At 36.7% G+C, this 72089-nt stretch overlaps 1 protein-coding gene across 2 annotated transcripts; it reads left to right on the top strand.

Annotated features, from left to right (window-relative positions):
• The first annotated feature begins 27416 nt into the window (after positions 1-27416).
• Positions 27417-63970, top strand: LOC121373476 (E3 ubiquitin-protein ligase RNF13-like). Of its 2 annotated transcripts, none has more exons than XM_041500145.1 (11): positions 27417-27541; positions 36573-36692; positions 39241-39327; positions 44243-44368; positions 49317-49407; positions 51780-51864; positions 54729-54840; positions 56502-56595; positions 58752-58832; positions 59902-60132; positions 61589-63970. In XM_041500145.1, the coding sequence occupies exons 2-11, from the start codon at positions 36576-36578 to the stop codon at positions 61831-61833; spliced, it is 1269 nt and encodes a 422-aa protein (XP_041356079.1). In that variant the 5' UTR covers positions 27417-27541; positions 36573-36575; the 3' UTR covers positions 61834-63970. The 2 variants fall into 2 exon arrangements, with proteins under 2 accessions (XP_041356079.1, XP_041356086.1); XM_041500152.1 differs by lacking the exon at positions 49317-49407 and adding an exon at positions 47766-47853.
• The last annotated feature ends 8119 nt before the right edge of the window (positions 63971-72089 follow it).

Genomic DNA, 72089 nt, shown 5'->3' with positions numbered 1-72089 from the left:
AACGCACTCTTCAACCCTGGGTGGTATACAATTTACTAAGAAGTCAGGAGCCATGCCATTGAGTATTTTATACATAGTACATAATACGTTTGCCTTTCGGCGTTCTAAAAGTGGCTAGTCCTGTTTCTGAGTATAGCGTGTATCTTGATGCGAACAGTGGTAGGTAGACCCGTTATTATTCTTGCTGCTTCAAGTTGGACTTTTTCTAACTTTTCCTCATCCAGTGCAGAACATCCATCCCAAACTTCAGACGCATATTCTAGTACGGGACGTATACACGTTACATATATTTGCATTAGTATTTGTCGATTTAGAGTATACTTTTGATATATAAACGGAACTAGAAAATATTCTGAACTGAACATTAAAGTGGTTAGCTGACGTCATTATGTAATATTAGATCCATGCATGTAAAATAAATATGATTACACATGTCAAAGAACGATTCTCTTTGCACATTTATGAAGTTAAACCAGGGCCCGTGCTTATTTTAGAGTCCAGACTCAATCTTTAATGACGTCACACGCATACAGTTTATATGGCGTTGCTATGACATTACTGTCTCAGACTATTAGAGTCTCGGGTCCAGACTCTAAACATTTTATAAGCGCCAGGCCATATTCAGAAGAATGTACATAGTATCGCTTTGACACCAATAAGGTATTAAAACGTCAAAGCATTGTTGACGTCACGATTTTATAGCAACGTTTCCGGCAATTTTCGTAACTTATGGTCTCACTACACAGATGTCATCTGCCATTGAAACCCATGTTAAACTGCCCAACTTCAAGCGAAGATTGCCAATAGAACGGGTTCTCGTTGGCACTAACAACATACACCATTGCAAACATACATTATATAAGCATTTATTTTCACTCCAAAATTGGGAACATTTCCGTCTCAGTTTTTTGCTATATGACCGCATCTGGCTGTAGTACCGGTCCGAATTGGTGGTTCATTAACCGATTCACTCCGGCTGTCACTTGCGCTATATACCCATGTCCCAAAAGGTCGATGCACAATATTACAAAATAACATGGGCAAAATACAGCCAGAAGGCTTACCATTAAACATACATATTGTTTTAATTCTTCACCATTTGCTAGAAGTGAATATGTGACCCATAACATGTGTCCCAATTAGGAACTATAGTGAAGTGATGAATGAACTGTCACCCGGAAGTGATATGTGTAGTGAGACCTTAACAGAAAATGCAGAAATAAATTGAAATACGCACCCCCACCACCCATCCACTAGATCCGCATCCGGCAAAAATTAACTTCCTAAAAACAATATACATGCATTGAAATAACAGCCAGTTATTTGTCAACTTAAAAAGGCACGGCATATACTAAGCCGTGAGTAATCCTTGTTGGATATTTTAATAATATAAAAGTAGTAGTAAACACATTTATTTGGATTTTTGTTGTTGTTTTTGTTTTATTGGGTTTCTTTGTTGTTTTTATGCTGTTGTTTTCTTTTTTCTGGTGGCGTGTGTGTGTATGTGTGTGTGCGTGTGTGTGTGCGCGCGCGTGTATGTGTGCGCGCGCATGCGTGTGTGTACGCGTGTGTGCGTGCGTGTTCGGGAGAAGGGTGATGTAATTCAAAATGAAAACTTTACAATTCACACAAAAACAAAAAAAAACCACACAAATATTTTGAAACTGTCGCTTTAAGTAACTGTCTGAAAGCTACAACCTCGGTGTTTTCGTGTAGTATCTAATTATTCTGTTATGGCGAATAACAGTTAAACTTTGGTCTGTTGAGTTAAGCTTATTTTATTGCTTTTGACATAAAACCCCCACCTCAAATGGACTAGACACAAGTTACACAACTTGCTAGGCCTCCTCCCTAATACAGTTCAAGTTAAAGTTAATTTGGTTTAACAACATCATTAAAGCACATTGAGTTGTTAACCATCTGCTATTGGATGTTAAACATTTGGTAATTTTGACATAGTCTTACAGAGGGAACCCGTTATGTGTTCCATTAGTAGCAAGGAATATTTTATATGCACAACCTCACAGACACGATAACACATACCACGGCCTTTGATATACCAGTCGTTTCGCACTGGCTGGAACGAGAAATAGCCCAATGAGCCCACCGACGAAGATTGATCCTAGACTGACCGCGCATCAGGCGAACGCTTTAACACTGGGCTACGTCACGTCCCCATTTTATGTAATACCAACACGTCACGACGTTAATATTTTTATGCAATTTAAACATGAAGGAAAATGAATATTATCGAAATAGATAAATAAAAGCCTGCCCTCCCCCCCCCCCCCCCCCCCCCCAAACTAAAAATGGGGGCCCGAACACCTATGAAGATCAGGCTTTTTTTCCCTGTGATTGTGATTTTGTTTTACCGAACACTGGGCACTCTGTTGATAACACTGTAATGAATGTGCAATTCGATATTTGTTTTTGTGTTGCGAATAACGATAAAGTACAATAATATATAATTTAAATAATAATAATAATAAAATTCAATATTATAAAATAATATCGGAACAACGAAATACAGACGTATACAGAAAAGACCCCAACGGTTTGTTACATTCTCAAAACACCCATAATCAGAATACACAAAAAAGAAAACCAATCTGATTAAAATTAGCTCTACTGGTCTACCAGTAGATCTAACAGCACTGCCTGGACTGCCATGTCCAGGTGACATTTCATCTATAAATTACAATTTAAATATCGACCAATTACACTTCGCCTTTTATAGCGTTATTCGGGAGAATACAAATTCTAAAAATATCGGGCGAGACTATTTATGCAATAGGCGAACTTGTTGGTCTATTTCAACATTGAAAATACAGGGGATAAGTGCAGTAATAAACTCTGAATTGTATACTAGTATAAACAGATTTTATGGCTATGCCATCACGGTTTTGGTTGTTTTTTTCATCTTGATGATGATGATAACTTGTTTAACGTGCCCATATACCACTAGGGTTTCGAACACGCCCATCCCGAGTCCGACCTCCGATAAGATCGATGACCTGACTCGGGATGGAGGAGGGGGGGGGGGGGGGGGGGGGAGTTGAAAATGGGCAATATTGTGAAAATAGCAATTAGTAAAAAAGTTAATAGAATAAATTTTAAAAAAAAGAAAAAAAAAGTTACAAGCCAAAAATAAAAAGAATTGACTGGTCGGCCGAATATTTATATAATGTGGAGCATTTTAGAAGGACAGTCCAAAATTAAATAAGAGAAAGAAGAGAGGATCGGACTATTTAATAATTTAAAAAAAGAGAGTAATTTTGACATAAACTTTTGAACGCAGATCTAAAAGTTTAAAGTCCGATCGATATGTCCACGTGAGTGGCCTCGTTAAGGCCGTTTGGGTGCACAGCTTATAGGGACGAGATGGGTTGCATCCCGTCAAAAAAAAACCTAGATTGACAGTCGATAGACGTTGAAGGTGTAGTGCTGTGCTGAAATACAGATCTTGAGAAGCCGGATCAGTCTGAACGAGAGAGAGTATCAGACTAGGGTATAGTCCAGACGTCATGGGTTGGTATAGTGGTGCGGACGGGCCCGACTCCGGAGGATACGAGATGGTATCACTATAAAGCAAAGTAAAGTCTAGAAAAGAGTAGTAGGGGCCGACCCAGCTTCCTATTTCTTCTTAGAGTGGGGCGGTCAATCTTCCAGTGCTGCTAGGACAGGCTCGGACATGTAGAGACTAAACGCGAACAACCGTGGCGTTCTGCAGAATGGCCGTCATACGAGTCACGAAAAAACAAGTCAACATAGTCAGACGGAGAAATGACGTGGAGGTGAGGAATCTTGCTAAAAAAGAATCCAACCTGGTGGTGCAGACTGTCGAAACGAGAAGCGTTCCAGCGTTCAATCAGTTCCAATGGCCGCATACATCCCAATATAAAACTTCATTTCGCTGACAAAAACAACGAATGAAGGATTCCCAAGTCGAGCACATGAAAGCACGTGCAGTGTGCACCAGCGAAACAAACACGTCTTACCTCGTGGAGCTCCAGACTGGGAATCTTTCATCTTGAAACGAATTTTATATAAAATTTTATATTGCAATTAGTTTCCGGCATACTTCGTAATTTACCCGAATCATTTCGTATACTCTCGGTATAATCCCGAATGTTTTCAAATTCTTTTCAAATCACAGGCATGATTTTGCAAGTAAGGTTTTGATTGGTCGAATAAAAGGTCAACTGGACATGAGCTCCAACGGGCTGCTGTTAGATCCACATGTAATAGTGGAGCTAATTTTAATTAGATTGAGAATTTGTATGCTCCCAAATAACGTTATAAAAGGCGAAGTGTGATTGGTCAATACTTAAATTATTATTTACAGACGAAATGTTACCTGGACATTGGAGACTACGCAGTGTTGTTAGCAATCTGATTAAAATTAGTTCTACTGGTCTAAATAAGGCATTCGTAATTCACATGAAAGATATCGTATACCCTCAGGATAATTCGGAATATTTTCAAATTATTTTCAAATCACTGGCATGATCTGCAAGGTTTTGATTGGTGGACATGAGCTCCAACTGGCTGCTGTTAGATCCACATTTGATAGTGGAGCTAATTTTAATTAGATTGGATAATGACAGTAATATAAGAACCGTTGTATTTCATATATACTCTTCAAAAAACGTAGGGGAACTAAAATAAGAATTTACAGTTGCCAAAATTATAAGGTATCTTTTTTTTTCTTTTCTTTTTTTTAATTTATTGTCCCCAGACAAGTATGATAGTGTCAGGGTTGGGGGCCCTGATTTCACTACCTTACATCCATGTTATAAGTACATATGAACATTATTTATATATATAATATAGTGTAATTCGAATCAATATAATAATATTAATAAGCAAGAAAACATGGAGTTCACTAATATGTGGGGTTAACAGTGAAGATAGAGGTAGAGGAAAGATTTGAAGGAAATGGTAAAGGGAGAAAAGAGAAGGTAAGGAAGGAAGAAGGAAAGAAAGAGTGAATTAAATACTTTAATTTCGAAAGAGAAAACATATTTGTATTGAAATACCTCTAGAACATTGTATTGCCATGTCTTGTTTCTAGGTATCTGGACCAAGGTGCCCAATATTCCTCAAATTCTTGAAATTTACAATTTTTTAGAAGTATATATTTTTCAATTTCTATTTTATCTTTTAAAATATTTAAAAAAAGCATATATGTTAGGTCCATGTTTCTGCATTTTAGATCTATATATATATAGTATTTAACATTGATAATGAGCCAATTAATAAATACCATCTTGCTTTTTTTTCCCTCTTTATGATTCCAAACAAGACTGTCTGTTTATCGAGTTGTGTATGTTCGCCTTTGTCCTGAATCCATTGTTCAATTTCCTTCCATAAAAGAAAGACTTTAGAGCAGTCATAGAACAAATGCTCCAATGTTTCTGGTTGTCTATGACAAAAATCGCAAACATTTGATTCTATGTATTTTATTTTATATAAGAACGTGTTTGTCGTGATTATTCGATGTAGAATTCTATATTGAATCCACTGTAAAGTTGTATCTTTTAAACATATAAATGGTAAATTATATACTTTTTCCCACTCCTGTAATGATAGTATGAAACCTAAATTGTAATATTTTCTTCGGGAAGTTGGCACTATTGTCGATTTGTTTAAAATATTATACATTTCTTTGCACCCTTTTGTAGTTTTAAAAAATAACTCCAATTTAAAAGGAAATATAGGATTTAAGGTGTTAACCTGTTGGTTGTTGATACTTGACAATGTGCACTGCATAAAGGTTTTAACTGCTTTGATTACAGATGCATGTTCTAAGAAGTTTGAATGTATGTGAAATTTAAATCTAAATGTTTCATAGGTTAAAAATCTACCATGTTCATCCATTAAATCTTGAATAAATATAACTCCATTTTTAATATAGTTTTCATAATATATAGGTTTGTGGTCAATAGTTATTTTACTGTTAAACCAAATATTAATTCTAATTATTTAATTTTTACATTCGGGAATTAGTTTTTGTTGAATTAGCCACCAACTATGTAAAACATTTTCCCAGAAAGAGTTACTTATTTTATTTTTTTGTATTTTGATAAAATAATCCCCACACGTAATAAGTTTTTGCACAGATAATTTTGTAGTAACTTCAAAAAATGTTTTCCATTTTGCGTTAGTTGAAAATAGTCTGCTAATCCAGGTGGATTTTAAAGCTATCATAAAATTCAAGATATTTAGCATTTTAAGGCCACCATTTGAGTAACTTTGAGTTAAAACTTCGCATTTTATTCTGTCTGGTTTATTTTGCCAGATAAAGTTAAAAAACATTTTATCTATTTGTTTTATCATTTTGTCTGGTGGGTTAGCCAGTGAAATTAGTAAGTGTGTTAATTTGGGAATAATTAAGGATTTTAAAACTATTCTACCAAACACAGTCAGTTTTCTTGTTGTCCAAAGTTTTATTAAATTTTTTATTTCATTAATTTTTATTTCATAATTAATTGTAGTAATTTGTTTCAGGTCAACTGAAAATTTTATTCCTAACAATTCAAAATGTTCTGCACCCCATTCTAATTTCCATCTTACTTGATGATAAACCTCTTTTGAGAACTTTTTACTGCCTATCCAAATGACTTTCGATTTCGAATAGTTTATCTTCAAACCAGAAGCATCAGCATACACATCTAGGATTTTTAAGGTATTCTCAAGGGATTTGGGAGATCCATCTAGAATAAAGGTTGTGTCATCTGCATATTGAGATAAGAGGAATTCCTCTCCATTAATTTTTAAACCATTTATATTTTTAGAATTTCTGATTAATATTGCGAGGATTTCTGCACATATAATAAAAATATATGGTGAGAGAGGGTCACCTTGTCTACATCCACGTTCTAAGTTGAAGCTTTCTGATAAAAATCCATTTTGAAGTACTCTTGAAGTTGAATTGTTATAGAGGGTTTTTATCCAGTTTTTAATAGATATTTTAAAATTAAACAATTCCAACGCTGTTTCGATAAATTTCGAAGAAAGAGAGTCAAATGCCTTTTCGAAATCTATTAATAATAACATACCAGGTGTATTTTGTTCTTCTGTGTACTGCAATATATCGTATAATATTCTTATATTTTCCCCAATATATCTACCTTTTATGAAACCAGTTTGATCACTTGCAATAAGTTTGTCTAATACATTTTTTATTCGATTTGCTATGCATCCTGATGCAATCTTGTATGTACAATTCAACAGAGTAATTGGCCTCCAATTCTTGAGAAATTGTTTTGGTTTATTTGGCTTTGGGATACAAGTGATCACGCCTAGTTTTTGAGTATTTGACATTTCGCTTATACTGTAATTGTAATTAATTGACCGTATAATAAAATAATCAATATCGTTCCAGAACATTTTGAAAAACTCTGCTGTAAACCCATCTGAACAAGGGCTTTTGTCATTTTTCATATTTTTGAGAAAAGCTAATGCTTCAGAATAACTAATTTCACCTTCTAGTTCTTCTGCTTCATCATTACTGAGTTTGTTAAAATTGATATGTGTTATAGTTTCCATAAAGTCATCGTCAATTTGCTTATTTCTTTCGGAGTAGAGAGTTTGGTCAAATCGTTTTGTTTCTTCTAAGATATCTTTTTGATTGGTTATTATTTGTCCATTACCTAACTCTATTCTAGAAATTAGCTTACTAGTATAGTTCCGTGATTCCATGTTACAAAAGTATTTAGTAGGTTTTTCTCCTTCTTCGATCCATTTCGCTCTTGATCTGACAAATTTGCCTTTTAATGTGTTTTTTCTTAATTCTATTAATTCGTTTCGTTTTTGTTCTAATATTTCTGAGTTAATCTGGTTTTCATCTTCTTCTAATTGTTTAATTTCTTCAGTTAATTTAGTCTCTAGTATATTTTCTGTTTTCTTTTTAAAAACTGAATATGATATTGTTTTCCCTCGTATTTCCATTAACAGAATTTCTAGGAAGAGCTGATCATTAATGGTCAATTGAATATTTTTGTTAGGAATATTGCTAATGTTCTCTAAATTATAAATAGGTACGGCATACTGACTTTTGATATCTCTAACTGTCTCTTTAATGACATTAATATAGTTTTTATCTCTTAGTAACGAGTTATTAAATTTCCACAACCCTCTACCTCTTTGGAAATGACAGAACTTTAATTGCAGTACTACAAAAAAAAAAAAAAAAAAAAACATTATAAGGTATATTAGCTGTGGGAAATGGTTATATGATAATAGTGAATTATTTGGGCAAACATTACAACCGGTAGTTCAGTATTACAGTAGGTTTTATGATCAACAAAGATATTGAAGGACGATTGTTGTCAAAAGTGAAATTTGAAAGTTGACGTTTTTTTATCAGTAAATCGCAAAGTCAAACAATAAAAATAACTAAAATCAAAATAATAACAACTGTATGATCAACAGAATGAAAACGATTGACAGAAATAATGTTCCACAGTGATTACTGGAAATGGTCAAAATCGAGAATGACACCCAACGCACGTGTACGTGGCAACTGCGTGATGCATGTGCAAAATATGGAATGTGTTTCGGTGTGTTGATAAACAGACCGATGAACGTTCTTTACTAGGATGTCTGTGGTCAAAACGTATGTTTAAATATTTCAGGTTCCCCTACTTTTTTGAAGAGTACATAACCCTTTGGTCGTCAGATTTTGTATTCCGGGTGCATTCGAAGTGTGACACGACGAAGTGTGACGTCATCGCGTATGGAAATCTGTTGCACCTGTTCCACAGGTAACTGGTGTTCATAATCAGTTACGTGTCTCCTGTTGACCCAGACAGTGTAGCATTCTTCCTTCACAAGTATGGTGACGTTGAACTCCTGGCCGGCTACGAAATAAAACCTGCTGCTCCTGAAGGTGTTTAACCATTTGGTAGCCGTGCGAGTGTTAAATACAATTTTCCTTCGGCTACCGTCCTTATAACTGAAACGAACACTCATGTGAAACATTCTTGTGGGCTCCTGACCGTTCAGGTTGATGCTAAATACAGTAGGCTTAGAAGGGGAACCAATAATTTCCAGTACAGACCCTTTCAGTAAAGGACACGGTAGAGGCTGGTCGAATCTAACAGCTGGGTTGATCCACGTTGTCTCATGACATTCTTTGTCCATTTTGGTCAGAGATCCGTTCTTCAAGCACCTGCTTGTTTGTATCGGCGAGTCGTCGCAGAACGAGAAACCTTCCTTGCATCTATATGTTACGTCTGACCCAGGGAAAAGTACTTGATAGTCGACAATTCCTTTCTCCAGAGAAGGTGGTTCAAAACACATATGTGATTGTGGATTGTTAGTTTCTTCGAGTGAAAAACGATCCTCTGATGTCAGATTCATAAAATGACCCAGCTTCCTGTCTCATGAACATAACCATACCTCCTCGAGATCTTGTTTTATCTCTAGATGTCAGACCATTGTTCAATATTTCTTTCCCTTTGCAAACGATACCACCGTCCAATTCGTTATTCTTCGTGAACGTTCCAGTAGAATTTTGGTATTTGCTTTGTTTTCCCATTACTCTGTCGTCATAGTACGAAATATACCCGCAGGTACGGGACTGTGTGCACTGGACAGCACACGAGATTAAACTATGATCCTCGCGTACTGTAGTTCTTCCTGCAGAGGAGACAGTGTGCATTACTAGTCCTGTCAGAATTACCCCCAAAACATGTCTTTGTATACGGCTCATCATCTTGTATCAGGTCTGAATACCGCTTAATAAAGACAACAGACATGTACAAGTGTAGGTATCGGTTTAAATATACCCACGATGCTGTTGTGACACCCAGTGAAAGCAGAGACAAAATATTATTGGGAGATGCTTTAAACGTTATTGGTTGCACCAGAAGTAATTGATTGTAACTTTCTTGTGAGCATCATATATTATTAAATGTTTGTTTTACCCTAATTGATAGCCTTGTGAAATGTACACCACAGTAGCTATTATTTATTTTTTATGTAACTGTTATTAATAGCAGTTATCCGTTATCCTGGCATTTATGATTGAAAGAATTCTCTTCATAGAAATTTAATCCAAAACAGGAGACACGGACGTAGGAAGGTGCCAAAACGTGTGTGTGTGTGTGTGTGTGTGTGTGTGTGTGTGTGTTTGTGTATATATATACATATATATATATAACCTCTCTCTCTCTCTCTCTCTCTCTCTCTCTCTCTCTCTCTCTCTCTCTCTTCGCCGATTCACAAATTCACACAGTTTGCGGATGATTTTTATTTCGTTCATACCCCGATGAATGTATAAGAAGTAACAGACAATCCTTAATTGTTCTCTAAACGCTGGGCAGGTTTCAGTGTAAAATTGCTATTGAAATGTTTGTTATTTGATGACTATGAAAGGGACACCCCTGCGCGTGCTGTAACCTCACCGTGGTGCAGGGGTGTAACATTCTCATTACCTTAGTTTGACACCCAATAGCCGATGTATTTTTTGTGTTGGGGTGTCGTTAAACATTCATTCATTCATTCTCTCTCTTCGCCGATTCACAAATTCACACAGTTTGCGGATGATTTGTTTTTCGTTCATACCCCGATGAACGTATAAGAAATAACAGACAATCCTTAATTGTTTTTTGAACGCTGGGCAGGTTTCTGTGTAAAATTGCTATTGAAATGTTTGTTATTTGATGACTATGAAAGGGACACCCCTGCGCGTTCTGTAACCTCACCGTGGTGCAGGGGTGTAACATTCTCATTACCATAGTTTGACACCCAATAGCCGATGTATTTTTCGTGCTGGGGTGTCGTTAAACATTCATTCATTCATTCTCTCTCTTCGTCGCCGATTCACAAATTCACACAGTTTGCGGATGATTTGTTTTTCGTTCATACCCCGATGAACGTATAAGAAATAACAGACAATCCTTAATTGTTTTTTGAACGCTGGGCAGGTTTCTGTGTAAAATTGCTATTGAAATGTTTGTTATTTGATGACTATGAAAGGGACACCCCTGCGCGTGCTGTAACCTCACCGTGGTGCAGGGGTGTAACATTCTCATTACCATAGTTTGACACCCAATAGCCGATGTATTTTTCGTGCTGGGGTGTCGTTAAACATTCATTCATTCATTCTCTCTCTTCGCCGATTCACAAATTCACACAGTTTGCGGATGATTTGTTTTTCGTTCATACCCCGATGAACGTATAAGAAATAACAGACAATCCTTAATTGTTTTTTGAACGCTGGGCAGGTTTCTGTGTAAAATTGCTATTGAAATGTTTGTTATTTGATGACTATGAAAGGGACACCCCTGCGCGTGCTGTAACCTCACCGTGGTGCAGGGGTGTAACATTCTCATTACCATAGTTTGACACCCAATAGCCGATGTATTTTTCGTGCTGGGGTGTCGTTAAACATTCATTCATTCATTCTCTCTCTTCGCCGATTCACAAATTCACACAGTTTGCGGATGATTTGTTTTTCGTTCATACCCCGATGAACGTATAAGAAATAACAGACAATCCTTAATTGTTTTTTTAACGCTGGGCAGGTTTCTGTGTAAAATTGCTATTGAAATGTTTGTTATTTGATGACTATGAAAGGGACACCCCTGCGCGTGCTGTAACCACACCGTGGTGCAGGGGTGTAACATTCTCATTACCATAGTTTGACACCCAATAGCCGATGTATTTTTCGTGCTGGGGTGTCGTTAAACATTCATTCATTCATTCTCTCTCTTCGTCGCCGATTCACAAATTCACACAGTTTGCAGATGATTTGTTTTTCGTTCATACCCCGATGAACGTATAAGAAATAACAGACAATCCTTAATTGTTTTTTAAGCGCTGGGCAGGTTTCTGTGTAAAATTGCTATTGAAATGTTTGTTATTTGATGACTATTAAAGGGACAGACTCTAGTTTTTAAACACTACAGCATAGTTTGCACTATTAGAGCCGTTTATTATCACTGAAATCAAACATTATAATGCTTGTATTTTATTCTTTAGATTATCGATTTCCGTAGAACAGAAGTGTTTCTGGTAATCCTGCTGTTTCTAATACCAAAAATTGCATTTTTCATATTTTTAAGAACGCATGTGCGTCTGAGAAGTAGCAGTTTATTGATTCAAGTTTTAGTCTACTTTTAAAGATTTTTAACGTCACGTACTCTTTTTACCACTCTATTGTAACTTTATCCATATGAGTTACAGGTGTCTATTTTTTTTACGGGTTAAAACTAGGGTATGCGTCTTTAATGCATACGTCAATTATGGAGTGTCACTCTAGTACGTTTGCTTAAATGTCAATAAACCTAGTGCCGTGACCTCGATTAATTTACATCTAATTTGCAAAGTTATCAAATTCTTAAAGTATGTGATCTGAAAAAGATCACATACTTTGCACTGAAAATGTTAAAGTGTTAAATAAGCATACAGTGTGAAGAACTGAGCAAAAAAAAAAAAAAAAATACAAACATCCAAATTTGTTTCAGGTTTGTAAATTAACAAAACTTAGTGCCCATGTGTGTGTGTATGTATGTGTGTGTGTGTGTGTGTGTGTGTGTGTGTGTGTGTGTGTGTGTGTGTGTGTATCTATGGATGTATGTATGTATGTGTGTGTTATATATATATATATATATATATATATATATATATATATATATATATATATATATATATATATATATATATATATATATATCGATATACATAGAGATAGATAGATAGATACATAGATACATAGATAGATAGATGAGATAGATAGATATATAGATAGATAGACAGATAGATAGACAGACAAACAGACAGATAGACAAGAGAGATAGACAAAAGAGATAGACAGATAGAGAGATATACAGTTAGATAGATAGATAGATAGATAGATAGATAGATAGATAGAATAGATAGATAGATATGATACTCCCCGAGTGTCTTATGATATCATAATGTATCAGCACGAGTTGATAAAAGTATGAAATCCGAGGCTTGTCGAGGACTTTTATACTTTTATCAAAGAGTGCTGATAAATTATGATATCACAAGACACGAGTGGGGTATTCTTTTTATTATCCGTTAACATTCTTTTCATTTGCGACAGTTGTAAACAATGTCAGTAATGTGGGATGAATGTCACTATATTTGGCAACGGTAGACTCGTTAACTAGCAGAAGCAATATCTCCTTAGAGAATATCTCAAATTATAGTGACAGCGAGATCTGGCTCCATATTCATAAATATACTTAAGTCAATGTATGATACTTATCTATGTACTGTAAGTATATATTTAGGTATCATACATTGACTTAAGTACGTTTATGAATACGGAGCCTGAACCATATTATGAACAATAAAACCACTAACTCTCTTGATGGGACACCGAAAAGGGTCCACAACGAAGTTGCAGATTTCTTCTCATGTGAGGAGGAATCCATGTTATTTATCAATGTCAAAAAATCGAAGGTTGTATCTTCTGAATTCTGGCCAAGGTTTCTGGTCATCAGTTCATCTGTTGACGGAGCCTTGAGCAAATTGTCACCGTTTGCTATTCAGAAGGGGCTTGTCGGGTCATTGCTAGTAGAATGTTCGACTAAACAACACGCTCGTTGTCTCCTCAAGTCGACCACCTTGTGTAATGTTTCAATCAAACTATCGCCACATGCCTCCTTAAACTCGTATAAAGGAGTGATCCGGTCAAGGGATTTGGAAGGCGTCAGTGAAGAGGAAATAACTGACAACTTGTCACCACAGGGTGTGACCTCCGTAAAGAGAATAAAGATTCGTCGGAATAATGAACTAGTTCCGACGAATACTTTAATATTAACTTTCAACAAACCAGCCCTTCCTGAATCTGTCAAGGTCGGGTATCTTAGTATACCTGTTGTGCCTTTCATACCAAATCCCATAAGATGTTTCAAATGCCAAACGAGTGGCCATGTCATGGCCAATCCACATGCCGAAACAGTCTCACATGCGCTAGTTGTGGTCAGTTTGACCATGACAGTAAAACATGTACAAATAACATTCGCGAGAATGTGCAAAATGGAAATTGGGAAAAAAAGGTACAGCAGGTCAAAGCTGAAAAGCACTCGTCTTTTCCTGATGCTAGGAAATTGGTGGAGATAGAAGTACCTGTCGTGGCGTTTCAACAATTACCGACCTCACATGGTGATATGAACAAGCTAAATATAAAAAGCTTTCAGACATTGAAAAAGGCAACCCAAAAACAAACCAAATCTGTACAAAAACACAATGTATCTACTAAAGTGACCCGAGTGTCTTTGGATTCACAGAATCCAAGTAGGACTACTGCTATGGCACCAGGCCCTAGTGGTCTTCCTAAAACAGGAAGTGATAAAAAAAAAAAAGAGTAGGGGTTGTTCTTTTTGGTTCTTCTGATGCGTTCTGTCCCGATCAGCAATCCTTATGACCCTTTGGATATGGATTTGACTGACGTGATGGATGATGCAATTCAAAATATCTCACCATAGAGAAAACAGCGTCCACATCCAAGGGAAAAGATAAAGTTAACTTCCGTACACCCCCCCCCCCCCCCCCAACCCACCCCCATGACTAATACATTTTTACGATGGAACTGCCAAGGACTTAAGACGACTAATTTTGAGGAATTAGGTATTTTAATTAAAACATTTAATCCAGTTGCAGTTTGTCTTTAGGAAACGTTCCTGACAGACACTGACGCTATTAATATTAGAGGATTTAACATTTATAATAAATATCAAAAAACTGAAAATAGAGCTTCGGTGCGTGTTTCCATTATTGTTAAAGAAAATATCCCTCAGAGCATGGTTGCGTTAAATACCAACTTACAAGGTGTGGCAGTCCAGGTCACAGCTCATAAAACTATAACTCCATGTTCAGTTTATTTACCTCCTCGAAATAATTACAACTTTAATCCTAGAGATCTTCTTAATGGTCACCACACTTTGTGGGGATCCGAGGATGTAAATATCAGAGGTAAACAATTGGAAGATTTAATTCTCAAAAATGACTTAATTTTATTTAATCATAAAAGTCATACATATTTTCATTCTGCAAACGGTTCTTTCACTTCCATCGATTTAACCCTTTGTAGCCCATCACTTTTTATTGATTTCTCCTGGATAGTAGGTCCAGACCCTTGTGGTAGTGACCATTTTCCAATTATTTAGGAGAATGATGGACCACCATCTCTTGAAAAGATTTATAGGTGCAAGCTGGAGAAGGTGGATTGGGACCGGTTTCGACATCTATGCAGCACTCGTCTGCAACAATCTGCTACGACAGATGCTGACAATCCCATGTCTTTGTTCACTTCCATTTTAAAGGATATTGCAGAGAACCTACCGGGGATAACCTGGATGCATTTCTCATTTCTAGGGCTCGCAGAGAGATCAGACAGAGTAAGAAGTCATCTTGGAGAAATTATGTCTCCAAGTTGACATCTCAAACTTCAGTAAAATCTGTCTTGAATAGGATCCGTAAAATCAAAGGAAAAGAATCCAGAAATACTGTTCATCATTTGTCTGCCAGTGGTGCAGATGTCTCGTCTCGACGTGAAATTGCCAATACCCTGGCAGACAACTTTTCACATAACTCTTCTTCGGCTTTTAGTACAGATAATTTTATATCTTTTAGAAATAAATCTGAAAAACAACTTATAAACTTTTCATCTGAGAATGTTGAGGTTTCAACAGGTCCTTCTCTGCAGAAGAGTTGCAGGATACTTAAGTAGGACCAGACGAAATACATTATTAGTTACTAAAACACTTACCTCAATCGTCATTGTTGGTTCTAATAAATGTCTTTTAACAAAATCTGGATTTCTGGTCACTTTCCTTCTGACTGGAGAAAAGTAATTGTCATTCCTATTCCTAAGCCTGGTAAAGATCCAACAAAACCTACCAGTTATCGCCCTATTGCTTTGACAAGTTGCATTTGTAAAATCATGGGAAGAATGATCAACCGTAGACTTGTCTGGTATCTTGAGTTCCACAAATTGCTTACTAAGGTGCAATGTGGGTTCAGGCCTAGACGAAGCACGGTCGATCATCTTGTTAGATTTGAAATGTTTTGTAGGGATGCTTTCATTCATAACCAGCATTTGGTATCGGTCTTTTTTTACCTCGAGAAAGTTTATGATACCACGTGGAATTATGGCATTTTGAAAGACCTCCATGGCATGGATCTAAGAGGCTGTATGCCTGACTTTATCTCTAATTTCTTAAAATATGGGTCTTTCAAGGTACGAGTGGGATCTACATTATTTGATTCTCACTCCCAAGAGATGGATGTGCCTCAAGGTAGCATCCTGTCGGTAACTCTATTTTCTGTGAAAATTAGCATCCCCAGTGTTTAAAACCTGGTGTTGATTGCTCGTTATATGTTGATGATTTTCAGATTTGCTACAGATCGTCCAATATGAGTATCATTGAACGTCAGTTGCAGCTTTGTTTGAATAAACTTCATCAATGGGCAACTGACAATGGCTTAAGGTTCTCAAAGTCAAAGATTGTTTGTATACATATTTGCCAGAAAAAAGGTCTCCACTTAGATTCACAGTTGTTTCTGGACAAAAAAATCTGATTCAAGTTGTGGAGGAGAGCAAATTTCTGGGCGTTATATTTGACAGGAGGCTATCTTTTGTGCCCCATCTTAAATATGTTAAAAAGAAGGGCTTACAAACTCAAAATATTGTATTGGTAATACAGAATGGGGAGCTGATCGAAAGGTTATGCTCTGTCTGTATAGATCTCTTTTGAGGTCAAAACTTGACTACGGATGCACTGTGTATGGGTCGGCACGTTTTACTTGCAGATGCTAGATCCTATACACAACCAGGGACTTAGGCTTTGTCTTGGTGCTTTCAGAACATCCCCTGTGTAGAGCTTGTACGTTGATGCACACGAACCCAGTTTGGGTGCTAGATATGTAAAGCTTTCTCTGCAGCATGCTACAAAGATTAGATCAATGCCAAAACATCCTCCGCATAATGCGGTGTTTGACAACAAATATAAGTTATTTGATGCAAAGCCAAATGTTATCCGAACATTTGGTCTTTTCATTAAGCAGTGGGTTTTTTTTATCAGTTTCCAACATTGATTTAATGGACATTTTGGAAACGCCTTCATATTTTGTTTTGCCACCTTGGTCTACCAAACCACCCAGAATTGTATTCGATCTTGTGCATCTGAAGAAAGATTGGACAGATGCAGTTATTTATAAACAATATTTCATGGAAATCCTAAAGAGGTACCGTGATTACATTCCTGTTTACACAGACGGATCACGATGTGGGAATTCTGTGGCTTTTGCTACAGTTTTCCCATCAGACGCAATAATTTCCATGAGATCGCCCGATTCAGCATCAGTCTTTACTGCTGAAACCAGGGCAGTCATTAAAGGGACATTCCTGAGTTTGCTGCAATTTTTAAGATGTTATCAACTAACAGAGACTTTTTAACGATTGTAATTACATATCAAATATATTTTTCTGCATAAAATATTAGTGGCTGTATATTGAACGTGTTTCTGATCGTTCTAATATTTTTACTAGGTTAAATTTCAATCTACTTCCTAAAATATAATTTTTTGGAAAGTACGAAATTATTTGAAAACAGAATCCATTTTGAGCAAATATTAAGACGACCAGAAACACATTGAATGTACAGACACATAACAAGAAAATATATTTAATATGTAAGTTTAATCGTAGAAATATTTTATTAGTCGGAAACATATTACAATGCAGCAAACTCAGGAATGTCCCTTTAAGAGAAACATATTACAATGCAGCAAACTCAGGAATGGCCCTTTAAGAGAAACATATTACAATGCAGCAAACTCAGGAATGTCCCTTTAAGAGAAACATATTACAATGCAGCAAACTCAGGAATGTCCCTTTAAGAGAAACATATTACAATGCAGCAAACTCAGGAATGTCCCTTTAAGAGAAACATATTACAATGCAGCAAACTCAGGAATGTCCCTTTAAGAGAAATGTCAGGAATGTCCCTTTAAGAGAAACATATTACAATGCAGCAAACTCAGGAATGTCCCTTTAAGAGAAACATATTAAGAGCAAACTCAATGTCCCTTTAAGAGAAACATATTACAATGCAGCAATATCACAATGTCCCTTTAAGAGAAAACTCAGGAATGTCCCTTTAAGAGAAACATATTACAATGCAGCAAACTCAGGAATGTCCCTTTAAGAGAAACATATTACAATGCAGCAAACTCAGGAATGTCCCTTTAAGAGAAACATATTACAATGCAGCAAACTCAGGAATGTCCCTTTAAGAGAAACATATTACAATGCAGCAAACTCAGGAATGTCCCTTTAAGAGAAACATATTACAATGCAGCAAACTCAGGAATGTCCCTTTAAGAGAAACATATTACAATGCAGCAAACTCAGGAATGTCCCTTTAAGAGAAACATATTACAATGCAGCAAACTCAGGAATGTCCCTTTAAGAGAAACATATTACAATGCAGCAAACTCAGGAATGTCCCTTTAAGAGAAACATATTACAATGCAGCAAACTCAGGAATGTCCCTTTAAGAGAAACATATTACAATGCAGCAAACTCAGGAATGTCCCTTTAAGAGAAACATGTCCCTTTAAGAGAAACATCTTACAATGCAGCAAACTCAGGAATGTCCCTTTAAGAGAAACATATTACAATGCAGCAAACTCAGGAATGTCCCTTTAAGAGAAACATATTACAATGCAGCAAACTCAGGAATGTCCCTTTAAGAGAAACATATTACAATGCAGCAAACTCAGGAATGTCCCTTTAAGAGAAACATATTACAATGCAGCAAACTCAGGAATGTCCCTTTAAAGCCCTGATACAGATAACGGATTCGTGTGCATCCAAATATATTATTTTTACAGACTCACTTTCGTATCTCCAAGCTTTACAGTAAATGAAATTGGAACATCCCTTAGTTGGGCTGGTAATACGAAAGTGTGTCTTTTTATCAATTGCCAATAAAGATGTTATATTTTATTGGGTACCTAGCCATTAGGGGTAAGGAAAAGGCAGATATTGCTGCCAAGTCTGCTTTGAACTTGCCCCGTGTCAATGTTGGTGTTCCCTACAGTGATTTTAAAATTGATATTAACCAATATATTTTTTCGACTTGGCAAGATGACTGGGACGGTGCGGTTGCGAACAAACTTCATGGGAGTCCTGGGATAGTGGCAGTCATCCTACAGGCGGTGCAGGAAGGATGAAGTAGTCTTGTGCCGTGCCCGCATCTGCCATACATATTTGACGCATTCATTTATTTTAAAGAAGGACCCTGCTCCTCAGTGTGAACATTGTCAGTGTACGCTGACTGTGCGCCACATTTTTGTGGAGTATGATCATCTCAAGCCGACGAGAAATGATATAATTATTTTGCAACAGAAATGTTCTGGAATCTTTTAAATTCCATCCAGAATTAATTGTAAAGTTTGTAAAACACTTTGACTTCTATACAAAGTTTTAAAATATACTTACCTTGATTTATGTATTGTATGACCATTTGTGACACCCAATAGCCGATGTGTATTGTTTTGTGCTGGAGTGTCGTTAAATATTCATTCATTCATCTCCTACAAAAGCCTTTAATGGATGATAAATAAACGTCTACGTCAAAATAACTGGAGGGTAAAATTGTTTTCTAAAAAATTAATTCTATCCATTAATCACTAGCTATTTGTGGTTGCAAATGTTTAAAATGTAGTTTACGGTCTTCAAAAATTGAAATAAAACCTATATTGATGATTATATGTATTTAAATTATTAATTATTCAAATCTTAACATATATCAAACGCACTATAATTTCTTTTACAACCAAGCTACATATTCATATACAAAGATACCTGATTAACTGACAAATACCCCCACACCCAATATGATTAAAATTAGCTCTACTGGTCTCACCAGTAGATCTAACAGCATTGCGTGGACTCCCATGTCTAGGTGACATTTCATCTATAAATAACAATTTAAATATCGACCAATTACACTTCGCCTTTTATAACGTTATTCAGGAGCATACAAATTCTAAAAATATCGGTCAAGACTATTTATGCAATAGGCGAACTTGTTTGTCTATTTCAACATTGGAAAAACATGTAATAGTAGAGTTAATTTTAATTAGATTGCCCCACACCCACCCACAATTTACTGACTGTCTATATGCTGAAATACAAAATGCTAAAACGATTACGTTTGTGCATCACTGGGACAATCACTAAAGATGTCTCACTTTTCACTTACAATTTTGAATATGTTGCCCATGGGCCTACACTGTTCACTGGAGGTGGCAAATATCCATATGAGAATGAGTGTGAAATATCAAAGTTAGTCACCATACTTTTCCGTTCACAGGAGCCCATTGGGCTATTCCTCGTTCCAGCCAGTGCATCACAAAGGCCGTGGTATGTGCTAGCCTGTCTGTGGGATGGTGCAATAAAAGATCCCTTGCTGTATTAGAAAAATGTAGCGGATTTCCTGTAATGACTATACGAGTCAGAATTACCAAATATTTGACATTCAATAGCCGATGATTAATAAATCAATGTGCTCTAGTGGTGTCGTTAAACAAAACAAACTTTCTTTCTTTCCGTTCACAGGACTCGAGTACCAGTGCAAGGAAGAACACTATCATTTAATTATATTGTTTTAGCGTAATTTTGCCATATATTTGCCTCCGGTTACATTATAGGTCCATGAGACATGGACACGGTGGTAATCGTTGCTACTCTAAATTTGGATTCCGTCCGCTTGATACTCGATATTTGGATTCCGTCCGCTCAAGAAGTTTGTTCTGCATCGATTACGGATTACCTCCTTTACAATGTCAGGGCAACTGCATGCATTTCTTAAGGTAATACCGGCCTCGGTGGCATCGTGGTTAGGCCATCGGTCTACAGGCCGGTAGGTACTGAGTTCGGATCCTAGTCGAGGCATGGGATTTTTAATCCAGATACCGACTCCAAACCCTGAGTGAGTGCTCCGCAAGGCTCAATGGGTAGTTGTAAACCACTTGCACCGACCAGTGATCCATAACTGGTTCAACAAAGGCCATGGTTTGTGCTATCCTGCCTGTGGGAAGCGCAAATAAAAGATCCCTTGCTGCCTGTCGTAAAAGAGTAGCCTATGTGGCGACAGCGAGTTTCCTCTAAAAAAGAAAACAGTGTCAGAATGACCATCCAATAGCCGATGATAAGATAAAAAAATCAATGTGCTCTAGTGGCGTCGTTAAAAAAAATGTCTTACGGTAATATTACTTACATGCGTGTAAATAAAACATATTGAGGTGAAAAGAATATAGATATACTTGAGTTATCACACCATCTTGCTCTGAGGTTTTGAAAAGTTATATTTTACAGATTTTAATTAAATTAAGTATATAGCACTTATTTTGTGGATTAAGCATCAGCACTCGAAATTCACCACATAGTACATCTTAGAAATATCCCTACTATTTGTTGATTATACAAAATTAGTTGCATAGTTCGTTTTAATAAACATTATTTCACAACAGAACCGACGCCATATAACCGTAAATAAAATGTGTTGAGTGCGTCGTTAAATAAAACATTTCTGTAACCTCACCGTGGTGCAGGGGTGTAACATTCTCTCTGAGAATGGCCAATATAGCACAAATTGAAATTTTGAGTAAAAGTCTGTATTTATCTGTGATATTTGTATTTTTGCAGTTCTTTACACTGTTTTTATTTAAATCTTTAATGTTTATATTGATGTTGATCATCACCTTATTTGTTTGCATTACCATAGTTTGTGCTGGGGTGTCGTTAAACATTCATTCATTCATTCATTCATTATTCTTTCTATTTTTCAACAGAAAATACATCTAGCATGCGTTATTTACACCCAGAAACCAGGCAGTTTTGGCGTGTTGGGTACCACCTCTTCAAAGGAAAGTGTCTGCGTATTATGGGTGGACCAAAACGTTTTGGTAATATAATTAGAGGCGAAGACGTACATGCTTTTTACAATCCAGTAGCCTCAAAGATCAATTTTGCCATACCAAGTGTACAAAATCTTCTCAGCAAAGGTGACTCCAGTTGTCTAAGAACATTATATCCTGATATCTTGGTAGATAATATTAAACAAATCAGTGAGGTTGTATCTGGTAAAACTGTAAAGTTAGGTGCAGATGGGGAAAAAATATCACGACGGACGAGGAAACGAAATGGGGGATGTAGACTGCTTGTACTTATAACGAACGTAAATGGAAAGAGAATATGACGTTTTTAACTGTGTAAAAGAAATATTACTGCAATGGCATCAGCTGTATGCCCCTCCCCACCCCCAGAATGGAATCCGTATCAGTCAACACATTTTCATTCATAATGCAATCGATATCATTTAAATAGAGAATAACTAGTTAATGACGTCGGATATCTTGCTTTATCCTGTGAAGGTAAGAATGGGAAATTCTGCAAGGCTCTGTCGAGCGGAATTTCTCATTCGGCCTGAACAAGATAAAGCAGATATCCGACGTCAGTAACTAGCTATTATTTTTATCCTGCAGACCATAAAAATTAAGGGGGAAAAGCTGTTATTTCTGTTATTTCTGCCACATTGTACGATGACCTAGAGGTCAAATGAGTGATTTTGTAATGTGGCTATGCGTGTCATGACACATGAGACTGTGAGTGCTGTCAAAAGTCATAATCTGCTAGTATACGTCTATGACTTTGCTTTATTAATTGGTCATCAAAATCAGACAAAAGAAACAATGGTTGCAGGATAAATGAATATTTTAGCTCTTGGTGAGCTTTTGTTTTTAATTTGGACGGTCATTTTCGCTGAAAAATAGTTATTTGGGAAAACAGCGAATCAGGTTATAAAACCAACATTTTAACGAACCAAGTATGGTAGCTAATATAAAATATTCGCTGTTAACTAAAGGCATCTTTGAGGAAGTGTTTGGAAATAAATACGTACACAATCGATGTGTGCCCTGCGCTGGTATAGTCTCCTCTAACAGGTGGAATCTGTAATCGACGCAAACCAAACTTTTTGAGCGGACGGAATCTAAATATCGAGTATCAAGCGGACGGAATCCAAATTTAGAGTAACAACGATTACCACCGTGATGAAGGGAGCACAAAAGTCGAATGTGTGGAATACAATACATAGGCGTCGGCGATGGTAGCAGCTAGTGGGGAGGGAGGCACTTATTAAATGCGAGTTCATATTTGAAATTAAAAGCATACTGTGGCCCACCAGTTTCAGAGTTAGGGGCCGTGCCCCCTGCATCCCCCCCCCCCCTCCCCCCGTTTCCGACACTTATGCAATACAATGGTATGATTTGGCATCCATGTTCAGCGCTGGAATTAAGATGCATAATTCTAGTTTACTTTATTTCTTAGTCTCATTACCATTTAGTGTAAGTGTTGGGTACTTGGGTCCGGGTCGAATTTGACTCTCGAGTACTCGAGTCCCATATTTTGGACTCGTGGAGGCCCTATTTTTTATAATAATAATAATAATAATAATAATAATAATAATAATACATCACTAATTATGTTATGCTTACAACAATATTTGCTGAGGTTATTAGTTTCCTTATATCATGTGTTGAGTGCGTCGTTAAATAAAACATTTCCTTCCTTCCTTATATTGTAACACACAACACTGAGTAATACCGAGAACTATACAGAGAGAATAACTAGGTAATAGCGTCGGATATCTGAAGGTAAGAATGGGAAAATCCGCGAGGCTCTGCCTAGTGAATTGATGTTGTCCTTCCAGAGCCTTTGGCGAGAGAAGGACAACTTCAATTCACGAGTGCAAGATAAACGGTATTGCCGAGTAGCGAGTTGGGTATTCTATTTATTTTACCAGTGTATCAACACACCCAGGAAGTACAGTAATAAAAAGTGTGGCACCTCACATCTAATCTACCTTCAAGAAAATGGAGATGGATCACATACCATTTAAGATATTTAATTAAAGTTTTTATTAGCAACGTCATTTTTGCTGAAAAATGCAGTTCCGTTTTTGGGGGTACCCTGCATTAGTTTCAACCTCTGGTATATACTGCATAACAACTGTATAACAAATAAAGTGTATTTATTTATTGTTAGTGGATAATAGTATTTGCACGAATAATCAATGTCACATATTACTACCAATCACAGCCACAGCTGTTTTTACTCCGTAAATATTTTAAATTCGACACTGAACGCTCTTCTTTGGTACCATGCAACCTGTATGGGACACCAACATTGCCACGGACAAATTCAAAGTAGACTTGGCATCTGAATCTGCTTTTTCGTTTAGGAGCCACAATCATAATATTAATATGGCATTGTCTGGTACCGCGGTAGCGTTGGGGTTTTTTTCTTCACATTTTAACGTGGTGTAAATCCTTAAAAGCTAATCAAAGATATTTACGATTGGTAAAGAAAGGAAGGAACAAAATTGTTTCTTGCTTCTTGCTACAGATCAACAGACAGGATTAATTTAATTTTAACTTATTTTTGTGCTTGTATCCAATTAAGATTCGAACATGCTGTTCTGGGCACACTCTTCAGCTATCTGGGTCGTTTCTTGAGGACAGTGTGTTAGTAGGCTAGTTAGTTCGAGATATTTGTACATGTTTTCTTTTCTTTTCTTCACGGATATAGAATTTAATTTTAGTAATAGTAATATCTGTCTATCCAGAGGCGGATCGGGGGGGGGGGGGGGGCTGGGCCCTACATTTTGAGATAGTTATAATTTTATTATATATTAATTTTCTTTTTTTTACGATCCAACTCCAAACCTCCCCAAAAGTTCCCTTGGCATTCCACCTCTGGATCAGCCACAGAATACACCAAAAAATTTAAACTTATCCCGTCCACCTGTCAAGAACCTTTAAATCAATATACAGTGAAACCCCTCAATACCGGACATCCATGGGACCAAGTAAAATGTCCGGTATTCAGAGGTGTCCGATGTTCAGGGGTCTGCCTGGACGGAAATACCTTCCGTTCTCCATAAAATAGGGAAAGTGTTAAAGTGTTTTAAAACAAGAACAACAAGAATATGTTGAAAAATGGTGCATTTATGAGCATTTAGAAAAATAAAATGACAGAACCACTGCCATACCAGTTCATTGAGCTTATCAAATTTACATGCGTTATTAAACCGCCGTTTATTCCCGCTAATATTCTTTTCAAACTCTGCCTTATAAACCTCTCGTTTTTTTATGATATCTCCAACTGTTGATTTGCCAATACTAAACTTTTCACTCAAAGATCTTAACGTTGGTTTAGGTACACTTTCGAAACGTTTAATTATTTTGAGTTTATCATCGAGCGAGAGTTCAACACGGCGACGTTTAGCTGGACGTTCCGTCATGTTGAAAATCGACATGATAATGAAACACTACTAACATCTATTCGACTACGCAAAGCCAACATATACTTTTGCTTACTCTTTATTTCGCTAAACAAACGTTTAAAAAAAAACCCCAACACATTCACACAATAGGAAGGCAGCAAATTAAATTCCCTGTTATTTGTGTCAATCTTTGAAGCAAATCATGAGACATGTTTGTGAAGGATCACATTTAAGACCTTAAAACACACTCGTAACTTAATAAAGACATCTAACCCAAACCCGAACTCCGCTAATGTTAACCATAATTACAACACAATCAATGTGTTTACAGTAGTTAACTCCATACCAAAGCTTCCGATCAGTCCTTTTAATTGTTTATTGTCAAGTTGCTAATGTGATTACACTGATAACAGCGATCTCGAGCATGCGCATATTTCACTAGCCATCGGTGTTCACAGACAGGTGGGCGCCATATTGATTGGTATCGGTTTGATCGTCCGGTTTTCAGGGGTAGGATTTACACTAAGTTGACACATTGGGACCGAATTGTTTGTCCGGTGTTCAGTTTAGAGGGGTTTCCGGTTTAGAGGGGTAAAATATAGTGTTAAAAGATGTGTAAATCACGGGACCGCGGCAAACGTCCGGTTTGAGGGGATTCCGGTTTAGAGGGGGTCCGGTGTTGAGGGGTTTCACTGTATATATATATATATATACATATATATATATATATACATATATATATATATATATATATATATATATATATATATATATATATATATATATATATATATATATATATATCCTGGATCCGCGCCTGAAATGACAAAATCGTAAAAATTAACAACGAAACACAGTGATATTATATCCACTAATTTCAATACTAACTGAATGGACGTGGTTAAAATAGAAATATTTTACATATTTTCACGAGTTTGTTCTAATTTTTGTAATATTTGTATCAAAATTAAATTAATCGACGAATTAATACGTATCAGAATCGTTTATTATATGGTAATTAATTTTCTACTTTTTTTCTTTTCAGGGACGGGACGTAGTCCAGTGGTAAAGCGTTCCCATCGGTGGACCCATTGGGCTATTTCCACAACTGGTGTAACAAAGGCCGTGGTATGTATTATCCTGTCTGTGGGATGGTGCAGCATGGGATCTTTTTATATGCATATAAAAGATCCCTTGCTGCTGGTCGAAGCCCCCCTCCACCCACTCCCCAACTAAAAGCTACTGGCTGCTGGTGTACAAAATGGGTAGCATCAGATTGGAGAGATGGAAGAGGAAAGCAACACCAGATGAGAAAGATGGAAGAGGAGGACAAACGGACGAAGGAAGGAGGACAACATCAGGAACTACCGGCCTGCTCCCTATACATACACAATTGCTAGCGAGTCTCCCCTGGGTTGTCATGCCACGAGCTGAACAGTTCAGACCCTTTTAAGGGCCTATGGCCAGTATGGGCAACCTAGGTCCCCTTAGCAAGCTACTCTCGGCTTACTAAATTCCAAAACTATATACGTAGCTCCCTGCTTTACTATTTCGGCGGACCGTTCAAAAATGCGCCTAATTTCTTTTTCATAAATGCGCATCATTTCTCTTGGACTCGTCCTTCGGGACTCAAAATTACATAGCACCAAACCACCCCTCCGCCTGTTACCGATCACGGTCGAACTGCAGGTGCTCCCTTGCACCTGACAGTGCAAGCGGTCCCCCCTTCACGCTCCCCACCCATTTCCTGCCCTGGACGGACGAACCGGCTGAGCCCGACACCTGCGCCCAGGACAGGCGTTCGCTACAACAGCTTGCTCTGAATGTGCACGTTAAACTCTCTGACCAGGTCCTGACCTGACCTGCTGATCAAAAAGAGTAGCCCATGAAGTGGCGACAGCGGGTTTCCTCTCTCAATAACTGTGTGGTCCATAACCATAAGACTGACGCCATATAACCGTAAATAAAATGTGTTGAGTGCGTCGTTAAATAAAACATTTCCTTCCTTTCTTCTTCTTTTCTTTTCTGTTCTTTGGTTTCATTTCGGTTATTAGTGCGACCCGTGTTTGTTCTGTTTCCGTTGTTCAACAAGTCACATGACCGTCGCCATTACTAAAGGGAAATGATGTTTACAAGTTTTTCATCTATTTGCTTACTCTAGTGAAAAAGAAAAACAGAAAAACGTTTTTTCTTCATAGGTATTGTACTCATACCATTACAATGAATATGTATAACAACAATAGATGTCATATCAATATAGTTTATTTTAATGCTTTGTAGGCGGTGCATAAATTTTGTATTTGTCAACACTGACAACAGTGATGTTAAATTGATGTTTTTGTTTTGTAATCCTACTAACCAGACGGTGACAGGGATCAAAATTCCTTAGTTTCATGGACACTGTAATTATTGTATTTGATGCTTGTCAAACCAGAAGGGCACCAATGCAATTCTGTTAAAGGGACACGCCCAATTTGTTAACCATTACGCCGTTGTTTTTCGCTATTGAACCCATTTTTTCCCAAATAAAATTGCACTTTACTTACCGTTTATTATTTAGAATATACATTTCCATTCACCTGAAGTGTTTTTTGGTAATCCTGGTAATCCTGGTGTTTGTAATACCACAAAATGCATTTTTCGTATTTCATACAATGCCATGGGCCTCTGAGAAAAAAATGTTGAGCAGACAAGGTCTAATCTATTTTTAGAGGGGATATTCCCATTTCAATGTCACAGACGTTGGTATACCACGTGACCGTTATCATTTTGGTTCGGTTTGTTTTCTCGTGCACGGTTCGCGCAATCAACATCCGATTTGTTGTCGTTTGCTTGTTGTTCATTTGTGAGATTTTTCTTCACACTTCGTGAACATTTTCAGTAACAATAAAGTTCAGACAAGTAAGTATCTCAATACAAAACGTTACAAACCCTTAAAACCAATAATTTTGCTAAGTCTTATGATATCTGGAGAGGGGATACAACCAGGACAGAACAGTTGGAACATGTCCAGGAGAGGTGAAAGGAACGCATCCCAAGTCTGTGCGCACTCTGTGAAAGGAGTAGGTACGATAGCAATGTGTTTGCGGCCCCCAATAAATCAAGGAAACAAAATTCATAATTTGGATTTAAAAGTAGGTGTTGGACATAAATAAAGGTTTTAATGTTACACATAGTGATTCATCCCACAGACAGGATAATACATACCACGGCAGTGTTTCTGTGTTATATGTTGAAAGTATTATAAATCTGGTGTCAAAGTGTTCGATTTTAGGCTCAATTCATGTTTTTAGCCATTTTGCCAATTTCAGAGCGTCGGAAATGTATCAGCGCAGTCGTGTTCAGTGTTCATTTTTTTAAACACAACAAAATATTAAGATAATATAATTACTGTGTAAAAATAATGATCGAACATGAATGCGCTCATAGTGAAAACAAAATAAATTGATCAGTTTTGTATCGTTTTCTACAACAAAGGGACGTAACTACGTCAGGTCGTGAATCTGCAGCTCGATCCAGATCGCACCTGTCAATGCGTCATCAGGTCCTGTCATTAATTATTAACAATGATTTTACACATCAAGTGGAAGATTTGGTGATTCATCCAAGATTTAAGAAATTGGTAAGTATTTTAAATTATTGAGGATCCTACATTTCCTAAAATTTAGTTTTGCACGATATTGTCAAGTTTATAGGCAAATTACTGTCTTTCGATCTATCAATCGGTTTTCAATGTCAGTGACAGATCGGCCTATTGGGGCAGGTTATGGATTTGCAATGTAAGCTACATGGCCTAAGCAGTCTGCCTTTGATGAATATATTATTATTATTTTCATTCATTAAAGTCCATTTTGGTGTGTGGTTTTTATTTGTAAAACTGTGTTGTCGTCTGCTAAAAACAAATATCAAACGAAAACGTTTAGTAAATGAAAGGACAACTTCATATATTACTTTCTCAGCAAAATTATTAAATGGTTTTGTGGTGTCGTGGTAGGGTGCTCGACTCCCGTGTAGTATGTTTTGTGGTCGAATCTTGTCTACAGATTTTTATTTTTTTAAATTTTTTTTATTATTATTTTTTTTTTAAATTTTAATGTAATGTTTTTTTAAATTATTTTTTCCCTTCTCCAAAATTAACTCTTCTTAAATTTGTTTGCATTATTATTTGTTCCATCATAACATTTAAAAATAATGATGATAAAAGGAATTAGATGGATTTAATAACCTTGTTTGTTATTATTGCTTTATTTATATATTTCAATATACAGATGGAATTTTTTAAAATTTAAATTGGGGGTTTTCTTTTTAAATGTACAGCAAACATGCTTGAAATGTTAAATCAGTTAAGTAAATATAAATGTTGAATAACCATGATCCTAACTTTGCTGAAATGCTTGTAGTTATGTAATGTTTTCTCTTCCAGGACACATGCCAAAGCAGATTATTTGCTGCCTCTGTTTGAAGAGGTGTAAACAAGCAGCAAGAAGACACGTTGTGAACAGTGGCCTCAAGAACTACCTCGGGGAAATGCCACTTAAGAGAAGTGGACAACAACAAGATCATCTGCAATGCTTGTTATGCCAAGTACCGACGACAGTCTTCTACAACAGTACGGCATGTTGATGAAGAATTACCACAAGCCAATCTTCTGAGCCCAAAGACCATACAGCTTAAAATTCCATCAACCCCAAGGAGCCACAAATACTGCATTGTATGTAAGAAGACCGGAAATCAGCGAAACCACTTGGTAAATATTCCTGACCATGCAAGAACACGAGCTTTCATAGAAAAGGGTGTATTCATCGACTCTAGAAACAGATGCTGTCTTAAACATATTGAAAAAACTTATTTTTCTAAATCAGCACTGTCAATGATTTCTGTGACAAAACAGTGTGATATTTTTTCTAGGACGGACATTGTTTCATTGCTGGAAAATATACGTCACATGATCAAAAAACAAAGTCACGTCAACTTTAACATTCCATCAATGATGATGGATGATGACTGCTGCTGTTTAACCGGTTTAACCAAAGAGCAGTTTGTAGATTTAACAAGTTATCTATAGCCACTTCGGGCAACAGCTGTTCGGTCATTGCCTACATGCCTAGGTGTGTTCCTAACAAAGCTAAAACTGGTCTTCTCAATAAAATCCTAGCTGTTCTTTTTAGTTTGAAAAGACACCAGGTGCAAAGAATAATACATTCCACATTGTCGGCCATGATGATAAACTTTGTACCTGAAAACATTGGGTTTAAACACATCACACATGACAACTTTTGCCAATTACATACAACTCAAATTGCTAGAACATTATTTTCCTCTTCATCAGATCAGGCTGTCATAGTGCTGGATGGAACATATGTGTAAATTCAAAAGAGTGGACATTACAATTTCCAAAGACGTTCTTTTTCTATGCATAAACACAGACCGTTGGTGAAACCTGTGGTTATTGTCGGAACAGATGGTTACATTTTGAGCATCTTAGGACCGTATTATGCTGATGGCAAAAATAATGATGCCTCCATAACAAAACATGCCTTCTCACACAATTTAGAAAATATAAATGAGTGGATCCAAGAGAACGATGTTTGTATTGTAGACGGAGGATTCCGGGATGCTGTGGAGTTTCTTAATCTAGAATGAGGACTTGATGTGAAATTGCCATCCTATTTACCAAAAGGCCAAAAACAACACACCACTGCTGAAGCTAACTCAAGCAGACTGATAACAAAAGCTAGATGGGTAGTAGAAAGTGTAAATGGCAGACTCAAGCATTTTAAATATTTAGATAAAGTTGTACCTAATACAATGATCCCTTACACTGGTGAATTTTTGCAAGTTATTGGGGCAATCTGTAACAAATACAGAAAACCTCTAGTGTCATCTGACAGTCAATCAGAAAATACAGCAAGATACATGCTCGAAAAGGCAGAGGAAGGCAACCATCTTCAGAAGTACTTGGAGGATAACGATTTGCTGAAGAAGAAATCTTTATTTAAAAATCTAGATGATGCAACTGTGGAGCTGCAAAACTTCCCTAAGTTGAACATGGATCAGCTAAGAGATATCACCATTGGAGTATACCAGCTAAAACAAGCCTCATCATACTCCAGAGAACACGTTGATGACAATGGGGAGTATGCTGTGATGGTGTGTAAGGAAAGCCCAACATTAATCAAAGTGAAAATCCAGTCTTGTCATACAAGTAGTGCTGCACATACGCTGTAGATTGAGTATGGGGACACTCCCTGTGAACCTGTTAATTCACATAACACAAACTTGGGTAGTAAAAGCTATAAATCTATTCATACTGCACCTGTGATAACATATTCTTGTGGATTAATTAAATAATATGACTGGGTAATACAGGACTAAAATTAACATTGTTAGTAGACATTTAGACTTGTTTCAAACATGAGTTGATTTGATGGGTTAGCCCGTTACATTATGCAAAAGTGAAGGCATTGTATGGTTTTCTTTAATGCAAATATAACTGACTAAACTTATTACTTTTGAAAATGATTTTAACAAATATTTTAGAGCACATTGGTTAATTAATCATCGTAATTCTGACACATGGTCATCAGAGGAAATCTGCTACATTTTTCCTAATAAAATAAACCGATGTGGCTCAAGCACTTCAAGCGAGCACTCAACCGACTAAACTAAATTCAACCCCCCACCCCCACCCCACCCCTTCAAGTGTATAAATATACTATATGCTTATATATTAGCTTTCAAACTTTTAAAAATTGTTATATTATTTTTCAGTTGTTTGGTTATAAATACAAAAAGGTTTGAAAATAGTAAATCAATATGACAACATAGGCCAACTTTACAATCAAAGATTAACCTTCACATTTGGGTTCAGGGTGGAGATGAGATGAAACCTAATTGTAATGTAAATTAAAATTTACAATTCAGTGTTTGTGTAGCTGTTCTGTATTTATAATTATTATTTCCCTTTTGGAGGAAAATAACGCAGATATATTTTCTTCAATTGCACATCCCCATTTGGGCCTCACGTTATTGACATCTATTAACTATTGTATTCTTGAACCTTGAATATATTGTACTTTGTTGATTGTGATGTTTAAACCAATTTATCTTCCTTAATTTATAAAAAGAATACATTTTGTTAACATTTTTGGCTTGTTTTGTGTTTCGTTTCAAGAATATGGATCTCCCGTTTAAGGCCTCATTTATTTCCCTTCCCATAGCAGCTGACATCTAAAAAATGGCATATTATTGACTAGGAGTCATATATCTATGAAAATATGTATGACATTCTGACATTTATTTTGGGGCCAAAAATGACCCTTATCATACCTACTCCTTTGTTGTGACGTAGGCATTGTTATGCTTCGAGCGACATCTACCGGTGACATCAGAATACTAACTTTCAAAATTATTTCAAGCAATTGGAACATGGGGATTCCCATGGTATTTATCGATATAAAACCTGCTTTTTCACTCCATTTGATAAAAACGTGATCTAAGTGTGTTACAGGTTTGTAGATTAACCAAATTATAATTTATTTTCGCTGGATGAAACTAGGGCGTGCGGCTTTAAGCAGTATTGGGTTGCAAATGTAAAATTTGTTTATACAAGCAATGTGCATTGATTCAAGTCTGAGACTGTATCCTGGGCAAGAGTTCCAATCGTTCCAGCATTCACTGATTCAGTTCATTCAAGCTTAGGGTTAGGGTTAGTGATAGTACATGTATTCGCATACATGCTGAAACGTTTGGAACTTTTTCCGTATCCTGGACCTGTTGAATTCCGTCTTATTAACAGGAAATCGCTACTGTGCATGTTTAATCCAACAACCGGATAAATTTAACAACATCATTGTTTACCTTGTCTAATACAAAGTAAAATAATAATAATGTTTTTGTAATTACTTACCTTTGTTGTCAATGAATGTAAAATTCCTTCCAGGAAGTGAATATTTGTAAATTTTTTAACACCATCGAAATCTGGTCCCATGTGAACATCACAAACGCGGAATGTATGGAAGACCACATCCGTCATAAAATTGAGGCAACAAGAACACAACAGATTGTCAACAAAGCAAATGTAAATGAACTATGAATATATCTACATGTTTTTGATAAACATTGGTTGTCGACCAGCACCACTGCGTTTGAGATAAAAAAAAGTTCCCCTTGCTTTTTTGTTCTTTAGAGTTTGTTTTAGATGCTTTGTAAACAGTCATGCCACTCTTTAACGGCTTTTCAAGAAAGAAATGTTTTATTTAACGACGCACTCAACACATTTTATTTACGGTTATATGGCGTCAGACATATGGTTAAGGACCACACATATTTTTTAGAGGAAACCCGCTGTCGCCACATAGGCTACTCTTTTACGACAGGCAGCAAGGGATCTTTTATTTGCGCTTCCCACAGGCAGGATAGCACAAACCATGGCCTTTGTTGAACCAGTTATGGATCACTGGTCGGTGCAAGTGGTTTACACCTAGCCATTGAGCCTTGCGGAGCACTCACTCAGGGTTTGGAGTCGGTATCTGGATTAAAAAGCCCATGCCTCGACTGGGATCCGAACCCAGTACCTACCAGCCTGTAGACCGATGGCTAACCACGACGCCACCGAGGCCGGTCCGGCTTTTCAAATACCCGGTAGTCAACAAACTTTCATAAATATAGGAAAATGGTGTTCTTGTGCTAACAACTTTTATAGGTGCAGTGCTCTACAAAGCAAGTTCAAATTTACTCTTCCCTGGCCAGTAAAGTATAATATTTTAGTCGCCAGCCACTTATATTTAGTGGTCAGCTAATATATACTTGTAATTAAATCGATTCATCTGCCATTTTATGGCACATTACTAATGCCGTAATTGTTATTAGGACCGTGTTCGAATGAACTCGTGAAGGGGTAATTCCTAGTTGTTGTTACTGTTTGTGTCTGGTTCCACTAAAACAGTGAATGACTATTAACTATCATCATCAAATTCCGTACCCAATAATTTTCTTAAACGAAATTAAGTGAATTACTATTTCAATGGCACTGCTAAGATATGTATTTAAATTGCAGTACTCATTAAAAGTTAAATAAAATCACTGTGATAATATCTACCAGGCTTCAACGTGTTACTAGTAGTTATGAATGGGCTACCTTACTTTTGGTTTAAATAATATTTATTTAATTCCACATACTGCCTTTTAAATTCATAAATACTTTTTTGTAAATAGTTGTGTCTTTAGAGCCGTTTAAAGTCGAGTCATGAAAATAGAAACATGTTTTCATACTCCACTGGTGAACATGACTTCCGACGTGATTAAAACAACATTCACGACTGGAGATGTCGTTATCATGGGGGGTGGGGGGGGGGGGGGAGTTAAGGGAGATAACATTATAACAAAGTATTACCTCCTTTAACGTCACCGTGTTTACTCTTGCATACTGGAAAATCGTTATTTTTCAAACAAATTACCGATAGAAAACATGTTTTATGGAAGATAAATTGCTACTGGTCCACTGTGTTTTCCAATGTCCACTTTTGTTTACAATTACAGATTAAAGTAAAATTATTGGACAGTCGCCAACTGGCAAATGTGATTTTATTTTTTAGACACCAGGGAATGTTTTTACTTGCTTTGTAGAGCACTGAGGTGGCTGAAAAAAATAAGAAAAAAATACTAATGTTGTTTTTCAATAACAATTGTGGATCTGACACAAACAACCTTCCATCATCCCCCCCCCCACCCCCCACCCCATATATAAGAGTGTCAGTCATGTGACTTTTAACTAAATATAGACAAAATTAATGTCTACAGACGAGTCATTACCGACCTGTCGAGTCTAATATCTTCGTTTATACAGATTTTAATCTATTATAACCTTTGGATATGGTTTATGCATGCAAAAATAGAATTACCGCTACTGTACAAGGGACAAACACACGTTAAAAACTTTTTCCACCCTCATTTTCTGTTTTGTTCAATTGAGGCTTGGTTAGTTGATAACCTACATATGTAGTAGAATTAAAGTTCGTGCTTGCGCAGTGTGATTAGAAAGAGTGCAGAAGTGAAATGGGACGGAATTCGATAGTTCAGGATATGTGGGGGGTTGGGGGGGGGGGGGAGGCCTTGCACAGCTTACATTCTCTTCAGCTATGCTATAGTTGTCAATCTAGATCATTGCAACTGTTCATATATTAATACTAGTGATTTCTCTAGAAATTAGGCATGGCATGGTAGACCAAACACTTTTGAGGCATTTTCACCATTTTCAGGGCACTTGTTTTTCATTAAAAATACACAAAAATTAATTGAAATAAACATTAATGTAATTTATGTGCTTGCTTTACTAAATGAATGGCAAAAGATATTTATATTTTATTAATTAATAATACCTTTTTTGGCATTTTATAAAGGCAATTTTAGAATTAATTACTGAAAAAGGCTTGTTTAATCTGAGGGCAGCATGGTACTGATTAAGGCAAGATGGTGCTAGGCTATTGAGGCATGGTGCTGCACCATGCTAAAACAAGCTAGGGAAAACACTAAATACGTTTATTGGCATGCAAGCAAATATATTACAGTGACACTCAATTGACATATATATGCATTCATTGTCATCAAATAACATTTCATAATCAACTTTTCAATAAAAGTTGTCCAGCATTCTGAAGAAAAAAAAAATATGCACTAGTTTATTATTATGTAACCAAAATGTGCATTTTACAGTTGCTCACGCGAGTGTAAACAACATCTGGCAAATCAAAACTTTATCATGTCAACCGAAATTTCACACATTCATTACAGCAAATTATTTCGAAATGTCCATAATGTAATAGTTATAAAACAACCAAAAAGTTAGTTTGTGATAATAATTCAGTTGATTGATTATCCCAGGGTTCGAACTTAACGGTCGCCCGATCGCCCCTGGTGACTGAAAACGACGACGGTCGACTGAAAACCCACAGTAAGGTTGCCCGCCTGGCGACCGATTATTTCATTATTATTTTTAAATCAATAATAAAAAATATTATTCGGGCAAGTGAAAATAGATCCGGGCAAGTGAAAGTGCTGTCACCACTTGCTCGGATGGCAACTCAAAAAAAAAGTTAAGCGCAGACACTGTTATCCAGTATGTAAGCATAATGTTCCCTGATTATAATACCGTTTGTATTCGTAATATATAACATTGCTGTTCCCGAAACACACTTCTGGTAATCACCTCTATTTATTTTTTATTTACAGGACATGATGAAATTAGTTCGTGGATTGCCTCCCGGTGACATCTCTTGGTTGTATGTGTTCATCTTTTTCAACTCATTAGCATTCCTCAATATTGGATTTGCCAGTGCAAAGATAACTGTGGTAAGTTGAAATAGTTTTCTGTGTGTTATTTCCCCATGTGACTGTGCCCATTTTCATTGGTGGGGGTGGGAAGGATGTAACTCTGTAGAGAGCACACCTGAAACATGTATTGTGTGTTGCAGTTACCTTGAAGACTGACATTTTTAAAAAGTTTTTTTTATCTCACTGTCCCCTTTGTTCTCTCTCCTTTAAATTCCAACTCATTTCTTTCTGATCTGGCAGCCCCTCCTAGTTTTCAAGTTAACTGTCCACCTCCACCTCTCAGTCTTTGTCTCTCCAACAACGACAGGTGTTTACAGGGCACAATATTTCACACGAACTGCCGTTCTGTTCGCGTGTCGGTTACGCAAAATTAAATTTACGCGAACCGCAAATCGGTTACGTCATGACCTGTAAACGTTCAGAAATTAAAACTTGCAAACTTCACGATTACAGGAAGTTTATTCATGCAGACATACTACTGGTATTCCGACAAATGTTTTAGACTGATTTTTAGATACTTGATGCGCAGCAAACCAGTAAACAACATTATATTGCACCAGTTGTAACTTGCGACCAGTCTACAGTTTTAAAACAGTTTTAAAGAAATGTGCTCGGACCGCTTGGGACGGCTAAATTTTCTGCTGCTATTTTTATCTAAAGGAATATATGTAGACATACTATTGGATTGGCTATAATTTTACATATGTTAAAAACAGTTTTAACGTAAACAGGAATCCAAAAGTGTCACAAAAATTGAAAAATACTAACATCGCATAATGAGCTTTAAAAAACAACAACATTTGGAACGTCACTGTAGTATATAAGTACCATCGATGAAGTGAAAGTAGCATAGCCACCGCAAATCGCAAAAAGGAATTCCTACAAATGAGTATTTATCTATTTCAAAGGCGTACCGCCCATTACGCACAGTACGCATGTGCGTAATTCAAAAACGAAATCCGGGAATAGGTCGAGGCTGTCTGTAATTGTTCTATAAAATAGACCTCTTAAAATTGACTCGAAAAAAGATTTTCAAAAATGCATCTACTAGCCCCCCGAATCCCCCCGCTTGGGCACGCCTTTGGCGTGCGTAATTCTAAGAATATTTCTGGCTACGCCCCTGTATTTTGTTTCAGTACTGGGGCTAATATTCAGTTCTTTTATAATATTGTTAACTTTAGCAAGCATTAAAGACATTTGTTTTTTTGTGTAAAATGTTTTCTTTTGTATTTGTTTTAACTTTATGTTTCAGCTAAAAACTATGTATTTAAAATATAATTTCAACGTAATTTTGAGGTAACCGATCAGATAACCCATGGGTTGCGCAAATATAATTCACGTAACCGAACAATTGGTTACCTAGGTAAAAACCATGTGAACCGACTTCCGGTTAACTCAGATTTCGAAATATTGTCCCCTGTGTTTGTCTCCATGCAGCTTCAGCTGTAGGCTTGTACTGCATTCGAATGTGCTAGTAATTACTGTTTCAACAACTTCTAACTTGAAAATAGCATCTGAAACGCTATGGAGCTTGTATTTTCGACTTGTAAACTTGAAAAAAAACCTAGCTAACTGAGTGACCTTCATCTTTTGAATTTAAAAGAAAAATGGTGACGAAACTATGAACTCAGTTTTGATAATAAAAAAATAAAGCATACACCTAAAATATTCAATCGAGGACAATCAATCGGAACAAAATTGGTAGGAGACTAGTCTTAATATTTTATTTCACCATTTCAGTTAGGAAAATTACATAATTTATAAAAATTGCACACAGTCAAGTCGATAAAAAATTTAAAAATTTAATTGGGGTTGCAGCAGAATTATTTTGAACATATTTATTATGTATTATTTTTTAAAGATACTGGGTTTTATTATTGGTGAAAATAGCTGAATTTGTATGTAAAAAAACCATTTCTCTTGACTATATTTATGTAGTTTGAGGGGACGGGAACTTGTTTTCTTACAACTGTACCTGAACACAAACAAGTTGTAATTACGCAGCATTAGTCTGACCACTTTGGAAAGTGTTCAGTGGTTACTTCTGGCATTTGTTTAGAGGCAGTGTTGGGATGTAGCCCAGTGGTACAGCGTTCGCTTGATGCGTGGTCGGTCTCGGATCGATCCCTGTCGTTGAGCCTATTGGGCTATTTCTCGCTCCAACCAGTGCATGACGACTGGTATATCAAAGGCCGTGGTATGTATTATCCTGTCTGTGGGATGGTGCATATAAAATATCCCTTGCTGCTAATAGAAAAGAGTAGCCCATGAAGTGGCGACTGGGTTTCCTCCCTCAATATCTGTGTGGCCCTTAACCATATGTCCGACGCTATATAACTGTAAATAAAATGTGTTGAGTGCGTTGTTAAATAAAACATTTCCTTCTTGTTCAGAGGCAAGTGTAACTACCAACTATACTTTCCTACTACCGATGGATCTAAAGCCAGACCTTTTAACAAATTCAACTATGGTTTCGCAATCATCATAAGGCACAGAACTGAAAAGTGTTTGTTGTGAAATTTGAAATCCTATGGCCTGATTCCTTCATTAATATCTTTTTTTGCAGGTTGATCGGCACAATGGTACTTCCCCAGCTGAATTTCGTGACGAGGATGCAGAGTTTGGTCCAACACTGTCCGAAAAAGGAATTACGGTAAAAAGTGCTGGGTTTAACTTCAATTCAGTATTTTTAATGAATCCAAAGACAGTGCAATATGTAGTAAAAAAAAAAAACCTCAAATATTTGATACCTGTTGGTTTTTTATGTAGATAACGAGTAACACAGTCACAAAGTAACATCTATATCTTGTCTTTCGACATTGTCGATGCATGGTTTATTATTATTATTTTTGTTGTAAAAATAAGATTTTTTTTATATGCCTCACCGATGTCGAAAGACAAAATAGAGATGTTAGTTTATGACTGTTACTTGTTACCTACAGGGCGGGACGTAGCCTAGTGGTACAGTGCTTGTTCTGGTCGGTCTGGGATCAATCCCCGTCGGTGGGTCCATTGTGCTATTTTTCGCTCCATCCAGTGCACCACAACTGGTACATCAAAGGCCGTGGTATGTACTACCCTGTCTAGGATGGTGCATATAAAAGATCCCTTGCTGTTAATCGAAAAGAGTAGCCCATGAAGTGGCGACAGCAGGTTTCCTCTCTCAACATCTGTGTGGTCCTTAACCATATTTCCAACACCATATATAACCATAAATAAAATGTGTTACGTGCGTCGTTAAATAAAACATTTCCCTTTTTTTTTGGTTGCCTACATGTATGTAATTGTGATGGATCCACTTTTGTGTTAAGTTTAACTCAATGTTGAACACTGGCGACACTGATGAGACTGATAATGATTTTTATGAAAAAAATTAAATAATATCAACTCAGTACAATGCACTATGATGCAGGACTAACTCTGGCAACTCACCAAGTTCGCCAACTGAGTATTTTCAAAACAATTGGCAAATTTTATTTTCATCTGGCAAATAAATTTCATGTAATACTTGTTATTTTTAAAGTTTAAATAGATGATTTGGCGAAAGTTTCTGCTCACCCAGAGCTAGCCCTGTGATGTTATACGTGAAACATATCATTAGATAACATCCTACAACTTCGAATACTGTCAATCATGTCAATAGTGCTTAATGGTCATTGCTTGTGGGATTCCCCATTTTACTCTGGAAATTGTGCAATATCATACATGTGCAAAAGCACAGAGTAGTGTAGTATGATCTCAAATGCATTGAGGTGTCGGAAGTTGTGTAAAAAGTAAATACTTTAAATGGTAATAATAATATTGGTGTTTTGCCGTTCTTTTATCCTATGTATACATGACACAGGGATTCCAGAATGTTTACAAAATCCACTAGCAATGGGATCAGTGTTTTAAAAAATGTACTAGCCACTATTAAAAATTCACTAGCCCTACTTTACTTAATACAATTTTACTAATAGTAATAATCAGAAATGTTACCTTTATGTAACTTTTTTTCACTAGCCATCGGGCATGACGATAGTAGTTATTTACTAGCCTAGAGGCACTGATTTTCCGCGATCGCGGAATCGCGGAAGTACCTATCTGAAACGGAATTCCCGATTTTTTTCCAGAACATTATTTAACTTTAAATAGCACATTTGATTAATTAAAATTTATTTTTCGAACTAGAAACTATGAACACCGACATCTGTCTGTTCTACGCTACGACACTAGTATCTTTGTATGTTACGCCAAATGTTTAATGTAGAGTAGACGTTTTACCAGTCGTGTGTTCTTCGCTTATTCCCTGCGATTTAACGGGGAAAACCGAACATTGTGAGCTGAAATTATCCGATATTTACTCAAGTAAAAGATATATTATGTTATGTTTGCTTATTAATTTTTAACATTTGCGGCATTGCCATATTTTCGATCTCAGAAAAGAATGCAGTAATTGCATATTGTATGTCAGGCTTTGTTCAAAATAAATTATACAAGGGAAGTGGTTTATAGTGTGATCGTTTGTAATTATTTTCCCGATCATATCGTAAAGAAAACCGAAAATGTCTGAAGTCTGTGTCGTGGCGTATTCTTGTTTAAATTTAAACCAAAAATAAATATAAACTACTGACATGTTTTGCCTCATTGCATATTTATTTATTTTATACCAGCATTTTATTTTAATTGCGGTGTGTGTGTGTGTGTGAGAGAGAGAAACAAAAACAGAATTTGTTCAATACTGAAACGGAAAAACCCAGAATTTGTAATATTATGAAACGGAAAAGGGGAAAATCTGAAACGGAAAATCAGTGCCTCTACTAGCCCATAATTGAATATCACTAGCCATGGGAGTGGGGCTACCATAATCTAGAAGCCCTGTCGGGCATGGCAATGGTAGTTATTTACTAGCCCATAATTGAACATCACTAGCCATGGGAGTGGGGCTACCATAATCTGGAAGCCCTGCATGTACAAGCACTTATGTGCTTATATGTGCACTTATGAATGTGTATTAACACTTGTTAAAGGCTATATATACATGCATTTTGTTTCAGTATATAAGTAGATTAATGATACATTCTGTATTTAAATTTTTTTAATGTGAATTAAAAAAAAATTTTTTTAATAAATTTATATTTTAAGAAAAATTCATTGAGATGAATGCCCATAGGTGCAGCTATAGCTTCTGTTGTACATGATACATTTATTTCCACAGAATTCTTTTATGGTGTCTTTTCTTAAGATTGCTTGATACGGTTATCTTGTCTGTTGCTCAACAATTTTAAAGTCTGTATCTAGTCTTTAATAAAATCTGGAGACTAATTCACAAAGGTCTCTTAGGCTCTGTAGACAACAAAGCATCCTCTTTGCAAGTATTTTAGCATTGCACTGCGAGATCGCAAAGTTGCGAGAGTTTAGTGAATTAGGTCCCTGGATGTTAATTTGCATGTCAGATGAATGTAAGGATAAAAATAATTAAATTTAAATGCATGGATTGAACTTTAAAATTTGTCTCCCACAGCAATTTTTGAAAAAGTGACTTTTATAGTAAATGAACATGACTGAAATGTTATTTTGCTGTAAGTAAACACATTTCAAATGTACATAATGTTATATACTGACAGATGATGTACAACGTTGAGGCAGGGTTCGCACGCATCCTGGAAAACCCTGGAAAGTACTTAATTATATTTTTTTTTACCCTGGAAAGTCCTTAAATGTCCTGGAAAAGTCAGTTTACCTCCTGGAAAGTCCTGGAAATTCGAAATTTTGTTTCTAATTTTTTTTTAGCGATGTTGCAAATACATAAATAATCGCGTTTGACTTAGGTACCCCTCCCCCAAAAGAAAGAAAGAAAACCCCCCACAAAAACAATACCTAAATAATGAGGTCGACTGCCATTGGTCAGTTGTTGATCAGGAAATACTGTGTTGGTTTATTTGGTCTATAGATAGGCGTAGTGGTGCTCGTTAGAGCACGAGTAGATAATCTTAATTGAGATGGCGACACAATTCTTCAAGCATGGAATCCGGATAAAAAATATATACCAGTATGACATTAAAAAAAATAAAAATAAAAACGGGTAGATGTGTAAATCACTTCTGCGAAAATGCCTAACGGAAAGTGTACGTTTAACGACAGGTGGCTAAAAAAAATTATTTTTAGAAAAACAAGCACGCGTCTGACGTCATATAAGTTGACTACTTGCATGTAAATAATTTTATGGACCTGTTAAATCCCGACAAATTCAAGTAACTAAATAAATCCATTTAGCTCGTAACGTTAATTAAACAGTGTATAACTAAGTAAGAATTAACACCTCACAAAGTGAGCTATCGCTTTAACAATGGCCCACCGTTTGGGTCTGAATCCTGTGTGGCGAGTCGTGACCACGATTAATCATTTGACCGGAAAGAAGCCCATATCTTTAAATAAACCCCATCGATGTAACGTGAGATTAAGAATGAGTTTAACACCATAGAGATTTGCAAAGGTCTCCTTTCAACAATCGTAACAGTGTATAACATTGTTACACTTGTTTCTTTTGGTGGTGTCCCTATGTTTATTCGATCTACTTGAGCCAAGCCAAAACAAAGGAAATGTATATTTCAGAAGGCGCACGTGCAACACACTTTGATTTAGCAGCTGAGCTTTAGCTGCAAGGATTTACTTGACAACTAATTTACAGAAGGAGGCGTGGACAAGACCGGTTTAGATCACACCAATAATTATAAACGTTCTAAGCTGTTTCATACTTGTTTATGTGTATATATATATATATAAATTTAAAAAAAAAAAAAAAAAAAAATAATAATAATATATATATATATATATAAGTGTGTGTGTGTATATATATATATGTATTCTATTTGAGTATTAGATACATGTTTATATCACTATTTTGTACAATGTACAACAAATGTAGTTAATAAAATATTTTATTTCAACAGTTTTAGTTTACAACTTTACCATCCAAAAGTTATATCCAGAGTGGGGTGTGACTACTGTAGACCGTGTGTAACAAGTATTGTATGTTGGAGACATAGCAGCCACTGACTAAACAATCTGTTAGGGTGTAGTTAAACAAAAACTTCTTTCCAAGTCATATATTCAGACCCCTGGAAAAAGGTAAAATAGTCCTGGAAAATGAACGAAAATGGCCCTTAAAAGTCCTGGAAAATGAAACCATTTGAAGTGTATGAACCCTGTGAGGAGCTTTACCGACAGGACATAAGTCAGGGGTTGACCTTAATTTTCTTTCAGTGGTAGACTACTGAGCTACCAGGTTATAAAATCTGGTAGCCCTCAGTGAAAATTGGTAGCCCCATAATCTTGTTGATTGCGGAGTAACTGGATGTGCCAAAAAAATCGAGTAGCCCGGCGGACTACTGGATTAAGACATCTGATAGCCAGAACACCAAATTGGTAGCCAAAACATGCCGGGCTACTACTAAGGTCGAGCCCTGCATAAGTACCATTAGTGATGCTCCTAACCTACATCAATTTATATCTCAGTTACAGCAATTGCCGTCGGTAATGTCGTTGAGTTCGAGCCCCATCAGTGACTGTGTAGTTATTTGTTGTAGGGTCGTGTTGTGTACGTCAACCCACACAGTGCCTGCCATCAAGTCGACCCACCTCCAGATGGGGATGAAAATATTCCTTGGATTGCACTCATAGCAAGAGGAGATGACTGTGATTTTTCAACAAAGGTTTGTGTTGTAACTTGTAGAGAAGTATGCCCGAAACCGTAGTGGTATAGGGACATGTAAAAATACTCTCTCTCTCTCTATAGAGAAGTGTTGACTGTTAATGTCAAGTTAATTCAATGTCTTGTTGGGGTTTATAACGGAAATTTATCAGAGGCATTTGAAGTGGGGTTGGATGGAGGCATATAATTGCATTGCAGGGCTAGAAATGAAAGAAAAAAAATCTACATGCACCATTAAAATTCTGCATGCACCAAAAATAAGGTAAATCCTGTTAACAATGAGAAAAATACTATTTTAATTACCTTGATTACAGTGTTGATTTTCATTTTCTTTTTAATTTAACTGTCTTAATTGTCACTATCAGTATCACTGTCTGACATCCATGCTGGATCACAGTCACTGTCGAGGGGGGATCTTTTTCGACGAGAAGTTGCGATTGAAATAATAAGTGGCTGACTTCCGAGTCAACTACGCGAGTAACGCACCTGCACTTTCGCAATCATCTGATCAAGTGCCCATATAAAGGTCGAAAATGTTCAAGGCAGTTACGGTACTTTGTATTGATCACAGATCTGGCGGAGTTCAATTTGTCAGTGACGACAACAACTGTGTTATGCGTGTGGATACCCCAAAGTCGGTCTCGACCACCTTCCCTAATGCCGTTCACGGATATTTCACCTTCCCTAATACTGTTCAAGTATATTTCACGGAAATGACCGAAAGGGCGCCATTGTTGTAAGTAGGATTATGGGATACAAAATGGATGCGCCCATAAGATAAAAGTTATCGTTTTCATGTGACGAACAGATTATGAAATGCATACGCAAAATTCAACAACTTCAGTCTGAATCTGGTAGACAACAGGATACTAGTATACGCAATACACAGTACTTGAAAAATATTAGCATGCACCGCGTGCACCCAGTTTTAAAAGTTACATGCACACACAAAAATCAACATGAACCGGTGCATGTACTAACACTGCATTTCAAGCCCTGCATTGCCACCCTCAACCCAGTTTTTGTTATCTTCCGATAGTTGCCCATATATTTTAAATATTGTCAAATGAAATTTAAACACATTAGTAGTGTTAAATCCATCATTCAGGGTTCTTATGTGTCCTGGAAATCCAGGAATGTCCTTGAATTTTGTGATTTTAAAATCCAGGCCTGGAATGTCCTGGAAAAGCATTAAATTTCATTGTGTTCTGGAAATTTAGGCCAAACACTTGGTGGGGTGTTTTTTTTTCGCATCTTTACTTTTGTTGTCATCATAACGTGTCTAAATTTGTTATAAAAACATTCATTCATTGAAAATTTTATGTGCTGGATTTTTTTTTTAATGTCCTTGTTTTGTAAGAACCCTGTCATTATCTACTTCAAAATTTAATTGAGAATATGTTTATCTCTATTTTACTGTGACTAAAATATTTCAAAGTTATAACTATTTTTAATACATGCAGAGAATATGAGTGAGTAGACGAGACACTCGAGCTCTGTTGGAGTGGGATGAGGCAGGATTTAGCTCAGTCGGTTGACTGCTCGCTTAGATGCTTGCGTCGCAGCATCGAACCACATCGGTGGATCCGTTCAACTGATTGGGTTTTTCCTTGTTCCAACCAGTGCACCACAACTGGTCAAAGGCCGTGGTATGTGCTTTTCTGTCTGTGAGAAAGTGCATATAAAAGATCCCTTACTGCATTAAGAAAATGTAGCAGGTCAGAATTACCAAAAATGTTTGACATTCAATAGCCGATGATTAATATATCAATGTGCTCTAGTGGTGTCGTTAAACAAAGAATACTTTACCTAGTTGGAGTGGATTATAAACATTCAAGCACCAACATATGTTGACAAGTAAATGAATAAGTACAATTGTAGGAAATACTCTGTCATTATTTTTATTTTGTAGAGTAATAAATGTTAATCATCTGCTAAACATTTTTTTATCATCTGCTACATTTTTCTCCTCTTTATTTTCTTATTTTCGGGCTATCTGGGCTGTCTATCCAGGACAGTGTGTTAGTGGTTAGTGAGAAACAACAGGGACTAGTGGTCTTACACCTACCCATTGAGGTAAAACTCGCTCTGGGATGTGAGGCGGTCCTGGGCTTCGAACCCAGTACCTACCAGCCTTATGTCCAAAGCGGGTATTTGCTACTAATTAGGCGGCTGTATTGTATACACTACATTTATATTTGTCTTGTTAAAAAATGCAATATGTGTTCATTCATTCTTTTCTATTCTGTCATTTCTTCAAACCATTTAGAATTGATGTCAGACATGTCATTCAGCATACCAATGTTTGTAAACACAGATTCATAGTTCTGGGCGAGTAAAACAGCCTATGAGAATCTTATATTTTACAAAGTCAGGGTAAACTGTGTGTTTCGAGGCTCAAAGTTCTTATTGTGGAGTGAAAAATCATCTTTGCTTCTCAGATTTCAAGACCAAAACAAATGCCTGAAATGAGCAGTTCTAGAAATCCGTCTAAAATTTAAATATCAGTGCAGGGCTAGCTCTGTATCAGCGGAACATTTAGCCAAATTATCTACAGGGCTTTTCTAGAATTTATATAAAATCCACTAACATTGGGGGGGGGGGGGTGGGGGGGGGGGGGGGGGGGGGGGGGGGGGGGGGGGGGGGGGGGGGGGGGGGGGGGGGGGTAGGCCAGAATAGTCATATTTACAAAATAGACTTAACTGCAACAATTTACAAAATATTTTTTTATTAACCTTCGGGCATGGCAGAAGTAATTATTTACTAGCCCAACATTGAATATCACAAGCCATGGGAGTGGGGCTACCATAATCTAGAAGCCCTTTTATCTATTAAACTAACAGAAACCCAGTTGTTTTGTAAGAGAATCTCAATGAATACTTTGGCGAGTGCTAGAGCTAGCCCTGCAGTGAGCGCTTCTGCCAGGGGGTAAAACGGGTATGGCGCCATACTCAAATTGTTTTGCTTCTTCTTTGTTTTTTTAATTAACCTTTTAACAAAATTAATTACTCTTATCATTACTGTATGATTTTCATAGCTCTAACCATAAATTTAACCCTTTTTTTTTCTTCTGGGGGAGACCCCGGTTGACTGCGGTTGCATTCAATTCCATAGCGCCATACCCAAAAATGTCTTTCTGGCAGAAACACTGGCAATATGTTGAAGACTTGAGAATAACGTAAATAAAAACATAAAATTTATATTATTGCTTACTTCCTATATTTGAAATGCTGTTGAAAATATGATGGAAATCGAACACTGCTTGTGGCACCGATTATCAGAAAGCGCATACTGTTTACTTTGACCAGCATTGGCTGCCTGCCCACTGTTAATTTCGAGCCTTTTGTTTATGACAAGTTGCATAAAAAAATGTCAAATGGACGATGGTCTTGTTGCAGGTAATAAATGTACAGAGGCACTATCAGTTGGCGATAGTGCATAACACTGTCGGTGATGATTCCTTAGTTCTGATGGGAGGAGGAGGCAGTAAGTGGTTTGCTCACCTTGACCTCCTGAACACAACCGTGACACAAATACTTGGAGCACATACACCGTCTTTTACTTTTGGTCAAGCTGATTAATAGATGTAAATTCAAACCATTTGATATAAGCCTGTCTTTGGTGGATCGTACTGTGGCATGGAGTTGTCCGTACACCTTTTTCGTTTCCGGAGCATACAGGAATTTATCCAGGCGTTATGTGAGTCCGAACGTAGTCCCCTTCCCAAAGAAAAGTGGCACTGAAAATTCCCAATATATATATATATATATAATTAGGCCTGTTCTAATAAATTAATTTTTTCAGTGGTGTACTGCATCAAACAATGGCCTGAAAACATATCCCGAGTATAATTAACCCACACTAATTTTACCAATCCCATCAAATATGGGACCCTGGTGAAATATCCTAGATAAATGCCTGGCATATCAATTCATATAGAATCGGCAAACATTGCACAGAAGAACAATTTGGGATGGTGGTGTGTCCAATATCATAACTAGGTCACCACGACCTACTTTTCATGCACATTAAAGAAAAGGCTTGTCCGGGCATATACAACTTGGAATGGCAGTGTCGTACGTACCATAACTATATCACTGTGACCTACTTTTGACGGGCATACCATGTATCTCTTTTGGCTAAAGCACATAAGTTTTGTTTTTTTTGTGGTGTTGGGGTCATGCTAGAATGGATTTTTTGGTTTATCCATACACGTAAAGGGATGTTAGTGTAGACACTAAAGTTAATATTGAATGATGATGGTGATTAGTGATAAACGTTTTGTGTCAAAGGTTTGTTGTCAGGAGCAAGGATTAAATTTGTGTATAATACTACGTTACTGATTCTGTTGTGTTCATTTGAAGAGAGCAGCCATCTTGTTTATCCCAGAATTCATCAAGCAGGAAACACTTCCATTTACAATGTATCTAGATCTACATTTTGATATGCATTTTGAAATCTATACATACTTTTACAACACATACAGTGGGAGGGAAAAAACATCTTAACTCAAAAAGCAGATTTTCATGTATTGTTTCATCTTTTAAAGAATTCTGATATGTGAATGTTGAAGTAAATAAATAAAAAAAACATTGTTGTGGCTTCTAATTTAAAAATAAAGGATTCTATTTAGCTACAATTAATTTGATTTTCATTTTTAGTACATGTACTACTAATTACACTTGTATACAAGCACTGAATTTACAAAGCCCTTTTTTGTCTTATGTGTAACTACATGTACTTCAAATGCTTAAACACCTATGTTTAAAAAAAGAGAAAAAAAAGCAACGCACCTAAAACAGGCTTCCTTCGTAAATCTCGTTCAATATGTTTAATGATTCTTTGTTGATAAAATATATTTTCTGCTCATTTGGATTCTGGAAATTAAACAAAATGGCTGTTTCATTATGGTTGAGTTTTTTCAATCACGTTGGTGATTTGCTTTGCAGGTTTATAATGTACAGATACAAGGGTACGCTGTGGCTATTGTAAGAAATTACCCCGACCACGATGAACTCGTGCCCATGGGATCAGGCTCCAGTAAGTGGTGGTGGTGACGGCAGTGTCTGCAAAAAGTGCATTACCTTTTCAGTTTTAACGTGGATTTTTGTTGTGCTTATGTGCAATTAAGGACAGGGCTAGCTCTGGCACTCGCCAAATTCGCCAATTGTGAGGGGCGGGACTTAGCCCAGTGGTAAAGCGTTCGCTTGATGCGCGGTCGGTCTGGGATCGATCCCGGTCGGTGGGCCCATTGGGCTATTTTTCGATCAAGCCAGTGCACCATGACTGGTATATCAAAGGCTGTGCTATCCTGTATGTGGGATGATGCATATAAAAGATCCCGTGCAATGTTCTTACTGGGTGAAAAATAGGGGGGGGGGGGGGGGGGGCAACTGCGACCCCCACTCTCCCTACCATTAAAAAAAAGAAGTGAAAGCTAGGTTACTGCATATCGTTGTGTTGGTCGACTTTGTCGAAAGACTTAACCCTTATTTTGCCCCTGTTTATAAGGCACCAAAAAGTTGGTACGATGTACAAGTTGAAAAAAGTGCATTTTGAGAAAGAGAGCTGGATGTTGTAATATATAGTAGGATGTGGGAAAATAAAGAGGGGGGTACAGAAAAATAAATGGGGGCGGCAAAACCCGAAAAACGACTGGCGGGATGGGAAAAAACAGTCGGTTGAGGGTAAGCTGTCCTTCATCTCATCGCACCTCAATCAATTAGGTAATTGGTATCAAAGCATAATAAACTGCCTTTAACGCTGGAACCTTTTACCCATGGACCCGATCAGTTGAGGGTTTTTGGGGGGGGGGGGGGGGGGGTTTGAAGGAGGCGGGCTCAGTTTAAAATATTTTTGTCGTGTCATTGTTGTGTCCTTGTATCTGAATGTTCATTGCTGTCCTTTATAAAATCTTTACCATCTATACCTTTCTATCTATCTCACCTTCCCAACACCTCAGTTATAAGTGACATTACATATATACTCATTGCAGTTAATGTGTTGCAAGACTGTTGTATTGGTTACGTGTGCTAGCTGCAGCTTTTGGCGAGTAGTGCTATATGCAGGGTAGCTCTGTCATTTGCCAAATTCACCAATTGCAAATTTTTAAACACATGTAATGATTAATATTTTGTTAAAAAATAATGGTAGGGTTTCTGCCTTAAATAGATAATTTGGCGAATCTTTCTACACAGCCAGAGCTAACCCTGTAGTATGGATGAGTGCTGTTTATATTTTACAACTAATGTTTTGGGGGTTTTACTGGAAATTAAAGTGTAATAGAAACCACTCATAAACTGTTTAATTGAGAGCTTAAGTCGTTTGCAAATTATGGGATAACCTTACTGTGTTTTTCAATTTGCCAACATACATGTCAGTGTTCGAGATTAAATGTTTTGGGCAGTATCCCAGTTGGATACTAACATTTCAAAATCTGGTATCCCACCTGAGAATGAAGTATTATATGGTATCCTGGTGGGATACTGGGTTCTTGAAGTCTGGTATCCAAAATTAAATTCTGGTATCCCCGGGATATCAGGATACCGTTAATCTCAAACACTGCATGTAGATCAGTAATTTAGTTTTTAACTTCAATTATTTTTCATAAATTATGAAGTAGTTATAAATACTTTATTGACTTAACAAGAAATGTGTAGCTGATTGAATTTAAATTCAGTATTAATAACTTTGCCAAGATGTATATGTGGCTGATTGAATTTAAATTCAGTATAAATAACTTTGCCAAGATGTATACATGTGTGACTGATTGAATTTAAATTCAGTATAAATAACTTTGCCAAGATGTATACATATGTGACTGATTGAATTTAAATTCAGTATAAATAACTTTGCCAAGATGTATGTGTGACTGATTGAATTTATATAAATAACTTTGCTAAGATGTATGTGTGACTGATTGAATTTAGATTCAGTATAAATAACTTTGCCAAGATGTATGTGTGACTGATTGAATTTAGATTCAGTATAAATAACTTTGCCAAGATGTATACATGTGTGACTGATTGAATTTAAATTCAGTATAAATAACTTTGCCAAGATGTATACATATGTGGCTGATTGAATTTAAATTCTGTATAAATAACTTTGCCAAGATGTATGTGTGACTGATTGAATTTAAATTCAGTATAAATAACTTTGCTAAGATGTATACATGGGTGATTGATTGAATTTAAATTCATTATAAATAACTTTGCTAAGATGTATGTGTGACTGATTGAATTAAAATTCAGTATAAATAACATTGCCAAGATGTATACATGTGTGACTGATTGAATTTAAATTCAGTATAAATAACTTTGCCAAGATGTATACATGTGTGACTGATTGAATTTAAATTCAGTATTAATAACTTTGCCAAGATGTGTTTGACGGTTTTGTTGTTGTTACAGAGGGTGACGAGGTGACCATACCATCAGTGTTTGTCGGCTATTCTGACGGAATGCAGTTGGCCACGGAATACAACTACACAAATGAGTACGTTCCAGCTTCCTACCGTCATCTGTTTGTTGAAACCTGTGTAGATATGTAACACTGTTCTTATTATTGGGATGTGTAAACAATGTACAGTCACAGTCAAACCTGTCGTTTTTTCTTTCTTTTTAACACAGAGACAAAGACATTTTTTGCATTTTGGACATTACATTGATGATGATGAGATGAATGGTGAAGCTGCAGTATTTCCATTTCAGTATGGGACTACTTGACAGGTCCGTGCTCCACGCTTGCTGTCAATTGAGCTATCTCGGTATCACCCGAGCCCAGGGTACACAGAACCTGCAGTGCATGCCACTGATTATCATTCCCCATGTGGTGTCATACATTCGGGAGACACACCCATACTCGTACCCATGAAGTGGGTGAAACTCGGTGTATGTGGCCTTACACCTAGCCATTGAGCCTAGCGGGGCACTCACTTTGGGTTGGAGCCGGTACTGGCATCAAAAATCCCTTATTGCCTCGGGTGGGATACAAACCCAGTACCTACCAGCCAGAAGTGCGATGGCATAACCACTACACCACCGAGGCTGGTTAGTCAAACCTGTCGTAAGTGGTCACACAAGGGATCCGATTTAGGTGGCTGCTGGACACATTAGACAGGTGACTGCTTATTACAGGTGCATTTACATTAAAAATCGTTTGGAGGGGGGAAAAGTTGCCCCTTACGGCAGGTGACCGCTGATTACAGGTGCCCGTTAGGACAGGTTTGACTGTATATGATGTTCTGTAAATAAATATACAAATGATAAGTATGTGTGTCTGTGGAAAAGGGTACAGAAACTGAATATTATTTTTTTAAATACATAAAATAAATATCATCAAACATCCCCATCGGAATTGCTTAGCCATTGCAGAGGACAGAATACCAATAAAATAAAAAAAGGCATTAAGAAAGTGAATTTGCCTTGAGTCCCATTTTTATTCATCGTGTCAAAAACTTTCTGAATATACTGAACACCAGCTTTAACATTAAATTTTGTGTTTTAAGAAGGGATTAAACCATATTGAGATTCTGGAGAGAGAAAAGCTGATATATCATTTATCCTTTCACACAGTTGAGCATTTCTAAGTTAAGTAAACCTACTCTTCTAAGTTAAGTAAACCTACTCTTCTAAGTTAAGTAAACCTACTCTTCTAAGTTAAGTAAACCTACTCTAATTGCAAACTAACCATACGCTGGATTTGCTTTTCTTTTTGGTGTTTAGTATACATATACAATTAATAGCAGTGTTTCTGCCAGAAAGAAATTTTTGGGTATGGCGCTATGGAATTGAATGCAACCACAATCAACATGGGGTATGGGGGGCCTCCCCCACACAGAAAATGGGTTACGTTTAAGGGTTAAGAAAATCGTACAGTAATGATAAAGAGTAATTAATTTTGTCAAAAGGTTAACTAAAATCTGCAAAACAATTTGGGTATGGTGCCATACCCGTTTTACCCTCTGGCAGGAACCCTAAATAGGTAGGTAATATATTGAGGGTTCATCATAAGTGTTTTTTAATCGGAATTTTTTTTTTTAAATCAGGATTTATCGAGTCTCTGCCGAGACAAATTCCAATTAACCTGACGAGGTTGATATTTTACATATTAATAAACACAAGTAGCAAATTCTTTTCATCCTATAAACCCTCTACAGGTATCTGAGAATTGCAAATGTACGTACGCCAATTATGGTATACACAAAAACTAATTCAGGTAACCTATTTGACCATGTAAATGATGTCACAGATTCAGTGCACAAATGGGTTACGCAAAACTATAGTCACATGAGCGACGCACGAACGAAACTATCTCTCCAGCAATTTTCTGAGGCCTGTTTCTAGAATGGCATTTTCATTCAATATTTAGTAAATCACTGTACTAAAGTCGCCTCCATCGGTAATATGACGTCATCACGATTAACACAAATTAGTTTGACATCATGCATTTTAACTAAATCTTATGAAAACGTTACTCAGGTTTTTAGGTCTTGTTGGTTTGTAAACAAATGACCCACCCTCAGTTATCTAGAGACCTTGCAAATTTGCATATACCTTTAAATTTGTATATGATTATTACACAGGTTAATACACTAAATTATCACATGGGTTTTAACATGGATAAGTTATGGGATAAATAACCAAATTTAATGATTGTATTGTGATCTTGTAATTTTCTAATTAGAAAACATAAAGCTTGTCATTCATTAAATCACAAATTGAGAATTAGAATTTGATGCATATATTTAAAAAAAGAATAGGACATAACCCAATGGTAAAGCACCTGCCTGATGTGCAGTCAGTCTAGGATCGATCCCAATTGGGCTATGTCTCGTTCCAGCCAGTGCAGTACTGTCCTGACTGGTGTTTATAAAAGATCCCTTGCTACTAATGGAAAACTGTTGCAGGTTTCCTCTATAAGACTATATGTCAGAACTGACAAATGTTTGACATCCAATAGCCGATGATTAATAAATCAATGTGCTCTAGTGGTGTCGTCACACAAAACAACTTTAGTGTTTTGAAAATTGCATCCTGTTTATAGATCTACAGCCATTTTGGACTAATTGAAAAATAAATGTGGCTATTTATTTTTTTAACCAACATCACCATATTGTTAATATTGTTTTTTATGTCCATCTTAAACTCAGGATTATATAGACGATAATAAACGAGTTACCAGTTATTATAAAAAAAATTAGGTCTCGAGTAAAGTAATTTTCATGGATTCACCTAACTACGCCTCCTTATTGTCATGTTGTGTTGTGATATTTCAGGAAGGTACTGGTGAATGTCGACGGCAACATGGACGCTCCTAACTCTGCCCCCTAATTGTCATATTGTGTTGTGATATTTCAGGAAGGTACTGGTGAATGTCGATGGCAACACGGACACTCCTAACTACGCCCCCTACTTGTATCCGTTCATCATCGTTGTTGGAACATGCTTCTGTCTCATGGTCATCTTCATGGTGAGTTTTACAGGCTACTTTTTATGCAGTGTAGTGATGAGATGTCAAGCATTTGACTGATAGGTGTATACTACCAAATCAAATCCCATAGACGACAATAGTGACATGTGTGGCTAAAACTCCTACCTGCAACACCATGGATATAAATACTACCACCCTTAAAGTGAATCAGAAAAAATTAGGGGTCAAGCTGCTCATTTCTGAGATAATGGGTAGCATCTGTGACTACCCTAGTTCTACACAAAATTTGAGTACTGTTTTTTACAGGTACCCCATACATGTTCCAAGCACAAGGCTACTTGACATAGTGGTACTAGATGAAATAAAATTGCATACATTTTTAACCCAGATGAAACTAATTTTTTTTACAACCAACACACATTTATAACCAATCACAGGACTTGTGGTGTTCACTTCTCTATCAAAAGTTGGGTGCACCTCGAACTTTGACCCAGCCGGAAGTTATTTGGTTTAGTACTACTTGATGTGTGGTGGGTCACAAGATCGATCCTCTTCAGTGGACAGACCTGTTTCATATGTGTGTCATTCCAACCAATACACCATGACTAGAATGAAGGTTGTGGTTATTCATTTTTTTTTATCTGTGATTTTTTTTTTTTCCACCGCATAAAATAATGTTCACAAAGACTGGATTTGACCTGCCATGACCTTTGTCTGAATATGATACAGAGTTTTCAGCTTTTTAAAGATGATTTAGCTTCTATTTTTATCACATCTCTGTCATACATGTATATCAAATATTGTGGTACATGCTCTCATGTTTGTGGACAGAAGGAAAAGATTTTTGATTGCCAATTGGAAGCATGGCACGGTTTCTTCTCACATTCTTTAACCCCTGCAATTGCCCATGGCAGTTGGCAATGCCGTGGAGATTGCCGTGGAGTTTTTAGTTCTCCACAGCACTTTTTTGCCTTGAAGTATATTCAGGGTTTTTTTCAGTGGAGTGGCAGGACGTAGCCCAGTAGTAAAGCGCGAGGTTGATCTGGGATCGATCCCCGTCAGTGGGCCCATTGGGCTATTTTCGTTCCAGCCAGTGCACCACAATGGCCGTGGTATGTACTACCCTGTTTGTGGGATGGTGCATATAAAAGATCCCTTGCTGCTAATCGAAAAGAGTAGCTCATAAAGTGGCGACAGCGGGTTTTCCTCTAAATATCTGTATGGTCCTCAACCATATGTCAGACACCATATAACCGTAAATAAAATGTGTTGAGTGTGTCATTAAATAAAACATTTCCTTCCTTCCTTTTTCAATGGTATGTTTTTTTTGCCGTGGACATTTTCTTAATTGCATGGGTTGATTCTCCATGTTTGATAATTACAGTCCTTTTGACTCTGACCTGGGATAGATACAGTAAGGAAAGTGATAACTGGTTGGTTGTTTAGCTTTGTCTTATTATAGATATCAAATGGTATGGTCGGGTGATGAAGGTATTTTTGGTGCTTTTAATACATTCACTTTTCTTTTATACTTGGATAGTAACAATACATAGGTGTGGGAAAATTAATTTGTCTTTACAACTATTTGAATATTTTGCATACATTTATTAACAGCTGTTTTGAAGTATTTAGCTGTTGTATTCCTTTATACTTCTTCGATATCTTTGCTTGTATTAATTTGTGTATTGTTTCTACTTCAGATCGCCAGGTGGTGCAGGGACGTGCGATCGCGCCGCTTGTCGAGGTTATCCAAGAAACATCTGAAGAAAATTCCAGTCAAGAAATTCAAGAAAGGTATTCAAACATCTCACTTTTTCTTTTTGTAATGTTGACTTTAGCTTCATTATTGAATTTTTGCATTTAATTACATACTCGGACATTGAATTTGAGGATTTGTTTGTTGTTTTCAGTAATAATAAAGAGTTATAATATAAATGTTTTTGGATTCCATCTCATTAATAAAGGCTGGTAGTTTAAATATTTTCAAAAAATTCCCAGTTTTCGTCAAATTCTTTATGTAAACAATTCTTGTAATACATATATTTTTCTAATAATAACTTATCTTTAATGTAATGTTTGAATCCAGTTTTATTGCCATCTGATTAATCTTATGCCATCTCATTAATCTTATACCTTACACTGTGGTTTTACATAAATATATATAAATAATATTTTCATATACTTACCATTTGTGACACCCAATAGCCGATGTGTATTTTTGTGCTGGGGTGTCGTTAAACATTCATTCATTCATTCATTAATCTTATGCTTCTGAACCAGATGCAACCTGCATACATATGCAAAACATTAATTTCATAATACGATGGATAAAGATTTAAAATTCTTTTTCGAATTTCAAATGAGATTTTATACATTTTGCACAGTACCCATTCACGTCTGATTATTTGTTGGGTATATACTATTGAACCTTCGCGAGGCATATACCAAATATATATCATGATAAAAAAATTGTGTACATCTTAAATTTGTGTAAGACGTGATCTTTGAGACTATGTGGTTTAGATGTTCCATACATCACCATAGTAACACATGTCTACAATTAGATGTGTCATTCATCGAAAACAATAAATGAATAAATGAATTTTAACGACACCCCAGCACTAAAAATACAGCGGCTATTGAATGTTAAACTGGAACGCAATAACAGGGATTTGAGAGCTACGTGGAAATGCGCTTTTACCATTTCGTCTAAAAAAAACTACAACATGATGTTCAATACTGTTGACCACACAAGGTTCATTTGCATGTTTTCACGGTTTCAAGTTTACGATGTGTGCCTTATATTATAAGTTATAACCAGTTTAGATTTGTTAGCATTGAATGCAATTTTTGGCAGTTCCAAGGGTTGCAAACAACAATTTTCCTTCAGGGACCCTTGAGCGGCCCCTGGATCCGTGCCGCAGTAAGCTTTTTTGTTCCAGCTCCTCTCACATCCCTGCAATAAATGCAGTTGCCTTACTTGATACCTGAGAGAACATCCCTAGAGAACATTGAGTAGTATATGTGTTAGACATTGAGGTTTATTCTGTGAGTTTATATGAATTGGACTTACATTTGTCACATAAAATAAGATAAAACTTCATTGCATATAAACATTCCACATTTGGAACTGGATGCAAAACATGTAATATTTGTACAAGCATGGCACAGACAGACAGGATACTAAGCTAATTATTGGTTAATACATTTTCCAGGTGGTACGCAGACTTTTTTGGCGATGGAATAAAATGCTATTGGCTGTGCATTTACATCATATATTTTAATAAAAAAAAATATTTGTAATCTCAGGTGGTACGCAGGTACGCAGCTGTGTACTACCTGAGATTACAGATATATTTGTTTAATTTAAATATATGATGTAAATGCACAGCCACTAGCATTTTATTCCATAGCCAAAATAGTGAAAACTAAGCCCCTGATCATAACATATGATATATTGCAAGCTAGCAAAAACCATCCCAACTCTTAAAACCATACCATTTTAAATTGGAATGATTTAAATGTGAAACCATGCGATCTTGACCATTGACGTGGCAACTCGTTTGTTTATGCAGCACTTTTTTAATGAATAATAAAGTAATATTTGAAATTTAGCTCATCAGTTGAGTGCTCGCTTGAGGTGCTTGCGTCACAGGATCAAACCACCTCAGTGGATCTATTCAACTGATTGTTTTTTCTCGTTCCAACCAGTGCACCACAACTGGTCAAAGGCCGTGGTATGTGCTTTCCAGTCTGTGGGAAAGTGCATATAAAAGATCCCTTGCTGCATTAGGAAAAAATGTAGCATGTTTTCTCTGATGACTACGTGTCAGAATTACCAGATGTTTGACATCCAATAGCTGATGATTAATTAATCAGTGTGCTCTAGTGGTGTCGTTAAACAAAAAACAAACTTTAAATGTTTTTAATGCCTACTGTAATGCTTTCAGGAGATTACTACGACGTGTGTGCAATCTGTCTGGACGAGTACGAGGAAGGCGATAAAATGAGAGTTCTGCCGTGCGACCATGGTGAGTGCTCAGTATGACAGGCATTGGAATAAGTGTTAAAAAAACGAAAGGTCATTTGAATCAGGTCAGGTCAGATCATAGGGCTTAACATGCACATTCAGAGCAAGCTGTTGTTGTGCGGACACCTGTCATGTGTGCAGGTATTGACTTAGCCAGCTCCTTTGTCCAGGACACGATCTTTAGAGTTACGGGACATTACCATAAGTAAAGAAACCTGAGAACGGTACTTCGTTTTCCACAAAAGGCACAGGATCTAGTTCAGTCTGTAGAGAGTTTGCCTATGGTAAGATTTTTGGGTTGAAGAATCAAACCACCTCGGTGGGTCCATTCAAATGATTTTTTTTTTTTTTTTTTTTGCTTGTTCCAACCAGTGCACCACAACTGGTCAAAGGCGAGTGGTATGTGCTTTCCTGTCTGGGGGAAAATGCAAATAAAAGATCCCTTGCTGCTAATGGGAAAAATATAGCGGGTTTTCTCAAAGTGATAATTACCATATTTCGAAAGTCCAGAAAGGGAAGGATCTAGCAGTCTTGTCGAGTGCTTGTCTGAGGTGTTTGGGTCGAAGGATCAAATTGCCCTCTGTGGACCCATTCCACTATTGTGTTTTTTGCCCCCCGTCCCAACCAGTGTATTACAACTGGTATATCAAAGGTTATGGTATGTGCTGTCCTGTATGGGAAAGTGCAAATGAATGTTCCCTTGTTGCTGATGGAAAAATATGGTGGGTTTCTCTCTGAAGACTACATGAAAGCACTTTTTTTTTACCATCAATGAAAAGTAGGCGGCGGCAAAAGCTGTTTCAGGCGGCGATTTGCCGCCGGAGACCGGGTACTTTTGAGGGCTCTGCCGTTGTGAGGTATAGATAAGGCAATTCCAACCCTCTGAACAAAATGTTTTTGTAAGGTCGTCGGTAAACCTTGGTCCTCACAAAAAAAACATTTTGTCCCTCGGGTTGGAATGGCTTTATACTATTTTTGTGTGCAGTTTAAAAAACAATCAGCTCAAAAATGAATAACTTATATTTTGATAAAAGGTGGGATGGACTATAAATGTTTCTATAATTGGCCAGCGTACCACGTGAAGTGTATTGACCCATGGTTGACGAAGAACAAGAAGACGTGTCCTGTGTGCAAGCGTCGAGTGATTCCAGGCAAGGACCATAGCTCCGACAGCGACGACTCGGATGAGGACGGTGGAAGCTACCCCACGGAAGTGACACCCCTCCTGGGGGGAGGAGGACAGCCCTCCTCCAGCCGGGCATCAACGTTCAATACAGACTCATCAGCCTTCGCTTCATCGGGTACGCAGTTATCATACTCTTCTGCACTCTGTCTGTCTGTCTCTCTCTCTCTCTATCTCTATCTCTCTCTCTCTGTCTGTCTGTCTCTCTCTCTCTTTCTCTTTACCGGCGTTGTGGTTAGGTCATCGGTCTACAGGCTGGTAGGTACTGGGTTCAGATCCCAGTTGAGGCATGGGATTTTTAATCCAGATACCGACTCCAAACCCTGAGTGAGTGCTCCGCAAGGCTCATTGGGTAGGTGTAAACCACTTGCACCAACCAGTGATCCATAACTGGTTCAACAAAGGCCATGGTTTGTGCTATCCTGCCTGTGGGAAGTGCAAATAAAAGATCCCTTGCTGCCTGTCGTAAAAGAGTAGTCTTATGTGGCGACAGCGGGTTTTCTCTTAAAAACAGTGTCAGAATGACCATATATTTGACGTCCAATAGCCGATGATAAGATAAAAAAAATCAATGTGCTCTAGTGGCGTCGTTAAATAAAACAAACTTTACTTTTTTTACTCTGTCTGTATGTCAGTCTCTCTCTTTCTGTCTCACTCTCTGTCTCTCCTCTCTCTGTCTCTCTCTGTATCTTTGTCTCTCTGTCTGTCTGTCTGTCTGTCTGTCTCTGTCTCTCTCTGACACTATCCTGCTCTCTCACTATCGTGATAGTAACAGGGTTTTTTTTCTCTCATCTGTATGATGTATGTCAAAGGCCATAATATGTGCTATTTTGTCTGGGATAGTGCATATAAATGACCCCTTGCTACTAATGGAACATGTAGGGGTGTCCTCTCTAAGACTATGTCAAAATTACCAATAGCCGATGATTAATAAATCAATGTGCTCTAGTTGTGTCATTAAACAAAACAAACTATCAGATGTGTGGGGGTTTTTTTTTATCAGATGTGTAATAAAATATTTTCTCTATCAGATGTGTAATAAAACATTTTTTTCTATCAGATATGTAATAAAATATTATCCATCAGATGTGTAATAAATATACAGAACTTATTTTGCACAAGAATTTTCTCTATCAGATATACCAGATGTGTAATAAAAGATTTTCTCTATCAGATATACCAGATGTGTAATAAAAGATTTTCTCTATCAGATATACATACCAGATGTGTAATAAAAGATTTTCTCTATCAGCTATATCAAATGTGCAATAAAAGATTTTCTCTATCAGATATACCAGATGTGCAATAAAAGATTTTCTCTGTCGGATATACCAGAAGTGCAATAAAAGATTTTCTCTGTCAGATATACCAGATTTGCAATAAAAGATTTTCTCTATCAGATATACCAGAAGTGCAATAAAAGATTTTCTCTGTCAGATATACCAGATTTGCAATAAAAGATTTTCTCTATCAGATATACCAAATTTGCAATAAAAGATTTTCTCTATCAGATATACCAGATGTGCAATAAAAGATGTTCGTGTTCTAAACAGTGTTGATTGTGTATGTTACAGGGTTGCCAGTGGCGGGTGTGGGTGAGGTGGCAGTGGTACAGCCAGGGAGGGCCCAGTCCCCCGATGCCAGCTCGGTGGATTCTGCCGAAGGGGCTGTAGGTGGCGCTGTCAGCCAGCAGACTGAAATTGTCATTGAGGAAGCGGTGATAACAGATGAAGGCGGAGATTCCAAAGTAAACCTCGGCTTCTCGGACGACGGCGCAGTCGGCACCAGTCAGACGAAAGAGATGAATCAGGTCGTTTGATTCCGATCGAATCGACTTGTTGTTTTAGGATTGACTCTAATTGGTTCCGATTGAATCAGTTTTGATTCGTGTTGAATCAAAATATTTGGATTTGGATTTTAGTGACGTGTTTGATTTGGGTTGTATCAAGTTGTCAGTATGGATTATCGACTTGTTCAGTTCCACTTGAATCAGGTTGCATGGATTGAATCTAGTTATGCCTATGTTTCTAGACTCCGATAGTCGGCATCGTTTCCCGCCATTCACAAAAGGCTATGGGTTTTTTTTATTCCCAATTTTGGACTAAAAAATTCTCAATCCGAATGTAAATAATTCCTTTTTTATTACTATGTGAAGATATATTTTTTAAAACGATACAGAACACTTGACTAATGTTCCTTCCCTCACCCATAACATTTCATAACGCAAAATCGATATATTACTTTGAATATATTACAAGTATATATATAGTATTACTCTTGAAAATTGCTATTTTTTTGTAAAATGATGCTAAATTATTCCCAAAGTTAAAGCCATGGGTGTCGAGTCAACCCTGAATGTGGTTTGATTATAATTGAATCGAGTGGTTTGATTCTTATTGAATCAAGTGGTTTGATTCTTATTGAATCCAGTGGTTAGATTGAATCAAGTGGTTTGATTCCAAATGAATGAAATTATACAAGAAAGTGCCATGTTCTTTTGTCTGTTGTTTTCTGTGCCTTCAGAACTGATTTCTAGTTAAATATTTTAAAAAAAAAATTGTAATAAGTATCAGTCCTCAAATAACTCGGTTCCTTTTGTTTTCTCACCATGTTTTGGCCAGTCTTGATGGAGCATCATGTATGATGCATGAATCGGACAAGTTTTAGTTATTATCCACCATCTATTTTCAAGATTACGTAGTGTTATTCTAAAAAAGCTGTTTTGTGTGTGTGGATGTGGGTGTGCATAATTTTATGAAAATGACAATTATGATTTTATGAAAATAAAGTTCTGTGAACATTTAAGAGTGAGTGAATGTGTGAGAGGGAGGAGAGATAGAGAGAGAGGGATGGAGGGAGAAAGCGAGCAAAAGAGAGAAAATTGTCATGTAAATTACACTGTTTTGTGTGAGAAAGAAATGGTATTTGTATTCCACATTAATGCCGTTATGCTGTGAAACCTGTATTGTATGCATTTGTTACATGCTGTTAAACCGAGAGGCTGTGATTGGAAATGTATTGGGACTTTTTGTACAAAAAAAATATTAATAGATTGAGAAATGTTTCTTAGTTGTATCAAGAAATAGATTCAGTATGCAAAATACAATTAAATTTAAAAAAAAAAAAAATGTTTGTGTTATAGCTGCAATTGTCATGAATTGTGCTAAGAAATGGCAGCCCTATACCAACCTACATTTGTATTTCTTTTTTAATCACGTAATTAATAATAATTAATATATGTAATTAATTGATGTCATTCTTATTTATTAGTATTAATGTGAATTATGAAGCAGACTAGTCGTTTAGAAACACCTAAAATGTTATGTCGGTGTTAATCATCTTTGTTGTTAGCAAAGTCATGTATGAAAATTAAACTTAGGAAGTTTGTGTACGGTTTCGCATTCATGAGTGAAAATGTTCCCTGTCACCCACAAATACTGAGTGCAAACCATTTTCAGATGTCCCAACAATTTGAACACATTTGTCTATTGGTAGTAGATCTTGCATACACTGTCATGATAGGATATTCCTCAAAAAAGGAATATATTTGAAACAAATTTCAGATAAGTTGCACAACAGGTGTTTGCTGTGATTTTTTAAAAACCAATTTTTGGGGGGATGGGTTGGGAGGTTGTAGAAGGGGGTGAGTGGTTCAGTACCCCTCAACATTTTTAACTTACGGTTGCCACTTGTCTTGATAAGAGAGAGAGAGGGTATGCAGTCTTAAGTCTTAATGAATAAAGGCAGCATAACTGCTACATCTTAATTCATCAGGAAAAATGCTTTTCATTGTTGTCCTTCACACGAAACAAAAACATTTCAACATACGGTAGTTTCATTTTGATACCTTATTACAATTTGATACATCTAGCAGGCATGTGATTCTTCCGCTTTTTAGCGGAATTCCACTTTAAAAAAAAAAAAAAATTATCGTAAAATAAATCCGTGAAAAGGTTTTCATTATAAAAAAAACCTCCATTTCCCTTTATTTTCAGGGTTTTTTAATTATTGCACTTCCACTAAACAATTTTCTTAATGGCTGTTCGCTTACCTGTACCACGATATAAGACTGATGATCAGTCAAAGAAATCGCTGTGCTTTTGTATGATGGAACATTTTCAGCTTTTTTTTAAGAATACCAAATCACATGCCTGATCTAGAACAAGTAAAAATTACCAAATAGTTTTGACATCCACTAACCAATAATTAATAAGTCAATGTGCTCTAGTGGTGTCATTAAACAAAGCAAACTTTAACTTTTGATACATGTGAAAGTACTGTAGCACATTATAAACTTTGTCACACGAGACTGGAGTGATGCCATGTACTGGTTAAGAAGTAAAGTTCGCCTTTTTGTCTCTTGTCCGGAACACACTGTTTATTGTAAATAATTGAAAAGGTTTAAATATTGTAGAGATCAAAAGCTATTAAATATACAGCACGGGCCCCGGGAATAAGTACTACATTACACAAGTTTGAATTTTTGCTTTAGTTTTTAAATTATCTGCAATCAACACTGTTTCAAACAGGACAGCAGGGAGACTTTTATAAAATGGTGGGTATTTGTTTAAAGCATTTATAGTTAATTGTTTTCTTTATACAATTTCGTTAAAAAAAAAAATGATTTTGAAGAATTCGACTTATTATTAGTGAGATCTGTATCTTGTCATTGCTGATTAGTGTCAAATTGTACAGAGGAATTTGTTTTATGTTCTGTATTTAAATTGTGTTTCGATGTCCATGTATTTCATTTACAACTCTTGATAGCTTTTACGTTTGGTATGGTTGTTCATCAAGTCATTATTATGTACACATCCAGCACCATGAAAGTGACCAGAAGTGATGGTCAAGATAATTTAGAAAGTTAATGGACAATTTTATGGAAGTTTCTCTTAATTATTTTTAACGCTTAAATCAATTCAGTGGATTGCTTTACTATTTGGTATAGGTGTTCACCATCATTATAGTGCAATATGACTCCAAGGAAAGGTCATGGTCATTTAGAAATTAGTTGTTATTGTAAGCTAAAAACATATAGCTACATGTATAGTTCATAATGCACTTCAATGTTATTAACATTGCAGACCCAAATTTTAACCCACGGAAATGAACACTAACTTGGTTAGTCTAAAAACCTGGACCCATATTCACAAAACATCGTAAGCCTAGTTTTACACGTAAACGTAAATCTACGACTGAAGAGCTATTCACGAAACAACGAAAATGTAAGTTACGTGTAAAGTTGGACGTAAATATAAGAGTGCCTCCAGTTACAACTAACGATGCACGTAAGTCGTGTACATATAATAAATCAAGCATGATTGCCGTTATTTACTATTATTTACGAAAACTGGCAGCAGTTCCAATAATTGAAGCAGTTTGCGATGGCGAACGCCCACAGATTTGACATATTTTTGTTGGTGATCGAACGGATGTTTTCGACTCGGCCAATTTCTCCTGAGTTATCTTTTCCTTTTTAAGAAATATCCTCAAGTTTGTACCAAAACGCGGATCCTCGCCAATACCAAAATGCCATGGTTCGCTGTTCGCGATGTTATTGTTAGCAGAAGACAAACGAAATTGCATTTTATGCATTTGTTATTTACTCGGTAGCCATTGTTTCTAATGTTTGTTTTTAAAATTTCTCCGGTGAGTGTTAAATTGTGGATTTACGTCCATCTGAGTTACGTTTACATTTACAACCGTCTTTGAGAATACGGTGCTTCTTGCACGTAAACGTAAATCTACGGCAGACGTAAGTGCTAGTCGTAGACGTAAATTTACACCTTTTTTGTGAATATGGGTCCTGTACCATAATGTTTAAAAAGGGCACCAACAGTATTCGAAGATACGCTAACAGTAACATGTATTATCTATGGTAATCATCCACAGAAATATCAATTATCAAGCTGACCCAGTTAATACATGTTCCGTTCGAAATAATTTTAAAAAACCCAACCACACAATGCAATACATGTATTGTATTCATCTGCTAAACACTGAATTTATCAGGACACTTTGTATTTCTTTTGGAGGGTGTACTCCCCAGCACCCTCCCCTTGGATCCGCGCCTACATCATATATTATCAGGGTTTTACTTGTGTTTATCAAGAACGTCGTTCAGTTTATTCTACTTAGTGAGTTACAAAAAACTTTCATTTTCCGATGGTGTACAGTTTTATATATTCTGCTTTTCATTCGTTCATTACGTCTTTGCATGTTTTATGAAAATATTTTATTTATCGTATGCACATTTATATAACAATGCACAATTTCATGCAAATGATATTTGAAAAAAACTAAATATATATATATGTATATGTATGTGTGTGTGTGTGTGTGTGTATATATATATATATATATATATATATATATATATATATATATATATATATACACACACATGTATATATAAAGAGAGTAGGTGTGTTTGTCTCTGTACGGCCATCTGTTATTTAACGTGATTCCATGCACGTTTTATTGTGCACATTTTCCATATCTACATTTTTGCAAGCAGATTACTACAGTGTAATGTCACCGTGCTGAAAAACATGCACTAAGAAAAATCGCTGATTGATCAACTTTATTTGCGGTTAATGCCCATCTGCAGAATAATGCATATGGAAAAGGTATTATGTAAATGCATTGCATCAATAAACTCATGTTAATGGAAAACGGGCCAAAGTCTTAATATACTGGTATGGATGTTTTGTTTTTATGTGATTTTATGTCGAGATTTTAACATTCAGAATCTTTTTATGTGTGTGCAGGTCTTTTATTATTGTAAACTTAATAATATTGTGTATTCGTTGTCACTTGTTTGTCGTGTGTTATAGATTAATATTTGTACAAACATGTAGATTAATATTTGTACATGAATTTTTCTCCTCTTAGATTTGTTAACCACCCAGTTTATTTAATAAACATTCCAACCATTTTTATACAAAAACCTAAATTTCATTATAAAAACCTAAAGTGCAAGTTCAGATTTTGTTACAGAAATCTAAATTTGATTATGAAAACCTAAAGTGTAAGTTCAGATTTTGTTACAAAAATCTAAATTGATTATGAAAACCTAAAGTGTAAGTTCAGATTGCAAGGCAGGATTTAGCTTAGTGGGCAGAGTGCTTGCCTGGGGTGCTTGGGTAGTAGTATCAAACGATCTTCACGAACCAATTGGATTTTTCTCCATCCCAACCAGTGCTCTATGATGGTGCATCAAAACAATGTATGTGATGATGTCTTGTCTGTGGTATGGTGCATGTAAACAGATCCCTTACTACTAATGGAAACATTTAGCAGGTTTTCTCTGAAGGCTACATTTCTGAATTACCAAATGTTTGCATCCAACAGTCAATGATTAATTAATCAGTGTGTTCTGGTGGTGGTGTTAAGCAAAACAAACTTTAACCATTGAAATTGCCTGCTAACTCACAATACTAATTCGATTTGTTAAACCAAGCATACTTCCGGGGTGGGAATTCACCTCGGATCCACGGTTTTCCTCTCAAGGAACATTGCGTTTCCATGCATTTTAATCATCCTTGCCCCCGGACCCCTCTTAGATTTCATCTTTTTTACAGTTCACCAATTCCCACTCCTGATACTTGAATGTGTGTTGATTTCTGATCACGATTATTACCAAAATAAAGTTCTTCTAAATTTTTCCAGATTTTTGTGCTCTCAAAAACTTTTCCTGACCTTTTACTTTGATGAAATCCACAGGAACTTCCCTGCATTTTAAGGTCCTTGCAAAATTTTCATTTTTTTTTTTTTATCCATTTTCATTTTCATTATTTCATAGGTCTGTGTTTGCCAAATACCAGCCGACTGTTGTGTCATTTTGGATGGTCATAGGGTTTAACGTGCACATTCATAACAAGCTGTTGTAGTGCATGCCTGTCATGGGCGCAGGTGTCAACCTGCGCCGGCTCCTCCATCCAGAACAGGACATTTTGGATTCCAGCATACCGTAAATCCTTGAATCAAACCCCCTAGGCTTTTTATTTTTTTCGTGACACTCCGAGACCCAGCCTCTATTCAAGACCGGCTTCTATTTTTTTTTTTTTTCAAAATAATTTTCCTGTCCTGCTGTTCTTGCCATGTGGTTAAACATATGACATCATGCAACGGAAGTGACAAGTGTAACGCAGTAATTTAATCTGACAAAGCTAGGATAGTGGAACTAGGAAGGTTTCTATTCAAGGTAGACATCTTTTTATTTCACGACGCTCCGAGATTCGTCCTTTTATTAAGGCAGGCCTCTATTCAAGAAGTGGGCGGGATGTAGCCCTGTTCGCTTGATGTGCGGTCGGTCTAGGATCGATCCCCCGTCGGTGGACCCATTGGGCTATTTCTCGTTCCAGCCCGTGCTCCACAACTGGTGTAACAAAGGCCATGGTATGTACTATCCTGTCTGTGGGATGGTGCATATAAAAGATACCTTGCTGCAAATCAGAAAGAGTAGTCCATGAAGTGGCAACAGCGGGTTTCCTCTCTCAATAGCTGTGTGGTCCTTAACCATGTGTCTGACGCCATATAACCGTAAATAAAATGTGTTGAGTGCGTCATTAAATAAAATTTTCTCTCTTGTAAACGCCTGAATACAGATAAAATCTAATGAAAATCACCATCTGTGCATGACGGTTATTGCATCCCTATTAGTTTTTCGTTGATAGATGTATACATGCAGATATGCACATGTATGAATTGTAGCCTAATAAAACTCGTTGGCACAGCTGTCGCCCAATTCACAGAGTGTGGGCAGTGGCAGCAGCGTATGTTTTTAATTTCACGAACTGCTGAGACATGTCATTTTGCTGATTGTATTTGGACACGTCATCATGTTAGCTTATGTTAGAGTAACACTAACAGGTGGTAATGTTATGGAGTACACTAAATGATCATACATTCGTGGTTTTACTGCTTCATTGAGTGGGATGTAGGCCAATGGTAGAGTGCTCGCTTGATGCACGGTCGATTTGGGATTGATCCCCATCGGTGGGCTATTTCTCGTTTCAGCCATTGCACCACGACTGGTATATTAAAGGCTGTGGTATGTGCTATTTCTGTCTGTGGGATGGGGGATATAAAATATCCCTTGCTACTAATTGAAAAAATGTAGCAGGTTTTCTCTCTATGACTATGTCAAAATGACCAACTGTTTGACATCCAATAGCCGATGATTAATTAATCAATGTGCTCTAGTGGTGTCATTAAACAAAACACAATGATAGATACTACAATTTACTATGGTAATTGTACCTTAAATACTTATTCAATAACCATTTTCTCTACTTAAACATGAAAATATAGACAAACCCCCGAATATTTACACCAGTTTTATCGTCTAAACTGTAGGGTAAAATTACAGTTAACATTTTCTGTGACAATCATTTATGGAATTTTATAATCGATCGTCACATTGGTAGATGCCAACGAATGAGTTCTCAATTACAATGATCATTACAACACTATACTTGTAGAACTCTGTACACAGATGGCAAGTATACTCATCATAGTTTTGTGAATTGTAACAACCACCATTATAGGCTGGCAGACATTGTTAGATATTACAAGAACTTAAACAAAGACACGTTAAACTATAATTAAAGTATTGCATTACAATACAAACAAAATAAAATTACATATATATATATATAAATGTATGTATGTTATAACTGCAATTTGTTCCCTGAACATTTTTTTTTTTTCAGCTTATTAATAAATTTATACATACAGTATAATTTGTATCAATGCTTTATATTATACTCATTTTGATAGTTGGTAAATATAAAACACTTGATATTGTTTGATTTTTGTTTTTCAGCAGTTATTGAAATCTAATTTTCTGTAGATTATTCATGCAAGATTCCGAGCATGTAACATGCAGAATCTTTGATAGTGTTTTATAACAATTGGTGTGTGTATATATATTTACATGTAAGTATATGTATACATTGTATATATAATCAATCTTGAGTGTATTTATTCCGATTATGCATTAAATATACAGTCTGGTTTGGTTGTCACTTTGTTTTTTTAGTCCTCTACGGTACGGTCCATTTGGTATACAATACACAACTAGGCCATCATTGTTAAAAGTCTACGCTATCAAAACCTTATGCTAAGTACTTTTACTACTCTCACCTGCAATTTTTAAATGCCTGGAAAATGTATTTGGATTACCAATGCCCATAAGCAGCTAATCTCTTGCATTCGGAGAAAACGATAAGAGATTTTCGGGCAAAAAAATCTTGCCCGACAGCTTTTCACCACATTTTTCCATAATTCAACTCCCAATATTAGTTGTAATCCATATAAAAATGTGTAGTGTTTCGTTTGAAACTCTCTATAGCTCTTTGACAGTAATGCCAATATGAATAAATGTGGTTATCCAGATTTGTGCTTTTCTGTTTAATTTGGGCAAAAATGAGCCCACCCATCCAACCCCCACTCTACAATAATGGGAGCCAGCACACACCTACATTTATGCCTATGCCAAATTACCCAACATGATTATTTTGTGTTCTTTTTTTAATAAGAGCACAAAATCAAGGTTCAGAGGGCAGTATTAGTATTCAAACTCTCGCACCTTTGAAAATGTACATAAGTACAAAAGCTATGTTGCTTAAGAGACCTTTGTAAATTGGGTCCCAGAAAACACTTCCAAATACGGGGAGAACCAATTTTCTGGAATCTAGGCCCAAATGTCTGCTTCTTTATCTGTGTATGTTGAAGAGTCTCCGACACTAATTTTAACCCGTGAAATTGATCACTAATTTAGGTTAATTTACAAACCTGTAACGTTTTATAAAGTTACAATAGAGTGAAATCGGGGGGAAATGTCCTTCAAAAGTAGACTGGTGTTTGTGTCCACAACCATTTGTTTTCCCCGAGGTATGTGTTTTTAAACTTAAGAAAAAATGCATTTCGATGTATTAAAAACGCCAGGATGACCGGAAACAATTTGGATGTACAGAAATGGATAAAATGAAAGTGATATTTATTTCAGTTATCAAAAAGGCTCCAATATGCCATAGTTATTAAAAACTAGGGTATGTCCCTTTACAGTTGTTTGCTTTATTAGTGTATGTATTCTCTGTGCAGTTAATATTGTCAGGTTTGTGTCCCTTGTAAAGCATTAAAATTAGTCTTGTTTAACAACACCACTAGAGCACATTGATTAATCATAGACTATTGAATGTCGGACATTTGGTAATTATGACGTATTCATAGGAGGAAATCCACTACATTTTTCCTAATGCAATGACAATGACAAAGAGATTTACTTACACATTCAGAGCAAGCTGTTGTAGCACACGCCTATCCTGGTCACAGGCCGGTTCCCTCTGTCCAGGACAGGAAAGAGTTGGGGGAGGGTTGTAGAGAGGGAACGCCTGCACTGGCAAGTGCAAAGGAGCACCAGCAGTCCAGTGTTGGTGACAGGTGGGGGGTATTTGGTGCTATGGAATTTTGAAAGTCCCTTAGGATTATGTCAAAGAGGAAGAGGTGCGCGTTTTACATGAAGGAAATTTGGCGCAATTTTGATGGTCGTTCTAATTGAAATAGTGAAGAGAGCCAATAGGTTTTGCTTTTAGTATTCCGAAAGTGGCTCCTAATGCTGCAAGGGATCTTTTATATACACTTTCCCACAGACGGATAAGCACATACCATGGCCTTAAACCAAGGTGGTTCGATCCTGCGATGCAAGCACTCAACAGACTGAACTAAATCTCCCCTCCCCCTTGTAAAGCAATGACAATTTCATGTGCCAGTTTCATCAACAATACAGAATAGTTTTACACAAAAGCCCAATCTTGTCAAGAAGTATCCTGTTGGAAGAGAGATACTGTGGTACTGACTTCCCCATTCATCTCATTAAACTCGCTATCCTCTTCATGGTAAAGCATTCCCCTAATGCAGGGCACAGGACGTAGCTCAGTGGTAAAGCGATTGCTCGATGCACGGTCGATTTAGGATCGATCCCTGTCGGTGGCCCCATTGGGCTATTTCTTGTTCCAGCCAGTGCTGCACAACTGGTGTAACAAAGGCTGTGGTATGTGTTATCCTGTC

The sequence above is a fragment of the Gigantopelta aegis genome, chromosome 1, assembly GCF_016097555.1.
Source record: "Gigantopelta aegis isolate Gae_Host chromosome 1, Gae_host_genome, whole genome shotgun sequence".
Taxonomy (NCBI): Eukaryota; Metazoa; Mollusca; class Gastropoda; order Neomphalida; family Peltospiridae; genus Gigantopelta; species Gigantopelta aegis.
This window is presented reverse-complemented; position numbering and strand designations above follow the sequence as displayed.

Bases quoted from the DNA above. Each gene is read 5' to 3' on its own strand.
- LOC121373476 (XM_041500145.1), top strand. From the start codon at position 36,576: ATGATGAAATTAGTTCGTGGATTGCCTCCCGGTGACATCTCTTGGTTG. The intron at 49,408-51,779 runs GTAAGTGGTGGT...TTGTTGTTACAG, and splicing joins GCCCATGGGATCAGGCTCCA to AGGGTGACGAGGTGACCATA. The intron at 58,833-59,901 runs GTGAGTGCTCAG...ATAATTGGCCAG, and splicing joins AGTTCTGCCGTGCGACCATG to CGTACCACGTGAAGTGTATT.